This window comes from Lagopus muta, chromosome Z (genome assembly GCF_023343835.1).
Source record: "Lagopus muta isolate bLagMut1 chromosome Z, bLagMut1 primary, whole genome shotgun sequence".
In the NCBI taxonomy this organism is placed as follows: domain Eukaryota; kingdom Metazoa; phylum Chordata; class Aves; order Galliformes; family Phasianidae; genus Lagopus; species Lagopus muta.
In genome coordinates, this window is record NC_064472.1 from 55361838 (window position 1) to 55433926 (window position 72089).

Sequence of the window (72089 nt, forward strand, 5' to 3'; positions counted from 1 at the left end):
TCTCTGAAGGTCTCTGCAACAGAAGCAGGTCTGCCATTTCTCCAGTCCCTCTCATAGTTCACATGGTGATCAGGGTTATTGAAAGAGTGGAGGGATATTGTCACCACAGCCCCTGCCCCTTCTCTCTCCTCCTCCTCTGGCTTGTTCACATCCTCTTCTGTTTGCCATGTCTTACTTTTGTCAGGAAAGTTTTCCTCTGAGATTGGAACTATTGCAAACATGTTCCTACACAGTGTCAGAATGCTTGTGAGGACAGCGAAGTTACATGAAGAAAGAAGTAGATGGAAATAACAATTCTATGATTCCATTGATTTTTCACGTAACAAACAGGATAGACCAGACAAAGAAATTTTACAATGCATATGCAAACTTGGTCAAACTTCATAGAGCTAAATCCTCTGGAATAGATGAGTGGACGGGGAGGTGGGTTGAGAACTGGCTGACTGGCTGAGCTCAGAGCATTGTGTTTGGCAGTGCAAAGTCTGGTTGGAGACCTGTATTTAGTACTGTTCCCCAGGGCTCAGTGCTGGTACGGTCTTGTTCAACATCTTCATCAATGATCTTGATGAGGGGATCATTGCTGATGATATGAAGTTGGGAAGGAATGGCTGACACATAAGCTGTGCTGCCATTCAGTGAGACCTCGACAGCCTGGAGAGCTGGGCAGAGAGGAACCAAATGAGGTTTAACAAGAGCAAGTGTAGAGTCTTGCACCTAGGAAGGAATAACTACCTAGGGAGGTGTGTATCAGTAGAGGTTGGGGGATGACCTGCTGAAGAGGAGCTCTGCAGAGAGGGACCTGGGTGTCCTGGAGGGCAACAGGTTGCTTATGAGCCAGCAGTGTGCCCTGGTGGCCAAGACACAAATAGGACCTTGGGATGCATTAAAAAGAGTGTGGCCAGCAGGTCAAGGGAGGTGATTCTCCCCTTCTACTCTGCCCTGGTAAGGCCTCATCTGGAGTACTGCGTGCAGTTCTGGGCTCCCCAGTACAAAAAAGACAGGGATCTCCTGGAAAAAGTCCAGTAGAGAGCCATGAAGATGATAAAGGGCCTGGAGCACCTCTCTTATGAGGAAAGGCTGAGTGACCTGGTCTGTTCAGCCTCGAGAAAAGAAGACTCAGAGATGATCTGATCAATGTCTATAAATATCTAAGGTATTGGAGGCAAAGAGAGGAAGCCAGTCTCTTTTCAGCAGCATGTAGTGATAGGACAAGGGGAAATGGCCACAAACCAAAGCATAGGAAGTTCTGCAAAAATGTGTGTAAGAACTTCTTCACAGTGAGGGAGATGGAGCACTGGAACAGGCTGCCCAAGGAGGTTCTGGAGTCTCCTTCTCTGGAGACATTCAAGACCTGCCTGGACAACTACCTGTGCAACCTGACCAACAGAGCATGCTTTGGCAGGGGGGTTGGACTCAATGATCTCTAGAGGCCCCTTCCAGCCCCTACATTTCTGTGATTCTATGTGATTCTGTGACTTTGAATCACTGAACAGGAGCTGGAGAGAGAGATACTCAGCCTCTTGCCTCCCGTGCTCTACACTTCAATCTTCGGGATGTTCTCAAATTAACTTCCCCCCTTTCTTTGGCATATTCTAGTTGCCTGTCTGATACTGAACAGAGGAACTGGGAACCAATATCAGAGTCCTAAGTCGATACCAAGCTAGTTATGTACAAACACAGCAGGAAGAGAAAAATGGAGAGGGTACACTTGCACGTGGGTGTGCTTACATGTGCATGTGAAGAGGAATAAACTCCTGTAATTTTGGGCACAGAACTGAGGCATGTGAAACCCAGGAGCACAAAATCATTGCAAGATCTCTCAACAGTCCCTGGTGGTGCACCATGAGCGTGCCTTGACCGCAGGCGTGCTGACCTGTCCTGGGGGAGCACAGCCCTCTCTCCATGAGCGCTTGGGTTAGATGTCCACATCAGCAGCACTGGGCCAGGAGGGAGCTTTTACACTGCAGTTGCGAAAGTCCAGAGCAGCAATGCTAGCTCAGCCTAAACTTTAAATGAAAATTAAAAAGAATTCCCCTTTGGGATGAGATGGAAATGTCAACCCAAGGAGGAATCTGTTCTGAGTAAGTCGCAAGCGACCGGAGGAGATACAAGCTGGAATCCAGTCTTGGCTGCACCACACACCATCTGTCAGCGCTGCAGAGCAAAGTAAAGGGGAAGCAGAAACTGAGCGATTATCCTATTTCTCGCCGGGGAGCCCAGAGACCAGAGAAGTGGCTTCTCTTCCCTGGTACATTTCTTGAGACAGAAACAACACGCACGCTTTCCCACGCTGGCTTCACCATGCATTCCACTTCAGCCTCCTCGCTGTCCCCAAGGCAAGCAGGATGCAGACTGCCAGGCTGGGGCCCAAGCAGAGGGTTCTGCTCCCATGATTAGAGAACCGGCTTAGCAATTGGCGTAAGAGGAACAGGGGAGGCTGAAGGCTGCCCACCAGGCACCTCACTGGTAGGAGAGCCTAGCCCCTGCCCTGCCATGCCCAAGTGTTGCAGGGACAGAGCAGTGCCACTCAGACACGAGCTCTCCCTTCTCCTTCTCCCCCCTGCCCTCACTCATTTGTGTAATCTTGCAGAAGTTTCAGACAACGTCATCTTTACCCTACTGCAGGCAGGGCTGGGAGCTGTGTCAGGGGGAATGAGGGGCCCATCCTGCGGCCAATGGGTGTGAAGCAGGCCTGTCCTCCCCTGCCCGCCACGCCAAACAGGCTGCAGGAACTCTCTCCCTTGGCATTGCATTTTGAAAGATGTGTCTGGCCAGACAGCACGCTGGCTTTGGCAGGCACTGCCTGCGGCGTGATAATTAAATAAAGTGTAGTTGAGAAAATAGTGGCACAGGCCCACCGCACAAGCTGCTGGAGCCCAGGCCTCTCTGTGAGAGCATGTGGACAGCCTGAGTTCTGAACTGAAAATCAGAGAGCGAGGCAAAGAGGAATGAAGCCTTCTGCTAATCAGTGAGCCAGGACCTTGTCTGAAAGATAAGGCTACATGAGAAGGGAGCAGCAAGCCATAACACAGCCATAGAAAGGGCAAGGGAGTGAAGAACACAAAAAGTTGCTTAGCATTTTCCTTCTTGGCCCTGAAGACTGAGGAAGCAGTTACTCACAGTCTGGCGAAAGCCATTTCTTACCTCCAAGCCATGTTTTTATTATGAGGTGGCTGGTTTTCACAAGAAGCACCCTTCAGAAATGCCTCTTGCTATCTCTGAACAAACTTTAAGCAGGATGGAAGGCTTCCTTGTTGATAAACTTACTAGAGGAGAAATCACACAGAAAATCACTCGTTTTGAATTTAATTTCCTCTTTCTTTTTCCACAGAAGGAAAACTTAAATGTTCATAGGGTGAAAACAGAGATCTCTTGCCTACTTGCATCTCCTCACAAGAAGGAAAGCTTTTGTTTGCTTCTATGAAAATAACGTTTGTTGGAAGACCTCTTGTCCTTAGCTATCTGATCACCTGTGCGAGGAGACCTACAACAGCACAGGAACGATCACAGTTATGGTGTTAGCTCTCTCTCTCTCTCACACATAGGCTTTTGCCTTGTGTTTCAGGCCCTCTTAGGTGTGGTGGAGTGGAAATAAGTGCTAGGGTTGATTCTCCTCTTGCTTGCTGTTGTGTGAGGCAGTGAATCTGCTTAAGGTCTAACCAAATGCACCACACAGCCCAGCCTGCTCACAATGCATGGCAGACACATGTGGGCTTGTTCTGACTCTAAACTTGCACATGGTTCTGCGGATGCAAACACCAGCCCAGTTATGCAACTCCCATCTCCCTGCCTCCACACTTCCCACCCGCGCCTATTGGAAATAATATATTTCAGCTCTGTTACCTTCCACTTACTTCAGCATCCCCAAGAATGATACATCAGGCTCTGATTCACAGGTCAAGTTTTGCTTCCCCTATAGGATTATGTATTTTATAGAGGAAGCAAAACTCAAATCCAGCTGATGGGTGCACTGGAGCATGTTGAGTTGATGCCATGGAGTTCCTTCACAGTCTGACCATGATCTTCTGCAAGGAATGAACGCTTTATAAACGCTGGGAGAAGGTTATGTCAGAGCAGTGTAACTGCATGGTGGGCAGGCACGTCCTGCTCTCATGAAAGCCCATTATTTCAGAGTATTTTGCAGCTGTGTTTACAACAGACTTAAGCAACTTGTTCAAGATCTGAGAAAACTGAATTTGCTCCCCTCCCACTCTGCTTATTCTCTTTCATCACATCAAAATTTGCTTTTAATGTTTTGTTTGCAATTTTCTTTTTTTTTTTTTTAGGTGGAGACTTTGCATAACTCTTTCAGACTATGTCCTGAAATAAGGCATGGCAACGACATGGAACAAAAAAATTATGCAAACAGGCATTTTCAATGTAACAAATTAGATATTACTCCAAGAAGCCCACAGATCTGCAGCCAGTCCTTGGCTACCGATAGGATCCACTGTCTGAACTGGGAATTAACTGAAATTGTGACTACAGCCCGCAGATTAGCAGAGGCTGTGGGGTCCAGCATTGCCCCTAGGCTGGCCTGCCAGGCATTGCCAGGGCTTTGCTCTACCTCATCACACCTGCCACTAACCTGCATCAGTTGTCTTCTCACCATTGTGTTCTAACACACTATGTTGCTGCAGTAGCCATTGGCATAGCTGTGAAGAATGATGGGGACAGCCTTCATGCCCTGTTTTGCTCCACTGGCTTGGAAGTATTACCTGTGACTATGGTGACCTGACAGTCTGTGTTATGGAGTCTTATTTTACATTGTTCTCTTCATTTGCTAAATGTTGGCTGCAGGGAGTGGAATTTTCTAGGAAGGATGTCTGAACCTGGACGGAGCCAGGTTGATTTGTAAGGGGGAAATTACACTATAGAGCTTCAACTAAACTAAATCAATAGAAAATGCATTGTTTAGACCACAGTTGGAAAGAAAAAAAAAAAAAAAGACATGAGAAAGTTCTTGCCGTTGTTTTGATGACAGAGTCACAACCAGTAGTCAGAGGATATGCTCAACACTTACTCAAAGCAGGGAGCACACTGTGCTTCTCCAGCCCACATTCCCATCCTCTGGTCCCTCTCTTCGCCCCTAGCCCCTCACTGCCTGTCCACTGCCCCTGGTTCCCAGTTCCTATCTCCTGTGCTGCTCTATATCCTGCACCCAGCTCGTCTTGGCTGGAAGAAAGTCTCAGTCTCAGTTGCACCTTCATTAAATTGTTCCAGTGCCTTTTGGATATAAAAAGCTGACATCACAGAATCGTATAATCATTAAGCTGGAAGTGACCTCTAAGACCACTAAATCCCCATCATGGCCACTAACCTCAGTGCCACATCCACCTGGTTCTTGAATACCTCCATGGACGGTGACTTCATCACCTCCATGGGCAGCCTGTGCCGCTGTTTCAGCTCTCCTTCAGATCTGTTTTTCTTCACACCCAACCTGAGATGCATACTTGTACTGGGATCTTATTGGTCTTTTATCAGATTGGCACTTTGCAGAGATGACCCAGTGCCGCTTTGCCTAAGCCACCTCCTGTTGAACAGATGTGCCCATGGGGACCAGGTGTGTTTTAATTTCCACCCTGAAAAGCCACTGCCCTTGAAGTGCATGGCGTTTGCTCCATGCTGCCAAAACCAAGGAGTCCTCCTTCCCTACACCAAAAGCATTTCATGAAGCCAAGCCTTTGACAATATGATGCAAAATAAAAACAAGGCTTATTATTAATTTTTCTCTGTTACATTTCCTTACGTAACTGATCCTTCACCCTGTGGCAGCAGCAAAAGGTGACAGATGGCAAACTTCTGGCAGAGGGGCGCAGAGAGCTGAAAAACTAGGAAAGGCAAGTCTGCATTTCTCTAGAGTACACATGGCAACCTCTAGTAACTTGTACTCCGAGCTTGGACCCCCTTGGTTGCTGGCAAAACAAAGCATTGGCAAAGGCAACACGAGCAGCAAAAGGTGCTTCGCGAGCAGTGAGCTGAACACCAGTTGCTTCTTGGTACAACAGCGCAGGAAAGAGGGAAGCTAGCATTCGAGGCTCGGGGAGCCAGGACAGAGAACATAGGGGAAAGGCCTTGCAGCGGGCTGCGAGGCAAAGAGCAGAGGCAGAGCACCCAGACCACAGGGGCACAGCCGGGGAGAGAGCCGCACCCGCTGGCGGAGCTCGCGGCTCCCAGCCGTGCCGGGGCCGTGCGAGGGCGCGAGGGTCGCGGGGCCCCGCGGGAGCGGCCCGACCCTCCCCCTCCCCGTCGCCTGTGCCCGGGCCAGCGGGTGGCCACGCCCCGTGGCGCGCGCCAATGGGCGTGGGGGCTCATTTGCATATTTGCATATTGGCGGGGACTTAAGGGGCCAGGAGAGAGAGGCGGCTGCAGCGGCGGCAGCAGTGAGGGTGGTTTGCCTACAGGTTTCGGAGAGGGCCGTTGCTGCGGGTTTGTCCCGGAGCGACTCAGTTCTTCGTGGGTTTTTCTTTTGTTGTTGTTGTTTTTTCTCTTTACTTACAGTCGTGTAAAGTTTTAGAACTTGTATACTCTTTTCGTTGTTTGATTGCTTGCTAACCCCTCACACTGAAACTTTTCCGCCGCGGCACAGCGCACGGAGCGAGGACGCGGGATGGGGAAAACGGCGTTGCTGGTTGTGCTCTGCCTCTGCGTGCGCGGGGCCGCCGGCTCGGATCCCGGTGAGTGCCAGTGCGGCGCGGGGCGGGGGCGGTCCCCGGCGGAGCCGGAGCGTGCGAGGGGCGGAGCAGGGCGGAGAGCAGCAGGGCGCGTGGGGCTCCCTCTTCGCCTTGGATGCTCTGGGGCGCGGGTGGTGAGGAAAGCTCTGCGGGGCTGCAGCTCGCAGTCCTGCTGGTTAGTGGGGTGGGGTTGGGGAAGGAACGGGGGGACTCGCATCCCCTTAGGGAAGTACTGGAGCGGCTTCGCCGTTCGGACATCTGGGATCTGCTTGTCTTTTTCTTTTTTCTCTTTCTTTTTTTTTTTTTTTTTTTACCCAGAGCGAGGTGGATTCTAAGAATCCTTTGCTAGAGGCAGGCGGGCCCAGCCGTACCATCACGGCTGGCATCTGGAGCCCTGTCTTGAGTCCCGGCTTGCCAGGGCTCCCAGTCTGCGGTGTGTAAGACAAGGCTGAATGTCATCAATGTCATAATAATGCATTTGGTGAGCAGTTAGCCCCATTAACGTAACAAAATCCGTTAGGGAAAAAAAGAGGAGTGGATGTCTCCAATATGTATAGATGCACACCTATAATGTCTACATTTTTGTGTAGGCACTCTGCAGAACAGAGAAAGTAGCACGTGTGCCTGTTGATCACTACACTGCTGGGTGTTTCCTAATACTCTCTGGTTAAAGCATAACATGATGACAGCTTTAGCAAGCAATGAGTCTGATTTTGTTACACTACAACTCTTCAAATTTATGTTAGTGGTGCTGTGTCTGGTGTTACTACCTTAGACACTGTGTGGCAGACAAGTGCATCATTTAATAGTCCACATATTTAAAAGTTTCCCAAAACTGCTGGGTGAAGCTCAGGTGTAGTATGTGAGCTGTTGCTTTTTCACAGCAGATGCCTTTATCTCCACAGTGTATGAGGAAACTGGAGGGAACTGCTCACAAGAAAGAGGATGGGGTGCTAGGGCACAGTCAAAAGAATGTATTCTCATTTTGAATCCAGACTTGTGCCATTAAAGGCGATCAAAAGCGGTTTTCATCGCAGTACCCAAGTTTCATATGCTAAAATAGCTCTTCCCAGAGCAGACTTTAATCCCTCTAGAAACTGATTTGTCATATACTTAATGATGGCATTATTTCTCCATAGGAACAAACTATGTGAAAACAGGTTGTGTGGTTATCCTAAAACTGTGTAAGCCTTCAGCCTGACACTTTATTTGACACCATGGTAAAAAGATGTTTAGGAACCATGGAAAATACATGATGCAGCCCACCAGGAATCTAGAGTATTTAGTAAACAACATGGAAAAAGATACTGTAGGTGAAGATATCATTGGTGTTCCAGGAAAAGATAATACACTGCTGGGAGCACGTGCTGATCTCTATTTTTACCAGTGTAAATCAGGAGTCTGGGATTACAACATTTTTTAATGCTGTTGTGCGATGTGAGCTGTTGGTTTTTACTGTGGCCATGTTTGGGGAAGAGCTGAGGGCAGCTGTGGTGTGTCCTCTGCAGAGTAGATGACCTTCTGAGATGGCTTAGGGCTGAGGATCTTGTGCATCACCATGTGCTGTGGGCGTACCATGAGCGGTTGAACTCCTGAGGAAGTTCACTGGATCCTCTTTGTGCAGGAAGCGCTTGCATGCTGTGGCTTTCTCATGCATTCTTTCCTCCGTATTACTGTACAGTCTGGCAGCGATTGTGTTTTATTGTCTTGGGCTAATTCCAGATATCCCAGAGGAGCTGATGGATGGCAGGATCTTTGCTGCTGGATTGAGTTACAAGCCTCCCAGCTGCAGCTGAGTAAGCATACATTTGGTAGGGAGCTCCTCAGCGAGTTGCAGCACCCATGTGCACAGTGCAGCAGCCGCAGCATGCCTTCACCCGGCCAAGCTGCAGGGCTGGGCTACGTGAGGCACCTGCTCTGAGCTGTCCAGAGGTGTTCTCCTTCCTCTGGGAAGCGAGGGGAGAACTTAACCTCAGGACTCTGCTGTCTGGAAAGCTGAGACTTCTTTCACAGTAAGGTTAAACTGTAACCTTACTGAAAGGAAAGGTTTTGACAGATTACAGTGCGGTAGTTTGCTTGCAGTTTATAGTGTAGATCTGGTGAAGCAATGCTTCCTGTTGTATAGCCTCTTAATTACAGCTGACCATCAGTTTGCCTCAGAGCTCACTTAGGAGTTCAGTGTAACTAGTGGATGTTTTGTCCTAATGCTGGTTATCAGCAGGAGGATGAGTTACTCTGTTTAATTCCAACAGGTTATGTAAATGTTTAATGTTATGTGCAGATGTTTGCCTTTGTGTGTGTGGACTTGTGTTTGCACAGGCTAGCAGTATAACTTCTGATGATCTTTGCACCTAGCTAATAGTACTCCAATTTCTGTGTACATAATGCCAGGATATTGTTTACCAAAGATTCCCATGTAAACCGTTATTGGAATTGCACTGATTCTTGCACATGTAATACTGTATTTGGCATCCTGCACCTGATGCTGGCTGTTTGAGTTTTAGATTCATATTCCAGATGCCGTCATTTCTTCAAAATTCACTATCTTCACCCATCAGATCACTGATGGTTTCCTTTGTTCAAAACAATTGCCAGGCTGTTGTTGGCTTCTCATGAAGGAAATTTGAATTTGGATCTCTTGTTAGTGAGTAAACTTGTGTTTTTATTGAGTCAGAATGTTTAAGACTTTGGGATGCTGTCAGAGTTGACAGGAGTCATGGGCTGAACGGAATTTGACAAATTGCAAGGCCAAGTCAGTGAAATGAGGTTTAAGCAGAAAAATGAGATTACCGACTTCTATTTACTAGCTTTTTATTTATTATTTATTATTTATTAGTTTTTCTGCACTTATGAGTTCTAAAATATCCTTTATACCTTGATGTAAACAGCAGCTTTTTTACAAGATGAAAACAGATTTTTGTAAGGGAAAATTAGGAAAAGTATTGGAGTAGGTTAAAATGGAGCTTAGCAGCATTGCTGTAAGTGAAGCCAGCTTCACTCTTAAACAGGTGGCTTAATTCTTAATTTTGCTCCCTTTCCAGTTCCCTAAAGAGGTAGAAAACCCTTCCTGGGCACTGCTGTGGGCTTATGGTCAGTAAGGTGACCTGAAAGCTTCATTTCGTAATGGGGGCTTGTTTTTGTTACTGTGCACCTGGAAGTTCTTGCGACACAGCACTTGCCTTTATACCCCTGCAGAACTGAGCCTGAGAAAGTGTGATTTCTAGCAAAAGCATAGATTTGTTTCATCTACTAATTTTAACCTCCAGCTCTGTTCCTCATCGATGCCTCATCTAGAAATAGAGTTGCAGTCTCATCCCAAAAATGCTTCAATATTTCAGTAAGAATAGTCATAGATTTCTTCATTTAACTTCCACCATCTACATTATGTAAAACTTTGATGCAAATTCCATTAAATTCCTGTTCACTTGCCAGAAAAATGTGGAAGGCTCTGCATTTCAGATGTTCCTTGGTTTAACTAACTCAAGTTGAAACACATCATTAACAAAACTGTGGTATGCGTGTGTTGTCTGTCTGCATTTCTTTGGCTTTGTATAAGACTGCCCTGTATGAGACCTTTGTATAAGACTGCCCTTTGTATAAGACCCACTGTCACAATGTTTGACCAACTCAGATAGGATGTGATTAAAGAGACTTCTTTTTCTTGTTGATTTAAAGCAAGGTCAGTAACAAAAGTCCATGTATGACAGTTTGGTTCTTAGTCTTTTAATGTGAGTGAGTTGTACTTTGAAGTACAAAAGTTGAAATAGCAAATGCTTGCTTTCCAGAGTAATCTGCTTTGTAGCCATGATTTTAAATTATTTCAGTCTTTATTGAGGGCAGTATGCACTGTAAGTATGCACCTGTTATTATGTACGTGCCTCTGTACTGTATTTCTAAGATTTAATACACCGCAGGTGGGAAATGAGGCAGTGCTGCAACACAGAATGAGGAACAGAGTGATCTTGTTCTGACACCCAAACAGAATTTTCAGTGCCAAACTTGGGCAGCTCTTGAGGATGGCTTCTGATTAGTGTCATTGAGAAGTCAGAAGTCAGTAACAAACTCAACAACATGCACTTGCCTCATCCAGATGGTATCTTGCTGCCTGGATTTGAACATGTGTGAATGCTGCACGCCATTATATTTCTTCTGAGCAGAATGGATGTTGCAGTAATTTCTGACTTTCTAAATCCTCCCACAGCATAGTGAGGTGAGGTACATGTTGTGTTGCAAATTTGTTTTCACAGAAGCTTATTTCTAGAAAAGATGCATTCTGAACCTAAGTGCAGATTCTGGCATATGTTTGTAATTGAGAACACGCTACACAATGGGATTTGGATTTAATTTGGGTTTTGGTTGATTATCAGATATGTTTAATTCAGAAAGGAAATGATTTCCAAATATGAAGGGAAGCACTATTAACTAGAGAGCAGGTGGACTATTATTGTTTGCCTTCCTGTGTGGAACAGGAAGACACATAATTGAAAGTCCTTGCCTCGTTGCCTTAGATTTGGAAGCTGTTCCTGGTCTTTCAGGGTTTTACTGGTTTGCTGCTGAGTGAAAAATTATAGCTGATACTTAACCAATCGGTTTTCACATCTTTTTTTTTTATTTATGATCTCTTTGTTGTAAGAAAATTAATTTTGAGTCAGTGGAAACAACTAGAAGTGGACAACTGCTGAGAAAACCAGCACTTAAATTGGTAGATTGCTTGTTTTCTATGGGCAAAGTCTGATCTTCACCACTATATGAATCATTCTGCATACTGGGAGTAGAATGTTTCTCCTGAGCCACATCCTTTCGTGAGGAGTAAGGGGGCCGACAGTGTAATTATGTGGGATTAGCTGGCCAGCCTTGCACAGCCAAGGTCAAAAGTAAAGCTGAGCTCGGCCTCTGTTCAGCGAGCATCTCCTGCTAGCTTCTTTGTGCACGCTTTGCTTTCATCAAGTGTGCAGGAACGCAGGCAGCATTAAGCAATTGGTTTTAGGTGACTGCAGTCCCTCCAAGGCTTGTACCATTTGCTGCCAGCCAGTGTGCTGTCTCGTCCACCTCTTGCTGCGGGGCTTGCTTAGACTTCTGTGGCTTTCCAAGGACAGCAGGATCCTCACAGACTTTGTACAACTACCCAAGGGCTGAGTGAGGTCAGGCAGGAATCTGCATGCCCTTGAATGAGAAGACCAGAAAACAAATTTTAGAAACAATGATCAGTTTTTCTGCACGTTGAAGCACAATTTTATGGAGACAGAGAGATGCACCAGATTTAGGAAGAACTTTTTCTTCAGTGCGCAGGAGAAGAGCTTTGGCATGCCTAGCCTGGGGTCCTCACCGTGCTACTGGACGTTTCCTGGTGACTTGGAACCATTTGTGTGTGTGTGTGTGTGTAGGAGTTTGTGAGAGCTTTGTGGTCACGATGCCAGGAAACAGCACTGAGAAGGATGGAGCTGGCCAGAGTTCAGCTGCACTTGGAAAACAGGCCATCAATATTTGCTAAAAGCAAGTTGCCAGAGTTTGGCCTGGCTTCAGGAAAGCACTGGGTTTTAAGCCCACAGTTAATGACAGGGTCAGCTGGCTATAGAGGTGTGTAAATGTTGAATCAGACCTAAAAGGAGGATTCATTTACCTTTCCTCTCAGACGGAGGAAGAAGCGAGCAGGAAGCTTAGGGTCACTTTTCTTCCTTGACAGGAACAAAACGATAACTTTTTTTTTATTTTTTGGGTCTGGAAGTTGGAGGAAGTTCTGAGATGTGTTCCTTTGAGACCACCGCATGTTTTCTTACTGCCAGTACATGACTTTTTTTTTTCTCCCTCCAAATGGGTTCAAAATAGTTCCAGGCAAAGGAAGACTTTTTTTTTCCCCCCCTCAAGTGTTGTTCATGAGATGACTTTTTTTTTTTTAATATATATAAAAAAAAAACTGCCTCCAAAATGCAGGCTTGTGCATTCTTGGTTTAGTTTCCTTAGCACATCTGATACCTACTATTAACCCTTTGTTGGTAAAATAGCTGTGTTTTATAAGATTTGGACTTTGCAACTCTTATTTTTAGTGAGCTGTGACTACTATGTCCTACAAGAAGCCATGGTAAAGAAGTGATATTTGTGATGAAGTTAGAAGATGTGCTGTCAAAATATGATAGTATGGTGAGAAACTTGCTGCTCTCCTGCATGTACTGTGACTCCTAAAAGGAATTTATGCCTAATGGGCAGTGGGGCAGATTCTCACTGCATTAGCAGTGGTTTTGGAGAATGAGTGATTTTTCACCCTTTGGTTTCCCTTTTACGTGGCTGCTGAGGGAAATGAAAACAGCATGTTCCATTTCTTGTCTGTTCCTAATCTCTCTCCAGCTTCATAGACTGTGACTTCTGTTTGTCCTAATACTTCTAAACCAGTGCTCTGTGTTTATTATGATCTTGTCCAGCAGAAGCTGAGATGAATTTTGAGGGGATTGAGAGCAAGTTTTCCTTAAGAACACCTGCAGAGCCTGATGAGGATGTCTGCTACCTGGTTCCTGGGCAGATGGACAGCTTGGCACAGTGCAACTTCAACCATACCAGTAAAACCTTTGTGGTGATCCATGGGTGGACGGTAAGAAGAAAAGGGTGGCACGTCCCTTTTGGTTGCACCCCTGATACTCTGTTAGATCCTTTGGTGTCTATGTGCCACGCATACTATCAAGGTCTCCCTTTTTTGTCTTTTAAATCATCACAACATAACAGGTGACAGGAATGTATGAAAGCTGGGTCCCGAAGCTGGTGGATGCTCTGTACAAGAGGGAACCTGATTCAAATGTTATAGTTGTGGACTGGCTGGTTCGAGCTCAGCAGCACTACCCAGTGTCTGCTGCTTACACGAAGCTGGTGGGAAAGGATGTTGCTATGTTTATTGACTGGATGGAGGTAAGACACGTAGTCATGTGTGTCTCACATGTAATCTTCCAGGGGACAACAACAATGCAACAGTTTTATCTTCATGCCACTGATGCAGCAGACATAAAGAGTTAATTGTTGTCTTTTGCATAGACTGAGTTAAGCTGTGGCAGACAGTGTGTTCAGCTGGGCTGGTAAAATCTCAGCTTTAATATAAGGACTGTCCCTTTGACAAGGAGGCCTTTTATACTACAGCCCAGAGATTTATTCACCTTGTGGTCTGTGGAGTCCTGTGGATCCACAGAAAATTTCTGAAGGCTCTGTGAGAGGTAGCTATGAAAGACAGGTTCCTACATATTATATAGCAGCCACCACTTGGCAAACTGTTAGAAGTGTGACTTGCCTTTGGAAAGTGTTTAGGTGATCCAAAAGCTGGGAGGAAAGGATGGCTGAAAACACTGTCTATAATACAGAGCCTTAGATGTTCTGTCCGTAATTCTGCATTTTTCTCTATATAATTTTTTTTTTTTGCCTTAAGACAGTAAACTCAAGCAAGCTTATGTAGAGCAAGGTTATATCAACTGTATTTAGTGGCTTTTTTTTTTGTTATTTGTGGCCCAAAGAGCAATCGCAGTTTGTATAAAATATTTTCCTTTTTTATCCGATGCTGTCCTGTTTGATTATCAAATTTTAAATGAGGTTCTCCTCTGCAGGAGAAGTTCAATTACCCTCTCAACAATGTCCACTTGCTGGGGTACAGTCTGGGTGCTCATGCTGCTGGGATTGCTGGGAGTCTAACCAAGAAGAAAGTGAACAGAATTACTGGTAAGAAAGCCTGTGGTCATAGAGTGGAAAGTCCTCTCTTTGTACTGAAATATTACCAGAATAATTGTCGCTTGTTGGGTGTACTTAGGTTATGGGTTCATTCTACATTGAATCAGAATCTGATATTTTTGTAGCAGAGGTGGAAAAGGTTCATAAAAGATCAACACAGGGTAGTAGTGAGTGAGAAGCCTTGCTCTGCTTATGCACAAGAAATGAGTAGGTAGGTGGATTTATCAGCCATGAAGAAACTAGCTTGGGGGAATGGGATTGTGAGGAAGATCTCTTTTGCAGCTGCAGAACTTCAGGTAGTTGTCTTCATCCAGATGGTCATCCCTTGCAGATGCTGGGATCCTGCTCAGGAAGAGCAGGAGGTCAATCTGCCTGCAGTGGTTGTAGTACCTGCAGAGCTCATTGTTGAGGGAAGCTATACATGCAAGAGGTCTGTGTAAGTTCAAAAGGGAACTGGATAAATGTTCTGAAGAAATCTGGTGTGGGTTACTGAAAAACAAGTTGTAAAAGGCAGCTCAAATAATCTCGAAAAATAATATTGGGAAGAGTTTTTGGAAGGGTAAGGAAGTACACTTATGCTTGATCTGCTCACATGCATTACTTAGATGTCTAGTTTGAGTCATTTTCATAATTTTGGAGGCTGAATTGTATACTAGATAAGGTAGTGTGCTGTGGCAAGACTGGTTTACAGCCTGGTGCCTTGAGCTCTTCGTTGCCTCAGCACTAATCTCAGTGAGAAAGGAAGTGCCAATGTCAGCAAATGGGCCTATGAAAATCACTTGTCTGGTTTCTTCGTTTCCAAGATAGCTTCAGGGCTACATTCAGGGCAGAGCCCAGCTCCCTTCTTCCTGGCGTCAAGGGCCTTTTCAGCAAGATCCACTGTCATCTCAGATCCGTGGGGATGCTGCAGGGTGGCCTATATAGCAGTAGCTTGAGGAAGGACTGATTCCTGAGAAGCAGCGGATTACATCAGGTGGCCAGAGCATTTTTTTCTCTACCCTTCCTTCCTCTCAGCCTCCTGTTTTTTTTGTTTCACTGAGGTTGCCAAATCACTCAAACACCAGTGGCCCTCACAGTTGTCCTTTCGTGTCCAGGATGGACTTTTTCCTGGGAAACAGCATTGCCATTAAGCAGAGGAAATGATGGAATGTAGTCCCTGAAGCTTTCACAGCAGTGGGAGGCAGCTCACAGTATGTTCAGCTGATTTGGGTGGGCAGAGCTGGGTGCAGGAAATAGAGCTGTCCCCACAAGACTTATATCAGCCATCTATTAAGTAGTTTGTGTGGATGCAAGAGATGGCACTGTAACAAAACCCGTTTGTGCGTGCCTTATGAATGGGAGTTCTTGCTCGCTGGCAGAGTGGATCTGGTTGTTTTTTTCTTTTCTATGTCAAGCTGCAGCATTACTGACACTATTATGTGTCACTCCCCTTAGGTGTGTGGACAGTGAAACTCTCATTTACATGTCCCAGTTTCCCTAGTAGAGAGCAGCAAGATGCTTTCCATTCTTCATATGCTTCAAATAGAAATTAACAGTTTCTTTGTTTCTTGACAAGAGGGGGAAGCACCAAGGAAAATATTTATTAGCATTTCTCTGTCCACTGGAAACACTACAGCTGTGGAGAAGTTATCTGTGCTTCTTTATATGTGTTTACATATAACTTATGTTTGAAATAGTGACAGCATGTAGAGGCAGTGTATTTAGTTCTCCTGCCTACATGGTGTTACTTAAATGACTGCACTGTAATGTCTTCAGTGATGCCATATGAGTAGTCCAGTGCGATGTGGTACCTACGTTTGGCATTTTCTGTCATTGCCAGTGTTTTGACAGATGGTCATCTCAGTTATTCTTTGTGGTTTGCAATAAAGGTCTGGATCCTGCTGGTCCCACCTTTGAGTATGCTGACGCCCCTATCCGCCTCTCCCCGGACGATGCTGACTTTGTGGATGTTCTGCACACCTACACTCGAGGCTCTCCAGATCGCAGCATTGGAATTCAGAAACCTGTTGGACATATCGATATCTACCCTAATGGTGGAGGTTTCCAGCCAGGCTGCAACTTGGGAGAAGCTCTCCGCCTGATTGCTGAAAAAGGCTTTTCAGGTGAGGCTGCTCTGAAACAAACAATGCAACATCTCAAGGGAGATCTGTATCCATATCTCTGCTTTGGATGACTGAGGTTTGCTCCTTTAAGTGCTTTCAAAACTCTTGGTATAAAGCCCAGCTAGTGTTTCTTGCTTGTTTATGTCACTGCTTACAGTTTTTTGTGTGTGCATACACATTCTATATATTTTTTTTTTTCTTTGAAGATGTGGATCAGCTGGTGAAGTGCTCTCATGAGCGATCCATCCATCTCTTTATTGACTCGCTCCTCTATGAAGAGAAGCCCAGCATGGCCTATCGCTGCAACACAAAAGAGGCCTTTGAGAAGGGCCTCTGCCTAAGCTGCCGGAAGAACCGTTGCAACAACTTGGGTTATAAGGTCAACAGAGTGAGAACAAAGAGAAACACCAAAATGTACTTGAAGACCCGCGCTCAGATGCCCTACAAAGGTAGGTTCTGCAGCTTACTGGTAAGCATTGTGCTGCTTTTGTTCAGCTGTGAACCAGGGTGGGCACATACAGTCATTAAGATTGGTAAAGATCCCTAAGATAATGAAGTCCAGCTACTACCTTATAATCACCATGCACACTGAACCATGCTGCAACTGGGTAGTGTTGCTGCATTGATGCCTACAGTGAGCAGGAGTCAAGCTTGACTGCATTTAGCTTACCTGCAAGCTAAAGTTCAGAATTAGAAAATAATGACATCTTATTCAAGATGTGGTGGTGGAGTTACAATACAACATGAAGGGTTTTCTGGAAGAAACTTCTAAGTGACAGAATGAAAGCAAGATTTACTCTGCACTCCAGACAGTGACTCAATTTGGAACAACTGAATCTCAATTTTTTTCATTATTTTCATCCAGTTGAATTTTTCCTGCTGCTGGAAAAATAATCAGCAGAGTTTAGCCTGATGAGTAATGATTTAAAGATGTGCAGCCACCAGACTTGTCAGATTCTCATACTGTTTTTGCCAGAGGAGCACCACTCCCATGTTAAAAACTCACAGCAGTTCTTGTCTTCCATTGCCACTGTGGTAGGCCTACAATGGACATTGTAGAAAGAACTGGATGGCTTTCAGCTAGCAAAATAACTGCAAGTTGGACTTTTTGCTTTTTTTTTTTTTTTTTTTTAACTTATTTTCTCTGTAGCTTTGACTGTGCCATGTGGTGTGTTTATCGCTGTGTGCATTGTGTGATGAAGCAGCAATCACAAGGACGTTCTTGGTTTAGAATATGTTTCAGAACGCTGTTTTGGAATAACTGCAACAACAGTGTTTTGTTGGCCTTTAAGTCTTAATCTGTGGTGTTAGAAGACTGAATTCTCTGCACCAAAACTCCTGTATTAGGAGGACATAGCTCTTTTGCTTCATATAAAGGGTTGAAAATATTGTGCACTGTCCTAAATGCCCACAGAGCTTGGTTTAATGATACTTATGTATACTATCATAGGATGTGTGCAGGGATTTTTGTGTATTTGTCACTTGCAGTCTTTTCAGAGCTTGAGAGGTTGTTTTTTTTTCACAATGACCTCTTCTTTTGTGTTTTTCCAGTCTTCCATTATCAGGTCAAGATACATTTCTTCGGAAAGACCAGTGTGACCAAGGTAGACCAGCCATTCCTGATCTCTCTGTATGGCACTCTAGATGAGAGTGAGAACATTGCTTTCACACTGTGAGTAGCTACAAAAAACATCTATGCACTACTTAGTCTAGCCTAAATCAGTTAAAAGCCCCTACTGAAGTACTCAGGGTTCTAGCTCCAGCTCCAGAAGCTCATCTTAGAGAGTCCCAGAATCAAGTTTGATCAAGTAGATGCATTATTTGTCCACTGGAAAAAGCTAAGGGTCTAAGCTCTGTAGACACCATTCCTTATAAGAGATCTGAAACATGGATGTGAGAAAGTCAGCAATAGGTTAGACCAGTAAGAATTTTTGTAGTGTGGATTTTTTTTCCCATCTTCCTTTCTGAATCTTTGTAATGTTCCACCTGTGTTAAAGCTCCTTCCAAACTAGACTGTGACCTAGAATTAATTGTTAGATGTCCTCAAGGTGGAAGCTGAGGGAGACATGTTTCCAAAGCTCTGCTAAGAAGCATAAATCAGCGCTTTCATGCTGTGTATGTAGGCTGGAAGGGAATGGGGCTGGGAAGCACCAAAGTGTGTTTTCTCGACAAGGAAATGCTTTACCAAAACTGTTCCTGGCTGGTTCTTGTCTAACAAACCCCTGAGAAACACCAGCAATGGAGAAGATACCTCTTGCATGGTTATCTGCCCCAGGATTTTTTGTAGCTTCCAGCAGAAACTTTTCCAAGAGTTTCTGCAAAATCATCAGGTATCTATCTTGTTCCATCCACTGGAATTATGGAGAGTTTTCTTTCTCCCCCTCTGAAGTACAAGAGGCCTTGGTTTTATTTTCTCTTCATGTTTTTCTGTCCTTTAGATTAGAAAGCTACTATCCTTCTAATTTTTCTATAGCTTACTTAAGACTTTTAGCTTTTCTGGCTCTTAGGACTTCTTCAATATATATATATATATATTTTTTTTTTTCTCTGATTCCTTACAGGCCTGAAGTCTCTTCCAACAAGACCTTCTCCTTCTTGATCTACACCGAAGTGGACATTGGTGACCTGCTTATGCTAAAGCTGCAGTGGGAGAAAGATACCTTCTTCAGCTGGTCAGACTGGTGGACTCCATTTGCATTTACCATCCAGAGAGTCAGAGTGAAGTCAGGCGAAACTCAAAAAAAGTAACTTGCTTTGATTGCCTTGAATTGTACTTGCCAGTTGTTTCCTTATTCCTAGTATCACACAGGGCGAGACAAAACATGGAAAACAGTTACAAATGAGTGCAGCACTGATAGTCAAGACTCCTGCAGCGGCAAACCTGCATTTATTTCAGCCAGGTTCAGCTGTTTTCTTTCACTAGGATCTGCAGTCTGTAATTTCACTCCCACAGGATTCATTTGCATCCTTCTGCTCACTTGCCTCAGATTGCTTACAGTATGTAACACAGGATCTCCATGAGTGAGCAGCTCTGATCACGTTTGCAGTTCCTTTCCTCCTTTCATTTGCTCGATGTTTGTACAGGTTTTCTTTCAAAGACACAGATTTCGGAAAGGTTTCTAAAAAGTGCATTTGCTTGGGAGATAGTAAGTTGGGTTTTCTTGGGAGTTGGGGTTAGCTGAGTGGCTGGGTGGAAGCATAAACACATAAATATTGCAGGATATTGCTAATACATGAATGCTAGAACAGCACTTAGTTGAATCAGTACTGCTTTCACCTGAATCTTGAAGTATTTAGATTCATTAGATGTGCTTTTGAAGTGTTTAGATTCATTAGATGTGAGATGTTAGCAAAAAATATATCTGGAACAGAGAATGTGCATATCCTGTGTAGTGTCATGAATAGCATGTTACTCCTTTAAATAAACAAGGCTGTCCCTTTATCAAAAAGCAGTTATCAGAACTGAACAAATACAGGGGTTGGGAAAGTACTGATAAATGGAAAAGCAACTGCTTAGGTTTGCTGGAATTGGCAACCGACTCAGTGCAAATATTGAAGGGAGCAAGGCTTTCTTCCAAGATCATTAACCTAGAGGAAAAAGTCATATGACTGTAGTAAATAAAGAAGGTATAGAAGGTTGTGGTAGAGCTCTGCTCTCTTACCCTAAAGATTTTTATGCAGAAGACTAATGAAACTTAGGCTATGGTTTGAAATCTGTATCTGATGTGTTTTCCCAGTTTTTCTTGCGTAGAGATTCTTTGACAATCTTTTCTAACAATTTTCTGCCAGTGATTCTCACAAGCTTGTAAAGTAGTAGTACCCACACGGTTGTGTGAATACTGCTGTTTGACGAACTGTTTCTACAATTAAAATAGGATGATCTGAATGTCCAGTATTTCTTTAACAGGGTGGTATTCTGTTCTCGAGATGGCAGCTCACGTCTTGGTAAAGGAGAAGAGGCAGCAATATTTGTGAAGTGCCTTGAGCAGCCCGTCAGCAGGAAGAGGGGAGGGTAAGAGTGAGCATTATTGTCTTAAGGCTGTGGGGGAATTTCATACAACTTTCAAGATTTGGCCGATCTCTGCACTCATCTAAAAAATTCAGAAGCATCCCAGCTCAATCTAACCCAAGGCAGCTTTAGGCAGCTTAAAACCCCCAGTTGTCATTCTGTACTGACCATCTCCTTGTGTGGCTGTTAGCACATCTGCAAAGCAAGTGCAAGTCACTATCTCTCACGCTCTCACAGCAGCCAAAGGGGATTTACAGACCAAGTACTAAGATAGAGGAAAGCTTTCCTCTATGTCTGAAGATGTCTGAGATTCACCACTAATGCAGGGATGTCCAGGCATCTGCACTCAGTCAGTATGGAGCCCTTTCATCGAGCAAGCCAATTGCAGATCTGGAGGCTGGTACAAAGCAAAGCAGACACATGCAAGTGCATTATTCTTTTTTGATTAGTAACTTCTCTGACCTAGATTAAACTTTCAGCTTTGAAGCCAATTTTATTTGGACTTTGTCCACTAAAGTTTGAACTGAAGAAGTGGTTATATTTATTTTAGTGCAGTTGCTTTGAGTGAAAGGTCTCATGGGGACTTTTGTAGACTGAGATCTGAAGCACGTGTGTGGATCTCACTCCAGGGCAATGACCTGGTGAGCCCTTGAGAGAGGTGTGTCTTTGTCACACACTTGTAAAATCCAGCAGTGGCCAAGAAAAGCCCAAACGCACAACTCTCCTTCTAAGTAACAGTTGTAAAACCTAAGCTTCAATAAGACAAATGAAATAAGCACCTCATGTCCTCCTCTTTAACAAATCTGTATTTTATTTTTTCCTTTCCACAGTGCCAAGAAAGCCTCTAAAGAAAATTCTGCACATGAGTCTGCTTAAAAAGTGGCAAGAATGAGAATTTCCACACTGGGGAGGAGGAGGGAGCCTGTTCATCACTGTGAAGTGGATGTTCAGATCTGAATATATAGAAATATTTATCTGCTGCTGGCTTTTTTGACTGCTATATCTAGCTATATTAGGAGGCTTCTTGTAAGGAAGTCTCAGCGTACAAAGTTACTAACCATAAAGTTACGTTATCTGAATAGTTAAAAACAAAGAAAACCCCTGCAACAACTTGCCAAAGGCTTGAGTGTTAGGAAGGAATAAGTAATTTTGCTTAATTGTGGTGCCTTGTGACAGTTTCTTGATGTCAGCTCCTTTTTATCAGTTTTGTAGTATTTATTGAAAAGACACAAAGCTTCTGTACCTGGTCTCTTTTTAGCGTTCTTTGTTTCCAATATTTTTAAAGAAATCTCCTGGAACTGCAGATCTTTTTTCTTTTTTTTTTCTGTTTTTTTTGTTACTGTTGTTGTTCTCCTGGCCTTGCTAACTGAATTTTCAGACAGTTCAGCGGCTAGAATTCATTGTCTTCAAGTGTGTGTTTGGCAAGTGAGTAGTTTTCTCATGGAAAAAATGCCCTTGTGTGTAAAGCTATAAAGAGATGTCAGGGACTGGTTCAATATGGGGATGAATCTTTTGGGTTGTGGTTATGAATGTGGTTTACTGGGTGTAGATGCCAATGCTTTTTAGCAATAATTATAGTCTGTTAAGATATGTAATCCCATGCAGTTTATCCTGGAATAAATAGCAATAGGAGAAGACAGCAACACCAGTGTCCTCTGCAGACATTCAACTTTTCATTCATGCTTTCATCCCTCAAGAATGGAGTCATCTAACTTCCATCACTAAAAAACAGCAATGGAATTAAGCTACAAAGAAATGCAGAGAATGGATATATATATATATATATATATATATATATATATATATATTTACTTCCATCCGAGATACCAAAACTAAGAGCATCAGTGCTGTTTAAAGCTGAATGTCAGTCACTCAGCAGAGTGGCAGCAGTATCCAGTCTCTGGTGCAACTGAAACCAGTTGACAGGTGACAAATATACTCCTGCTTCCCTGTGCTGGAATTGTGACTTCCAGTGACCAGCCTCTGTGCTTGGCTGTGATAGAATGGTACATACTAGGAGTTGCTTGGTTTTCTGATCCGAGGTGGAATTCAGCAGGGAGCAGGAGCTGTGACACTTAAAGGAGCCTGATTTTGTGATGCACAAAAATGAATGCTCTGAAAAACACTTAAATTAGATATGCTGTGAGTCGCCAAAAATAGATGTATTGAAGGCTTTTTGTTTTTCCTTTCTTTAAGTAATGCAAAGCTTTTCTTAGCTTGGAAAAAAAAAAAAACAAAACAACAATAGCCTTTAGCTTTCTAGGCAATAAACAAAAAACTGGGGAGGTAGAAGTGTTTGAAGGTAGGCATTTGGAGAAGTGTGAGAATGTGAGCTATTGGTGCTGGTTTTCAGTCTTTGTCCACATGTGCAAGACAAAATGTGGAGGCTCCAAGATCCTATATTTGATATAAAACCAACAGAAATACATGTATGTGCACAGTTGTTTTCTTCCTAGCCATGGCTGCTAGTATATATGGGGATAAAAGTTTTAAACAGTGCAATACATTGGAATATTAATAACTCCAAAACTGCTTACGTTTGATTTCCTCACTGTGGCAGAGATAGGATGAGTCACTGAGGGTGGGGCTGAGAATTGAGCCACTGCTTTTGGGGCCTCTAAAAATAAATACAATGATACATTCTCTCTAGACTTCACATTCTGTTGCAGTTTTCTCTTTAAGAGTGAAAGCTCTCTGGAAATAAAATTTGTGTAAACAGGTATGCCTTTAATACAGGATCTAATACAAACACATACGGAACTTGGATTCAAAATAATGAAGGTTCTTTTACATGGGGACACATGATTTAGCCTTGAATGTTATTTATTAGCTGTAAATACCATATTTATGTGTTTAAAGATAGTTTGTATATATTGCTGAAGTTGCCAAGAGTCTTTACATTTATACAGTTGTGTGGTATTCATCCTGTATATAGCTTACAGAAAGATTTTTATTAACAAACCATTTACACTGCATTATTTCTGGTGTGGTTAATAAGCTTTTAAAAAAAGAAAGCTCCTCAGTTTTGTACAAAACGGAGACCTGTGGTTTTAATAAAATTCTCAAACTGGTGCCAAACTCACTAGTTTCATTTCGATGAAATAGTCTACTGTATGTCCATATGTGAAGTCCATAGCCTTTTACTTGGATTCTGAGATAAGAAGATGGGGATAATTGTTTTTTTAATACAAGTTCAGATCTTTTTTTTCTTTTTTCTTTTTTCTTTTTTTTTGCATTTTTATGCTCGCATTTCCCAAGAGGTAGCGTCACAAGTCAAGATACTGAAGAATCTCTGCATGCCTGTGGGTGTTGCTCACAAGTAAAGCAGTGAGGCAGCTGGAGTTTGAGGTTTCCAAGTTTCATGCCATTCTAAAACAGCCTTTACTTTAAAAAAAATATATATTATTTTTGTGTGGAAACAAATAGCTGAACTATGCTTCTGCACTTCCCTGTACCTGAATGGGAATGTGCTGTACTTTTCATGCTTCTGACCCTGTGTGTATAGGGATCAGCACTGCATCCTGACACCAACACTTTCCAAAGAGAATAACAGTGAGAAATCATTTTGACATGCACTCATGTGCCCAGCTAAGATCAGGACTGGTTGTGACCAGAGCAATTTTACTTGTGCGGGCTCCAGTAACCACAATTACCCTGTGATGCAAAGTGGGGTTGTAGCAAGGCTCTTTGAAGGGGAGCAGTAGAACTGGTGGGGGGTGGGGGGGATTCATAGCAACCTGCATATCTGGGACGTTATTAAGAGTAATTAGAGAGTCCCTAACTTGGTTTCAAACAGCTCTTCACCAGGACTAGAATTTGCTCCTACTTCAAGCAGAGGGTAAGTATGTCATGGAAAAGGGGTGGGAACAAAGACGAAGGTTGAATGGGAAAAAGGAAGTGGGAATACAGAAATACCCTGGGAAAATGAATGAGAGAGGGAACAGAGGCAAGGGAGGAACCCAAATGCAGCAGGGGAATGAATGGGAGTGTTTTAAGGGCACTAGCTCCCATGTGTCAGATGGTAGGTTAGGTGACTGAAAAGACTCTTTATAAGTCAGGCCTGTATATAATATCTATCTATCTATATATACACACATACTGCTTTATCTGCAGTAATAACATTATGGTAGTATTCTTTTAAAGCCCACAATAACAGCAATAAGCACATTAATAGGTAAAGCAGAAAATTTGTTTTCTGTGGAGGAAAAAAAGATACAGGAACCCCCTGGATGCTTGCAGCTGTACTTGGGAGTACAACTCTAGTATTCTGCTCTGAGATGCCCAGCTGCATCAGGGAAGGTGACGGTCCCTGGGGTTACTGCTGTTCATGGCAGTGAGTACAGCTTTTGGAGGGAGTTATGCAGGACAGACGAGCACCATCTCTCTCACCAGTTAGTGCCATGAACAAGCAGAAAAAGCTATACTAGTCTGGAAAGAAACTGTGACAAAGAAAATTCCAGTTACCACATCTACAAGGCAAAGAGATCCTGAACAAAGCCTAGAATTTACTCCTACATACTTAATTTTGAGGAATTTTTGGAATCCAACAATGACAGTGCTGTCTCTTGGCGTCTCCATGCTTAGTTAGCAGTGTGGCAGATAGTTGCTTTTTCTCCTGTGCCAGAGCACCACGCTCTTCAGCGGTGTCTGAAATGTGTGCATGCTTTCATGTCAACAAGTACACAGTTTAAAAAGTAGATTGCAGGGTGTAAGGCTTCCTGAATTGCAGCTTACCATCTCAAGTCATAGAATCACAACATGATGGCTTGGATTGACTGGGCCCTTAAAAGTTCTCCCAATCCTAATCCACTTCTGTGGGCAGGGCTGCCCCTCACCAGCTGAGGCTGCCCAAGGACCCCAACCAACCTGGCCTTGAGCACTTCCAGGGATGGGGCACCACAGCTTCTCTGGGCAGCTCTGCCAGGGTCTCACCACCCTCCAACCTAAATCTCCACTCTTTTAGTTTAAAGCCATTTCTCTTTTGCTTTATCAGACTGCGTAAGAAGTTGGTCTCCCTCCTGCTTATATGCTCTGTTTCAGTACTGGAAGGCTGTAGTGAGGTCTTCCTGAAGCTTTCTCTTTACCAGGCTGAACAAGTCCAGCCTTTCTTCATAGGAGAGGTGCTCCAGCCTTCTGAGCATCTTCATGGCCTCCTCTGGACCCGCTCCAACTACTCCGATTCCTCCTTGTGCTGACGGTACAGATCTGGATGCAGCACTCCAGGCATGAGGAGCAGAGAGGGACAATCCCTTCCTTCTCCCTGCTTCTACCTCTCTGTTGATGCAGAGCATCAGGATGCTGTTGGCTTTTTGGGCTGCAAGCACACACCGCTGGCTCATGCACAGCTTTTCATGCACCACAACTCCTAAATCCAAGAAGAGTTCCTGTAAGAGTTCCTCTGGTTCCATTATAGTGCTCTTGAGAGAGCACTCAACTAATCTATCAGTGAGAAAACTACTCCTTTTCCACATTTATGAAATGCATGGTTGATCCTGGACTTCTGTGAGCTTTGACGTGGAGACATGCGTAAATGATCAACACATTTTTTATCCATTACAAACTGTAATACAAGCCTCGGAATACACTTTTCTCCTTCCAGGCAGTTGTGTGGCTGCTTTTTTTTAATGTGTTGTGAATGAAACATCAGAAGCTTGCTGCTTTGGATGAGCAAAACACTGCAAATGTGTTGTTTCTAGAGTTGAAGTAGAACTGAAATAGGCATTGAAATCAATTTTTCAATAAAAGACAAGAATTAAAGAAGCTGTATTGTTTTCCTTTTTGCTAGCAATAAGGCAGCTATTAGTGCAATGCTATCCATATTCTGAACACAGCAAAATCAAAATCTACATGTCCAAGGGGACCAATCGAACTGCCATCAAGTCATCATGCAGGAAGTCAATTACCAGTTTCTCTTGCTGTCCCTTTCCAGAAAAGTCTAATGGCCAGATGTCATTTATAGCAGGTCTGGAAAGTCACCAGTTTGTGCATAAACAAATAAAGGGATTAGCATTCTCTGGTGAAGGAGAACAAGGAAATGAGAAAAGGAAGGGAAGGGAACCATTTGGCAGAACATCCCATGTAGAGCTTGACTCAACAATGCCTCTACATCCGTATGTGGTGCTATCTCTGCTCAGCAATGCTCAGGGTGCTTTCCTAAATCGTTTCAAGGTAGCTCAGCCAGAACAATGCATCAACATAAGAAAAGCAGATGCTAAACAGGGCCCACTTTGGGTGTAGCAGGTGTTAGCATGTGGGTGCTGTTATGTCCAGTGACGTAATCTCCCAGCCATTCATGTCTGATAAACACAGTGTTCTTCACTGCAGGGCCTTCCCGTGGGAAGTAACCCGATATCGTTTGACCTGGTTCTTGCCAATGACTGTGGAGAGTTTCTGTTGTTGTTCATCACCCCACCGTGTCAATGCACCTGGTGAACAGTGAGATAGGCTGGCTGGCCATGTGTCTGTCCTCAAAAGCGCCAGGAAGTCAGGACAAGTCTTCTGCTGCCCCACCTACCAGAGGCTTTTTTTAACTCACAATTAGGTTTAAACCTAGAATACTCCAAGTAATGAAACAAGGACACTCCCAAACAGAGAGTACTGCCAGTGTTAGCCTTGCTTCTTCATATGTAGAAGCAGTTTGTGGAAATCGGGAGCAGCAGGAACAGATTCTGATGCAAGAACAGGTTGAAAGAAGGCTAAAAATGGCCGCACTTTTTTTCAAAAGAAGTATTAGAAGAAAAAGAAAAGATCTGAAAGACAGGTCTCCTTGTTGCTGCTGTCAGATACTTGAGCTTTGTTGAAGCCCTTGTTTCCGTTCCACAGCATAGCATGTTTTGGGGCTTCTTCCTGCGGCCTGAAGAGCTGCTGCCATACAAGGCTCCCTTAATCCTTGGGATTAAAAACCTCTTCCATGGTTGATGCTGGATCTGAGGAGAGGGCTACCAGCTCTGTGTTTCCGATGAAGATGCTGACTGCCCTTACAGTGTGAAGCCTGATCCAACTCCCACAGTCTGAGAAAAGTCTTTTTTCTGACTATGAATCACACACAGAATCACAGAATGGTTTGGGTTGGGAGGGACCTCGAGGATCATGAACCTCCAACCTCCCTCTGTCACAGACAGGGCCACCAATCTCCCCATTTAATACTAGACCAGTCTGCCCAAGGCCCCCATCCAATCTGGCCTCGAACACCTCCAGGGACAGGGCATCCACAGCCTCTCTGATAGCCTGTTCTAGTATCTCATCACTCTCATAGTAAAGAACTTGACTTCATGGGCTCTTGAGTGCATATCTAACACCTGGAGTGATACCTTAGTTTTAAAATGATATAGCAGCTCAAATTTTCCTGCCTGTGGTCCTTTCAAGGTGGCTACCAAAATGAGTATACGTAATGTTGGGCCGTGCTCTGCTCCAGTGGTAGGTTAAATACTAGCTGTGGTTGACTTCCCACAGATTTTCTCAGTATCTCTTGGTCTATACAGTCTTGAAAATTAATGGGATACTTGAGCAAAACAGCATAATTGCAGTGCTGCAAGTAGCACTCAATTGAAAAATAAATAAATAAATAAATGAGAGAGAGAAAAAAAAAACTGGTGCATAATACCCCACTTAACATCTAGGAGCTCTTGTAGAAGGGCATGAGAGACTTAAAAGATGCCAAGCAAGGACCACAATTTGCCTTGAACTCCTCGCTGGCAAGCCAGACATTCCCATAAGGAACAGAAGCCTTCTCAGGGATGCTGTCATTTCACTCCAGCTCTCTGCTCTGTGTTCCTAGGCATGATCACAGTGATTTTTGAACTCCTTACTGCTGTCAAGCTGCAGAATAAGATGTAGTATAGCTGGAGCATATGGTTTCCTGATCTGAACCTGCAAGGTGACTTGTCTAAAGTCTAAATTATGGAGCATTGTCTTACATGACAGTGCCCATTTTGAGAGTAATAACAGAAGAAAAAAGAAAAGGGGGAAAAAAAAATAAAAAGCACGGAAAAAAGAAAGACAAAAAGTACCCAAGAAGGGGCAAGAGGGAAGGAATCTTCAGTGTTGCAGCAGGCTGCACCGTACTGCACTGTGAAATCAGTGAAATCAGCCATGCTAAAACTAATACAGCGAAGCTATTTAGCATAGATTTTAAATACACATTCTCCTGACATCAAGAAAATAGAAGAGTGCGCCTGAGGTTAAGTACACAATTAGGTGCTTTACTGCACTTTATTGTGTTATCTCTACTAAAAACATTTAGTCCATAAAAACAAATCCTAAAGAAGGGTGATAATGATATATCAAGACCCATAACAGAAAAATAACCAGATAATAGAACAAAGAGCAAGATATAAATAAAGGTTGAAAAGTAGAAGTACATATTCAGCTTGTTAGTTACTAAGGAAGAGGAATAAATTAAGAGGAAGAGTAAAAGTAAAGAAGAGTTCTGCCTTAGCAAATTATTCCACCCAGAACACCCACCCACATATTCTTGAATGTAATTGAGCTATTATTTATATATGACTAATTTTTTCCCCTTTTTAAAATGTATTTATAACCAGACACAAAATTAAGCCAAAATTTCTTGTTTATCTTGGCAAAATTTTGCCCTTTGCTTAGAAAGGTTTTCAGTACAAGAGTAAAAAGTAGATTTTAATCTCTCTGATTTTATTTCTGAGGCCTTAAACAGGAGACACAGAACAGACTTGCTGCAACAGAAACACTGCTTCAGTATCAGTCCTCTCTTCATTTGGGGATCACAGGACAGTGACGGAGGAAGTAACTTCTAACCAAATACAAACACAGTGGCTGATTCAAGACTTTCAAGTTACTTTCTGGTTTTTCACCCCCTTTTTCTTTACAGAGCTCTGTTTGTATGTCTTGCTGTAGTTCTTTGCTTTCCCTTTAATGTCAGTGAATTTAGAAACCCTGGGCAGAAATCAGAGAAATGCTGAGGAACATTCTTTGGACAGTAACTTCAATCCCTCACTCAGTGCATGTTGATTTAAATCTAGAGTGAAAAAGCAATGGTATTTTTCTGGCTGGATGTTTTTAAATTGAAATTTAGGCATCTAATTGCACTTCAAGTTGTGTCATTTCTCCTCATCTGCATTTGGAAGCATCATTTTGAGTATGCATGGGGAAGCATAAAAAGAGAGTAAGTCCTTCCTGCATATGACTTGTTTGGGGCACCTTTTCCAGTGTTCCTTCATAAGCAGCCCTCACTGAGGCATTTGCATTACTTGTCTGCAGGATTTGCCATGTTTTTTTTTTTTTGTTTTTAGCCATTCTCTGACAGAATTCCCATGGTGACATCTTGTTAGCTGGTAATACAATAGGACAATTGTGTTTAAGACTTTTTCTTGGGCATCTTAAGGATGGAAATAACTGCGGTTATGTTTTCTTCCAGACAAAGTACAGCCAAGTTGCCAAAGAGTTCTGGAAAGCGACAATGACTAAGTCTCTCTGACCTTCTCCCTAAACTTGCAGTAGGTAGATGCTGAATCTTGCTCTTCATTTCTCCTTTCATTTCTCTTTTGACCAAGTTTGCTGAATTCAGCATCCTGCCTTGATACCAGCACCTTTGTTCTCCCTGGATTGACCTCTTAGGAGCCCAGTGAATTGTCTATTATTCTCTGTGAGACTACCTACCTCCAGACAGCTGGGAGATAAGCCTACATCAGCTAATTCTTTAACAAGGTCTCTGCAACACTCTTTTGCCTTTACCTCCTTGTCTACCTTGCTTAAATGCCTTTTACCTCCAGCTTCTGGCTTAAGCTAACACAGATAGGCAGAGGAAAACAGCGTACTGAGATAATAAGATAGGTGCTTCCAAGTTCTCTGTGAGTTGGCTACCTGACATAAGAGAATAGAAGTACCAATCTGTGAAACCGTCTCTGTCAACTGCACTATAAGTTCATTTAAATAAGTAGCAGTGGTCTCTTATTTGGACTTCGTGAATTTTGAGGACTATGGACTCTATATCACATACAGGATATCCTCTCTACTCCATGTCTTGTTTCTAAAGCACTAATTGTTGATGTACATACAATGTCCTTAAGAAGGAATACATTTATTTCTATGCAGTGTTTTATGTATGTTGTGAGGGGGATTAACTCTTACATGCTTGGCTAGATAGGTGAAAGTCCCAGCACATACATATTTTACTTGAGTTTGAGTACTGTGTTAAATATTTCTAGAAATAGAATAATAAAAGATATTAAATCCAGAGAAGAGGATTAACAGCCTGCTCCTTACAGACCAAACTTGGTCTACGGTGCATGTGGTCCTAACAAAACTTCAGTGAATATATCAAGGCAGTTAAGGACCATCACACCAAAGCAGGAAAGAGCCCTAATTCTCATTGCCCGGCAAATGCATTCCATGAGCTAGTGACCTGTTTGACCTGTGGGTTACCTGTATTACTGTTACTGGCACACAAGATGTTGCAACTTTGGAAGAGGCGATACATAGCTCTCTGCCTTAAGGAAAGTCATCTGTGATGACAGTAGCTAAGCCAGAAAGGAGACAGTGGAAGTGAAACATGGAGAATAGGAACAGTCCAATAGGATCCAGGACCAAGAGTAAAATAGATCTTTTGTTTAAGGACTGTTACAGAAGATCACATCACATAGCACTTTCTATCAGAAAATATTTCTGTTGTCTTTATGAAAGTATTTTGGTACAGCTGTCATGTGGAAAATAGGTAGTAAGAGGAAAAAGTGAGCATTTGGGAGAAACTCTGAACATAACTTTTCCCAAAGGACAGAAAGGTCCAGTGTAGCACCCCAAGTAGCTGAAATCAGCAGAGCCTGATGCAAAGCAGAAGAGACTGGTCAGTGTTCAGGCCTCAGCCATTGCTGTGAAGGACAGAGTAATGTAAGAATGATCCAAGGATCCTTACCGTACAATACTGAGACAAATAATTTCACAAATGGGAAGCGTGAGTGAGTAAATACTGTATCACTCACTTGCAGTATTTATCAGCACCTTTCACATTTGTTAAAAACCAGTGAGGGAGAGAGAGAGGAGAAAAAGAAGCTTTCCTAGTAACTCGATACTTTGAAGACTGAGTGCTGAAGATAAGCTAGGCACATCCATGCAGTACGAGGATACCAGCTGTGCTCAACCTCCCACCCTGTGAGACTGCGGAGGTTAGCTGGCTTGGTCCTTCTTGCTCAGCACATCTTGGTCTGATACCCTCAATTTCCCGTGGTATCCTTTACCAGACACATTGTCATGGATTGTCAGTGGCCACACTTTTGTCTCTCTGAGAGGCATGAATGCAACCCTTTCTCCTTGATGGTGTGGTTGATACAACAGTAAGCTCAGGAATCTCATCCTTCCCTTTCTTTTTTGCAGTGCTTATAGGCTCAGATGTTTTTCAGCTCTGACTGAAAAATGCCTGAAAATAAAGACGGAGGTGAGAATGACCTTTTACAACACTACCAAGAATGTTCTGAGGGATGTGTGCTTGAGGGCTCCCTTGCAGGTGGGACAGCTGTCTGGCCAAGTACTCTCACCATGGATATTTAAGTTCTGCTGATAGGAGTATTGATTGCAAGAGTCCTTTTCTAGACTCGTCTGTTATTTTTATGATCAATGTGCTACAAAATGTTTACAGAGCACACACACACATTTTCTAACTTTCTGCCAACTCTGGCTAAAGAAAACTTTCAGCAGCAGTGTGTGAGCTCTTCATGTTGTGTATGGAACAGCAAATGGATTGGCTCGAATGCCCTGTTGTACTCTCCTGGTACAAGGCTGAGTCAGAAGGAGATGCTTAGGAACCTCTGCATGTTCTGGAGAAACATATCCTTGAGTGCTCACTGAAAACCAGGTCCTGCTTACATGTTTCATAAAGAAAACTGGGCCGAGTCTGGGATATTCTCACGGAGCTGTGAGTAGGCTTTGTGTGTCCCTCTTGCTGCACACTGAAAATGGCTCTTACACATTATCGGTCCCTGCGATACTTGTTTGCCTCCTTCAGAGGCCCCTTAGTAGGGAGATAAGTCAGCAAGAGGAACAGAAGGCTCAGTTAGAAGCAAGGGAATCTTGACTGAAGGACGGGGAGATGTCAGAGAGCAGTAGGCAGAGCTAATGAGCCGTTTTCTCTCTTCAACAGGGGTCGTTATGAGCTGTACCCCAACACATTCTAGGAAAGCCGCAATCTCAGTGGCCTTCCTCTTCTGGCATGGGTGGGCATGGAGCAGGTTACACCAGCAGATAGAGAAGGAAACTGGTTGCTGTAAAAGAGGAAACAGTATGAAAGCAGTAGGAAGACTAGGAAGAAGTGGCATGCAAATGGCATGAGTGGGCAGCAAGAAGTTACTCACAGCATCCTTGTCACGTTACTCGCCTTCTTCCAAATATAATTTGTCCCCTGCCCCCAGCCTCCAGATTAATGTTCAAGGGCACAGATCTTTCTAGAACTTTTCCTGACCTTTCTCTCTCTTGTGTGGCTCATGGGTCACAGTGTGACTCCTTGCATCTTCAGGCTCTTCAGTTTCTGCAGAAGCCTTCTCAGAATGAAATGCATGGGAGAAATCAAAGAGGAGAAAAGAATATGTAAAAATATATGACAGATTTCCACTCTGGGTAGTACCACCATAGAAATTAAGCTTTTTCCTGCCTCTAGAGGAAAGCAAAGCTTGAACTCTCTGAGATCAGCAGCCTCCAGCACCACTCCTCTCTAAAATCTCAACATATACGTAAATATGTATATATTTATACATAATTATGTATTTATTTGCAAACTGGCTCCTCCGGGCTCCCTTTCCTTCTTCACTTTTCACTTGCTGCTGCCTGACAGCCACAGTGAAACAGCCCATCAGGAGACTAACATGAGAAGGGAATTAAACAATACCACTGCTTTGAGGGGGGAGAAAGGTTACTTTCGGGCAAATTCCTGCCAAAGTGGAGAGATGACTATTTGCATGTGACTGCTGCTTGTGCAGGGTTGTACAACAGGTTTGATGCTGAGGGAAGACACAGAGCCATTTGCCCCAAATGGCTTTTGGCTTTGGGAATAACTTGACCATGATGATTGCTTTCACTACGAACACGTAGTGCAGGCACTCTGGAGAACAACCTTAGAGCTTCAGGACTGTTTTTTTCTTTTTTTCCCCCTCCCCAACCCTCCTCCCCCTGAAGGCACTGCTGGGGAGCATGGGCTTGAACCAGCATGTTATTTCCTTTTTTTTTTCTCTACACTGTTATCTATGCTTTTGTGGGCCCACACCTTCCTGCTGCCTCCCTGTCCAACAATCATTAATGAGTTCTATTCTCATTAAAGGCTATTAAAAATATGCAGAACAGAGATAGTGCAATAGATTAAGTGAATCACCTACAGAGACTATGGATGGCTCAGCAGTTGAAAGCAAGTCTCCCAGTGCTCATAAAATTTTTTCATCAGTCTCTTTCCTGCCAGGCACTTTGAACCTAATTAAGAGTAGAAAAGATTTTTTCAGACTCCTTAGATTCAAGCATGTTTTAAATCAGGAAATATGAGAACTATAGGAAAAAAAAAAAAAACGCAAAACAAAATACCAGAAAAACATTTAAAATCAGTTTTATGAGCAAGTTGAGTTCTAGGAAAGAAGAGGAAACAAATCAACATCCTGGTTCAGCCAGCCATTTTTACTACTTCTGATCCCATGCTACTCCATCACTGCAAAGGGGCATCAGTGTGGTTCCCTTAGGTCTGAAAGGCCAAACTCTACTGATAATGCAGCGGTAGTCTTGCCTTAAGACCTAGTCTGTCTCACAGTATAGACACTGATGAGTGTCTCACTGGGTAAACAAACATTAAAAGGATCCCAGATCTTGGGACATTATGGTAACAGAGACTAATTTACAGTTTAGGAATGTCTTCACAGTTGGTGAATTTTGGCTTGATGATTTTTCAGCTCATGAGAAGGCATATCTCATGTATTCCATGCTGAGAGAAGATCACTTCTTGGGCAAATACAAGTTATTTGAGGGAGTCTGGAATAATCATGCTCCAAAAGCCGTACATCTAGATTCTTCTCAGTGCCAAGAAACAGCCACTGACAAGGAAAAGACTCCTTCCTCTCCTCTAGCACCAGCAGGCAGAGTTACTGGGCACTGTGAAAGTGTGGAAAAAATAAGAAAAGTATGGAACTACTGAAAACAAGTAGTAGGTTGTACGATAACTTTAGATTCAGAAGTCTATGTTTGCCTACTTTCCTTTGCTTCCACAGATTATTCTGTGTTTTACTAGTTTCACGCTACTTCATTCCATGTGCTACAAGAAGGAGGATCTATCATGATAGATGTGATGTGGCACCTGGGAAAAAGATCTGAGATCATGAATTCCCCTCATGCTGTGAGTTACGTGAGGGGATTGCCTACACTGCAGAGTGCTTGGACTTTCCACCCTCTGCAAGGAGCACAACCACCCATGGTTAGCAGCCCTCGATGAAAGGCTGTGAACAGAGGTGGACTGTGAGCTTGAAGAGAGCGCATCAGTTCAAGCATGTGTAGAACTGAAAAGATTGCACCAAACCAGAAGTGGTCTGTTTGACTGCTGAGTGCACTGCTGCAAAACATACCTTACAGTACTATCAGCTTCGGCAAGACTTTCCAGAGAAATTGCAGTTGCAATTGAAAAAAGTATACTCAAATATACTTTTCCCTCTGACATACCAAAGCAAATGCATGCTACAATGCACTTATATCTGCCCAGATGGTTTGTTTCACATTTTACTTCTAGGTTTGAGCCCTTTAGTTGTCTTGTCTAGGTTGCTCAAGCTATGTGTCACTCAAGCTATCTGGAAAGATAGCTGTGAGCAAACTTATCTCCAGGCTGGCCAACTATCTGGACTTCTGCTGTATTGCAGTGCACATACACAGAGTCCCTCAGCTTTGTCTCAGCAGCACTTGCATGCTCCAATCCCTTCTGGTGCCCTCAACACACATCATTCAGTGCACATACCTAGCTGATAAGCTGCAAAAGTAACATTCTTCACAAAGAAGGAGTGCCTCCCTCAAAACAAGTACCGATAAAAACAAAAATCGTTTCTTATGCCTGGGTCACAAATTATGGATGAAAAAATTCCACGTGAAAATCAATCCAGATAGCAACATTTAGGAAGGAGTTCTGTGTCCATGCACAACCCTCGTTTGCAAGGCAGTCTGAGCAGACCCAGTTTAAGGCAGAAAAAACAAATGCGGCAGCCAAAGCAGCTTCTCCCCTGGACAAGAGATTTTCTTTCTCCTTGAGAGGAGTGTTCTTGTTCAGCACATACCTTCACAGAAGAGAGCAGAGAACTGTCGGGTTAAGTAAAAAACAAAATTAAGTATTCCGTACCACATGTACAGGTTCTTCAGCGATACCATATGGTAGAAACAGAAGACAGAAGCTGGGAATCAGGAGGGGAAAGATTTGGGTTTGTAGGTGTTGGGCAAACAGTAGCCCGTACCTGCTGCTTGATGACTTCTGTTACCCTGTATAAGGTTTGTGGAGTCAGACTAGTTTCTGTGATCACTTTTGATCAGTTCAATCTGTGACAAACTCAGGCTTCCTGGCAACATGCAAATGAGGCAATCCTCCTATATGGCTGCCTACAAACAAAGAATACATGTAATAACTCTTAGATAAGCCATATTTGTCTTGTCTAATGATTGGTTTTAATGCCTTTCACTCACGGGGGATAGCTGGTAATTCCTGCATATAGCATATCTGTGATCAGGTTCAAAAACTTTTGGAAGAAAAAAACAGTGGCTCTGTTATTGCTTGTGTTTCTGATTCTTGCACACACACAGAACTTCTGTGCCACCCGACCTGTCCAGCTGGGTGGGATGGCCTCAGACTGCTCCTATAGGCAGGAATGCACATTGTTTCATGGAATATTTTTGGAAGCAGTTCACTCCAATGGCCAAGCTGATGGACTGAAGATTTCTGTGAAATACAGACAAGGTTTGCAATATCAGCAAGCTTAGCTATCCACTATTTCTCTGTTTTTATTATCATTTCTGGCCTGCTCCTAGTTAGGATGCTGACTCAGGTCAGAGTTCTCTATTAACGGCTGTCCCTTTGCCCAGCAGTAAGTTAGTCAAAGGTTGCACCAGTGGTTTTGCATCTGCACCTTGTCATGGCTTGTTCCCTATAAAGACTTCTGTAGAGTGTAGGAAGGCTGGCACTGAACCAAAGCAGAATGAACAGAAGTGGTAATTTATTGCTTTTCCATATAAGGGCAATCAGAGGAGCTGGCGGATTGGTATTGCTCTTCGGAACAGAACTGGAGATGGGGGTGGGAAGGAGTTTGCCCTGTCCCCCATTCAAATTCCCTGAGGCCCTGTGACAGAGCTACAGCTACCCCTGTGACCAGCACAGCTTGGAACACATATCTCGTGATAACCACAGAGGATATCCACATTCCTCTGAATGCAGAAGTTGCCCCTCCCACAGTGAAGTCTGCTCCTCTCTGCTTGGCACCCACAGACCTTGAAACCTACTCAGGACTGACTGTGACCCTTTTGTGTTAACGCTTCCCATCACCCATAGGCCTGTGGGAACTGGTGGAAGACTTGAAAAGGAAAAGGGAAAGGGAAAAGGGCTCCTGCTATTGCGGCTAGCAAGTTAGCTCAGTGGATGGACAGTGCAGGTTAGAAGTGCTGCAGCACGGTTACCCTTCTCCACACTTCTCTCAGCCCACACCTCCTGTTCTGCAGGATTAAACCCTCAGGACAAAGTTGTCCGTTGTTCTTTGCCAAAATACAAGGGAAGAATTCAAGTTTCACTGGAGCTTTAACGTAGCACAGACAGCAGCAGTACTGGTGAAGGTCTAAATCCAGGCCTCTGTGGGCTACTTGGGACAGTGATCTGCACATTTCTTAGAGGTGGAAATGCCAGGCCAGGCTAAGAGAGGAAATCTGGCAGAGCTGGAGGTCACTGCTACCTGAAGACAACTGCTACAAGTGGAATTCTCCCAGGTTTCATTCTGGGAAAATAGATTGTAGCTCTTTTCTCATCTCAGCTACCCTGTGGCACTTAGAGAGAAATACATGGAGAAATTTAAAACACAGTAAGAGTTCCCTCTAGAGGAATAAAGCAATAATCTACACATCTCCATATTACGCTGGATCGAGGGCTCTGTTTTCTTTGCAGGTGTAGATTGACAGTGGGATATATCTGCAAATGAAGCCCACCACAAACATATAAACAAAAGAAATAGATTCAGTAACAATGAATAAACATCAGGACTTTCCAAAAAACGCCAATGGCAAAAGAGACAAAACCAGAGTTTGCAGCTTAATCCGAACACAATCCATCCTCTAGAAAGGAAGAAGCAAGTGTTATTGCGGCAACTCAGGATCTCTCACAGAGTTCATGATGACCTCTACAAAGGAAAGAAAAAAAAGAAAGTCAAGGCACAGCAGTTGGATTGAGATACTGTCAAGGTCACAGGGATCTCTAGTGTTAGCAGAATTCATTCACATTTTGTTTCCACGTTTTGTTAGTCGCTGTTTTTATTGATATTTTGCTAGAACTCAGTTTTAGAAGATTTTTTTTGGTTGTTCCATTTTCTCTGATTATCGTGTTGTCTTTTCTTTTTAAAGAGGTATGCATAATTATGGAAAGACTGCAAGAAAGTAAATGGGTAGGTCACTCCAAAAGTAATGCCTCCTATTTATTTCCATGGAAACAATAACAGATGCAAAGAATGCAGTAACGCTATTTGATACGGCAAATTTTCTGCTTCAAAAGACTATATCATAACTTATCCACTACCACCAGCAATGTATTTTTATCAGAGATGAACCTGCATATCATGCTCATAATAATCTTTACCAGCGGAGGTGACCCACTGTCACTGTTACCACTGCTGAAACGCACACCCAGCACCTCACTGTGCTCACATACACCATTAGGTCAATTCCACACCTATGCTCCATCTGCAATTCTGTGTCAGATGCCATTCTGTCAGACTGCCCCACTGATGTCATCAGTCTCATGGCAACAAAACATAATGAGATATCAGTGGGAAGAGCTGGGACTGTACAGCCTGGAGAAGAGGAGACTCCAAGGTGACCTGATATCAAAAGGTGTCCTTTTGTAATTAAAGCGGAGCCACAGGAAAGAAGGGGACAGATTCTGAAGGAAGGTCTGTGGTGATCGAACAAGGGGAAATGGCTTCAAGCTTAAAGAAGGGAGATTTAGGTTGGATATAAGGAAAAAGTCCTTCACAGTGAGGGCGGTGAGGCATTGGAATGGGTTGCCCAGAGAGGTGGTGGATAACCCCTTCCCTGAGACCTCCAAGGTGAGGCTGGATCAGGCCCTGGGCAACTTGATCTTGCTGTGCGTGTTTCTCTTCACTGCAGAGGAGTTGGACTACATAACCTTTAAATGTCCCTTCCAACTGTAAGGATTATATGATTCTATGACTCTGTGATTCTGTGAAGTTTAACCTCTACTGTCATACCACCGTCATCTACCTCTGATGCTGTGGGTCAACATAATAAAAAAGGAGGGATTACTTTTGAAGCATCTTTGCTATTGGAGTCAGCTTTATTTGCTCCTTTTACTCGGAACTCTGTGCACAACAGAAATACCGTGAAAGCGCATAGCCTGATGCACAAGCTGTAGAGAATTAACATTTCTTGTTTTAGCAGTAACTGTTCAGAAATCTCAGTGGTAAAAGCGTGGGAAAAGCTATGGTGTTAAGCTGTCTCACATCCGTACTAAACATGTATGGAGGCAGAAAGCACCAGCTCACTTGCATTAGGAAAGGGGACTGTAAAGGGCTTAACTGGGAAGAGAAGAGAGATTCTCAGAAGGATTTTGTGTTGTGTAAGAAACTGATTTGCACATAGCTCTATAGTCTGGGCCCACCAAAAGCTTCCAGAGGGGAAAAGTATACACAGCTTCTGCATAATTGTTATGTGCAGCTTCCAGCTGCATAAAAGCCTGTCATGCTTTGGCCTTCTCCAGAGCTGGGTTCAAGCGTAATATCCCCTTGCATTCATGTGGTGGTTTTCATCCCATGAGAATGAGAATCTTTCAAAAAATAGGAGTGAGAAATTGCTGCTGTCATTTTACACATAAAGAGAGAGCACAAAAAGCAAATGCCTATGCTCATAAGGCAAACAGCTCTCTGTATCCAGGCAAAACCCCCATGGAAGAACAACACAGAGGCTGTGGGCAAATTGACTCAGATGTGACCTGAGCACGTGAACCTATTCAGGGTAAAGGTCCAAAGTCAAAGAATTTAACTGCAGCAGGATGCAGATCACATTCTGCTTATTTTCAATGCCTGCTTAGAAAGTGGTGAAAAAGTGAAAAATGTAAGCCATTACAAGAAATGTAATGAAAATTTTCAGGGGTATCTTATGATACTGTGTTGTATATCAGATATTCATACACATGTATGCATATATGTGTTATATATATACTATCTTCCTCCTATATTTTTTATGTATGCAACGATTCATAGAGAAAAATGGCTTGAAGAGGTTAAGATAGTCAGTAAACAAAAGATGCAGACATCAGCATGATCCAAATGACCTTTCATAGTGTTTGTGAAAGAACATTTAGATACTGCTTTAAGGCAAGTAAAACAGTAATCAGTATGAAAGCCACAACAGTCTGCATGCTAGCTGCTTTGTTAAACACAGTGCAGACCTGATGTCTCTTGTGTATTGTGGCTTAGAGAGTTGTGATAAGTAATCTGTGTGTTCAGACAAGATGAGAGAGTGCTGCTGGTTTCTACTCCATCTAGTCTGGTTTTGAGATACAATTTCAAGAAACAGTGCATCTCAGAAAAGTGAAGCACAAGGTGAATACTGAAAAGAAAGATCAGAAATCTAACTAGGGACCAGCTCAGTGTTTCACGAGACTTGGCTTCAATTTCCTTGATTGTCCTGCTGACCCTGAGCAAATCATTCGCATGGGCTGTACCCTCACATTTTCAGCTGTGAGATAAGATTTTTAGTATTCATTTCATTACACTGTTTTGTGGAGAGAGGCTTTCCAATGTGTCCCTTGGAAAAAAAAAAATAAAAAAATTGAGGCTATCAATATCAAAACAGAAAGGAAAACCCTTAGAAATTGCAATTTTTTTTTAAAAGTCCATTCTAAATGATAACTTTGAGCAGGCTCCTACAGTTGTTGTGGCTCTGTGTAGTGGAAAATTTTGTTGAAATCACCCAAGAAACAGGATTGTTGTGATTTTTGTCTCCTGAGGAGAGACATTTTTGAATGAGAGAAACAAGTGCCTAGGGTTACAGAGAGAACCCCCTGATGCTGAGCTGGAGCAATACATCCATGGCTATGTTTAACTCATGGAGCGGGCCTAAGGTCCTCACGAACAATTTGTCTCCAGGTTGATTGCATTATCAGGATGCTGAGAAAGGTTTGTATAAGTGTTTTCCTTAGTTCTTTATTTTATGGACTGTATTTTCAAGGACTGGACCTCCTAGTTCTGTTTTCTTCTCTGATTCACATCACCTTTGTACTTTGGCTGCAGGAAGATATTTGCTTCCAGGAAGATATTTGAGAATGCCTTTCATGTGAGAAGAGAATTTATTTGCCAGTTCACATCAATGCAGTGTTCACTTCTAAGACACTCAGAAATAGTAAAGTGGACTCTTCTTTCAATTAGGCAGATAGCAAGGAGTTTCTTCAGTGATCATGTGTAACAATCCTGGTTTCCAAAGGACAGTAAGGGAGTTGGATGGTCCAACTGACCAACTGTGCTGACTAGCACACAGTTATGCTTGCAAATTATGTCTCTTGCACGGTAAAAACCAACTACCTCTTTGATTTTAATGAAATTCTCTTCAGTGCTAATTAGAATTATTTGCTTTTCTGTGGTACTTCATACTGAAGTGATAACTGAAGCTGAACTGTGAACTGATGCTTGTTACTTGTGTAATTAATTACATTTCATCACTTCGGTCTCTCTCTCATTTCTCTCTCTCTCTCTCTCTCTCTCTCTTTTTCTGTGAGGAAAAGCACTAGAATAAAAAGTTAAGGAGTTTTAACAAATGCCATTTTGGTTGTCCATCTTTCATGCAGTACACCTAGATGTTAAAGGAAGTCATTCATTTGCAGCTGTGATACTGACTGCTTTTAAATCCTCTCACATACTTTAATAATATACTCTTAGTTCTTTAGGCATATAACTGCCTGGATTTTGTCTGTTTACAAAGGCAATGCTCAGTTTACAGACACGTCCTAGGCCCCCATAGGGCCTACTTCAGGAGGCAGGAAAATCTCAGCTGTTCTTACGAGCGTAGGTTGTCAAGAAATAGATCAATTGATGAAAATGGGCATGATTGCTTGGCAGGAAAGAAAAGTTACACTATCAAGTGAGTATGGAAGACATTATTGTTTTAATTTATATTTTTGGTATGATAGCAATACAGAATGTAGAAATGTTCTCCATCATGATAGGAAGAAAATTTGTTGTGAATTCCCTGCAGATTGTTCAAGGGAAAAAGTTTGGTGGACACCATCTCCTCTGCAGCTGGCAGTCCCATGAAAGCATTGTGGTTCAGATTGCTGACATTAGATGCCTGAGGCAGATGATAACTATATCCAGCTTGGTCACAGATTATGTCTACTTCCAAGGGCCTCCAGCATCTTCAGGTCAGGAAATGGTTTAGAAAATAAATCAATAAATCAAATCAATAAATAATAAAAATACGAATTCAAGCCATTTGGGCCAGGTCAAACAAGAGGTGGTGTGAGGGGCAGGGGTACAGAATTGGTGGACAGCTAAGGGTTTTATTAAAGCATCCCAACAACCATTTGCTAGTAGACGTTGTTAGGACCACATGCAGTACATGCAGTGCATGCCATATATTACCTCTCAGTCCTTGTTAGATTACACTATGAACTCATATTTTGACTTTTTTTTTTTTTCAGACAAATCCAGATGTATCCTGTGACCATCTGTGCTTGTTGATTCTTCTGAAGAACAACAGTTGTATTTGAACAGGTTGTCCAGATTCAGTTTAAGGAGAGGCTCCACCAAAGAAAAAATTACACTATTTTGAGGTGCACACACGTGACAGTTTAGAAATGTTTGTTTCAAAGCAGGGATTGTATCAGCTCCAAGTCCAGTGCTGTGTTATGAGCCAACATCTGTGTGGCTTCAGGAGCTTATTATCAGGAGCTTATAGCATTTTTTGATGAGGCAAATAATGCTGATCCTGGAGTTCTTGCCATTTGCCCTGTACATGTGTACATGTAGACATTTTCTGGTGCTTCGCACCTATTCTGAAGATTTTGCTGCACCAAATCAAAGCATACAGTGCTAGAGAAGAGGATATATATGATCATGTTTTATGAATGAGGGAAGATTTAGGTTGGATGTTAGGGGGAAGTTCTTTACTAGGAGAGTGGTTAGGCCCTGGAACGGGCTGCCCAGGGAGGTTGTGGATGCCACGTCCTTGGACGTGTTTAAGGCCAGGTTGGACGGGGTCCTGGGCAACCTGATCTGAATGTGTATGTTTGGTGGCCCTGCTAGGCAGGGGGGTTGGAACTACATGATCCTTGGGGTCCCTTCCAACCCGGGTGATTCTGTGATTCTGTGATTCTGTGAATGCTAGTCCAAACAGACTTTGTGAGTTCATTCAGTGGTTCCTATATTACATCTGCACCTTCTAAAGAAATGAGAAAATCAGTTAGAAACACAACTTGCTTTCACACTGCAGCATGAACTATATTCTGTATCTTTCCTGTTAGAGTGGCTAATTTCTTCCCTTTAAGAAACTGGAATTTATATCTAATGTGATACATTTTCAGTGTCCAGGGACAGGAACAGCTCAGATGTAACAGACTGGGGAGCTGGTCAGAAATCCTGGAGGTGTTAACACACACTTTGACTGAAACATTTCTTCACTTTTCCTTTCGCTTATTTAAATGGAGAAATCTAACAAATTTCCAGTGCTGCTTGTGTATAAAGAAAATTGGTATAAGTGGGTAGCAGATTTTCTTCTCTTCCACTCAGTAGGCCCCATTTTCAGTACATAAAAATCTAACTGGAAAATGAAGGTCATCATCATTTATAGCTCAAAAGCTCACGAGGCACAGAAATCCTTGTTGCCTTCAGAGTAAGCATAGCCCAATTCAAAGCAAGTCAATATCCTGAACTGAAGGTGCACTACACATATTTGTCAACAGAGGCAGTGTTTGCAGCCTCTGCTTCAAACAGAGGGGGACTAGTGTCTTCACATGGACAGAAGCCAGAATTCTTTATCAGTGAACACCTCAGAGTCATCATCTAATACTATGATTTAAGGTGACAACTAGCAAGAATAATGATGACATTATTTTCTGCTTGTGGGGCCAATTATTGCCTCTAATTCATGGTTTGCTAGTTACAGGTGAGGCAGTTTTTCCATTACAAGTTTCTTCTATGTGTCTGTATCAATCAGAGCAGATATTTATCGCAGTAGCTGTCAAACCAGTTATGTGAGGATTTTATGATTAATGAAATTAACTTTATTGCTGTGTCTGAGGCATTTCAGGTGTCACAGCCACTGTTTTCTGGAAGGAAGAGTGGGATAGTTAAGGCTTTGGATAGAAAATTGTTCTGATGCTCAGCTACACACAGGTGGTTTCTTGCCACATGACCAGAATTTTTGATAAAGCAGCAAAATGCAGTGTCTTCTTTGATTTGCACCCCTGCCCACACACCTCTATATGAACAAGACTGACTGAAATGCATAAGGAAACTGCTGCAATTTTTGCGTTACGCTGAAAGGAAGGCTATAGAATTGGAGAGTCTGCTAGCTTTTGTTGTCTCCAACTATTTTCTAATTGTTTTTGAACAATGTCATTTTTGCACTTTTCCTACTTGTTTGCACCTCTTTCTTTCTTTCTTTCTTTCTTTCTTTCTTTCTTTCTTTCTTTCTTTCTTTCTTTCTTTCTTTCTTTCTTTCTTTCTTTCTTTCTTTCTTTCTTTCTTTCTTTCTTTCTTTCTTTCTTTCTTTCTTTCTTTCTTTCTTTCTTTCTTTCTTTCTTTCTTTCTTCTTTTTTTTTTTTTTTTTAAACTGCTTGAAGGACTCTGTTTCTTTGTATCTACACACTGCAGGTAATGGAGTAAAGCAGGAATTCCTAGAGCAGATGAAGATGCTGTAGGCTGGAAAAGAGGTGACTGATAGAGGAATGTGGAGGAAATAGGGAAGTCGTTTCTCATAGCAAAATAAATAAGGTACTCAAAATGGCACATAAGGTAGTGTGTTCAAAACAAGGGAAAAGACAGGGCTGTTAACATAATACATAGATAATATGAACTATAGATCCCTAGCTCCAAAGTGCTGAGGGGCTGACTTTGCATGGATTAAAAAAGAGACAGGACAAATTCAAGGAAGAAAATTAGTTGGAAGTTCATCAGTATGGATAAAGTTGCATGTGCTTTTGCCTTTTGAAGTTTCCAGCCACAAAAGTTAGTGTCTGTGACAGAATCCTTCGGTAGTATCATTGCAGGACTGTTCTGACCTTAAATGCATTCTTATCTATGTGGTTTTGGTGTTGCTGAGATATGAGACTAAATAGGCCTTTGGTCTTATCCAGTATGACTATTATTTTGTTCTTTATATGACAGTCTTTGAACTGTTTTCTTCAAGAAAGGGATATGATCACAGGGGAGGAAAACTATATTTCCTTTAACCGTATGGAAACTGTTGCTTTCATTATCAGTCTGTCAGCACTCAGAGCATGTCTGAATATCTTCTGATATCAAAATTACAGAGTACCTAAATGAAAATCTGACAATTAAAACTGCTGGAAAACTTGTCATTTCTGCATATCTGTATACAAGTGCAAGAGCAGGAGAACTCAATTGCGTGGATCCAGAACCATCTTGAATAGAAGTGCAATTTTTGGACAAGTATGTTCACCTGCTCTGGTGGTTGGCGACACTGCACATAGCAGGGGGGTTGAAACTAGATGAGCATTGTGGTCCTTTTCAACCCAGGCCATTCTGTGATTCTGTATATAGAATCATATTGTTCTGGCAGAAGCTTCTATTGTGCTAGAGATTTTTATGTCAGCAGAAATTTCAGTTAGTCAAGTATTACACCAGTGATGTGACTGAAGGTGGTGACCCCAAGGTGTCTGCTGGTAGGGTTTGGTGCATGAAAGGTTGTTACTCTTCACTGGCTCTGAAGAGTCTAGATCATGTGCATTAGATAAAATGGCTACACAGTGAGGCCTGGGAAACAATCATCTCCCCAGAAACTGCAGAGCCCGGGAGACTTATACTCTTGTGATAAAACATATAGGCCTTATAAAGAACCAGCAACGAAGAGTGAAGGAAAATCTGCAAATGCATTAAGTATTCTCTACATCATTCCAGAAATGAGTGCTTTTTGCCATTTCTAATGTTTTCTGACTGTTCTAAACACCTCTTCAATTAAGGAACTGACTGTAACCCTATACTGATAAATAGACTGGCATTTGTCATCCCTGAGGAGTAAAGGGTTGCTCTGGGATTCTGTGGCAGTTTAAACTTTTTTGAAAATCTGTACTATGCTGATACTCTGTGAGAAGTTAAGCTGAGATTTAGAGGGAAGAGGTAAATGACAGACACTAGTGTGTATTATAAATTCACCTGCATCCCAAAGGGAAAGCTGGGAGAGAAGATAAGGGAAATCTAGGAGAGAGAATATACTTGTTTCAAAGGATTTTTTCTAAATGCAGAGACTCTCTTGTCAGTACTCAACGTTGGAGGCTCAGTCAATTAATCTATCCCTATCCAAGTAAGTGCTTCATGAGCTCTTCCCTGGGAGCACACAGGTTCCACTGCCAGAAACATCTGTTCAGATGCTCTGCTGAATAAGGAAACATATATAACCACGTATTCAAATTCTTGTCCAAGTCTTTGGGAGAATCAGCTTGCAAATTCAGGTTAGCATGACACAGAAAAGGGTCACAGTGTGCAATTAGCCAAAGGACAAATAAAGATTTTCAGTACAGTTTATTTCCCTAAGGCACACACATACTAACTTCCTTATCCTGGAGGTCTGTGACAGAGCAATTTTCTACTTAGATACATATATTTTCAGGAGGGCTATGAATGCATTTTCCAAATTATGCTAACTCTTGACAATATCTTTTGCTAAACTTTCTTTTATTACAGCTCTTCCTTGCTGCTGCAGTTTCTGCCTTTTTGCTATGCTTCAGCTTATGTCTTTAAAGTCCTCATAAAACTGGCATCCAGCTGCCAGCTACATGCTTAAGCCACAAACAAGGATCACAGCCTAGAGAATGCAAAGCTTTTATTTGTTCAGTTATTCAGCTCAGTCCTGTAAAGTTGTCTAACTGTTAGAGACCCAACTTTTATTTTGGTTTGTTATGTTGTTATGTTTATTAGAGGGATGAGAAAGGGATGGAAAAGGGAAGTAGTTTTCTGAAGAACTTAGAAACCTTGGGGACACAGTGTGACGTTCAAGGTTTTGTATCAACAAGCTGTATTCTTTTCTAGGTCACCGCAGAAAATTTGTGGTTTTCCTCTTACCTTGAGCTTTTGCATGTCCCCATTGATTCTCAAAGGGAACATCCCACATCTCCCCAATCTGACAATCCAGTTTTCGCTCCTCCCCCTGAACTGGTGTGAAAGCTCATGCAACAGTCTACCACATCTGAGAACTGATCAGCTGAAAAAATACTTTAAAACTGTCAGACTTAAGATGCTGTGAAATTTTATGCGTTTTTCAGCTAGCAGAAGGACAGTATAACTGACTTGCCAGGGAATACAAAAGGAGATAGATATTTCCATGGGCCTAAAATGATTGTGTAACAAACAACTTTTTGAGCAGGGGATATTGAGAAGAAGCAGACCAAATTTTATTTAACAAGTCTGATTTGTAATAGTTACAAAATAAAGGATTTACCAGCCATTTTCAACTTGCTTTTGCATGCATCCCCAGACAAGCTGTTTTTTTTGCCAAGGGTCAAGAAAAATCTTTCAGATGTGTTTGATTTTCTCAAAACTGGAGTATCCTAGAGAAAAAGTGGAATTCCCTGGAACATCTAGTAACTCTAAAGCATGGGTGTCCAACCTTTTGGCCTGACTAGGCCTCACTGACTGAAGAGGATTTGTCTTGGGCCACCACTTGGAGTAATTCGGTTCTCACATGGTGGTGCTCCGGGGAAGAGTAAGCCTATAAGCTGAGTGGAAACAGCAGGCACTGTAGCAGTCCATATACGTTTGCAAAATGTCAGGGAAACATGTATAATGTAAATCAGTGGGGAATAAAACTTAGAAAAAGGTGCATGCTAGTGTAGCCTAACTAATGTTCCCAGGCCAGTTCTGATTTCACAATGTTCAGTATTCCAGACTTGAAAGCCAAGGTCATGGTAAAGAACATATGAAATAGGGTCCCAAGGGCTCAGGAAGAATGCAAGCAAGGCTGGAGTAAGGCCAAGCGATCTCCTGAGGATTCTAAAGGACTGAATATCTACACTTGTGGTGGGAGTATTGTATCTGGATAGCTGTTGGCATCAAAGCTTGTTTAGAGAGAGTGAAATGTTGTCTGTTTGGGCAGATCATCAGCTGGGCTACCTCAGATGTATTTCCTTGCTCTTTTATTGGTATGTGCAAGATTTTTTGGGGGGTATTAAGAACCCCATACTTCATCTCAGCTGTAAATCCTCTACCATTTGTAGAGGCTGCGTGTACTGGTTGCACTCACAGATTTTATATCTGCCACAGCAGAGTCCTTATGTCTTCATCCTGCATTTGCAGGAGGACTCTTCTGTCTCAGACATTACATTTTCCTACTGCTTCTGGGTAAATGGTTCATCTGGTGAATCAAAAACACTCTGCCTTACTTCATCTTAATCACAACAGATCTGTAGCTGTCATGAGATCCTGCTCCATTAATGGGGACATCTAATAGTTTGTTGTTTTTTCAAGCTTTTTGGTTGCAACTACAATGTTCAGACCTTCATGTTCTTGCAAAGAATTGTCACAGCTGCCCTAGAGATTTATTGTCTTACACTTTTTATTCTTGGGGTAAAGCATTCATGCACTCAATACTGAAACTGAGACAAACTGTTCTAGTTCCTTTAGGTATTCCCATGGGTCTTGATTGTTTTCTTGGCGTACACATGCTGCAGAGACTAAGAAGTTTGCATCGTGTCCTTACTTCATAATTTGAGGGCTCAGCTAGAACCTAAGGACTGTTGCATTCGTCAATCCATTTCCATGGCTCTAGACAGCTCCTGGCATAGAGGGAAGAGAATAAGATGAGAACAGATCAGGGCATGGAGACTCATAGATCAGAAAAAAGATGATTAAGAGATCTTGTAAACTTTGAGACTGCAATGATTTTTTATTTTCTGGAAAATTAAATTACACTCTATTCTCCTCTAAGCTTAAAATCTCTTGTGGTGTACAGCACAGAGATATTTCCTTTAGCCCTCTTAACAGACTGATGGGTTTTAAAAACTGATGAACAGATAGAATACTTTTTGTTGTTGTTGTCAACAAATAGATTATTGTCCTGCAAAATTAAGTGCAGTGCCCAGCATTGTCCACAGGGAGGGGTACAAATCCTTGCTCCTAGCATGAGCAGGGATTTTTGCAGAAACGAGAAAGGTCCACATTAGAACATAGGAAAAAAACCTGATTCTGTTTCACCAAACAAAGTGTCCTGACCAAGATTGCAGCCTGCGTTTACATTTTGCTTAAAAGCAATTGTAAAACGAATCTGAACGTGAAGAAAGAGGAAGGCAAGTCCAACAAAGAGAACTGAATATAAAATCACAGTCACTCAATGTGTTCTGGTACTTGCTGTCCTAAGAGGTGATCTCTTGGTAGAGATGTATTTCCTCAGCACACCCAGATGCCTATACAATGTTTCTCCATCATTCTCCATGGCAGATAAACATAATGCTGACGCACTAAGTTGCAATTTCCTGGGTTCTCCAATGCCAAAGACTGGAGCCAAGTGAGCATGAGACCATGCTGAAAACAGTATGGCTAGACTTCTGCCTCAGGTACCTCCGTACTGTGCTCAAGCCCGGGCTAGAAATCCCTAGCATTAGCTTAGTTCTGCTGAAAGGGATTAGAAAAAGAATGCAAAGGAATGTTATCCCTACAACCATGTCGCTGTAAACAACCAGTCCACTTCAACTGTACTGAACCTGCATGTTCATTTTCAAACACAATCTCGAGTCTCTTTACAGTAGATCTTTGTAAAGGCTGGTGTGATAATCTCCTAGTCAATTTTTGATTGTCCAAAACTTATTCATCCTTTTAGATGTTTTCAGTCCAGACCTCATAGTACCACAAAATCACAGAATCACAGAATTGACTGAAGTTGGAAGGAACCTTTGGTGGTGATATGGTCTAACACTCCTGTTCAAGCAGAGAGCAGTTTGCCCAAGCCTGTATTCAGGCAGCTTTTGAAGATCTCCGAGGAGAAGACTTCACAATTTCTCTGAGTAACCCATGCCAATGCTCTGTCACCCTCACAGTACAGGAGTGCTCCCTCATGTTCAGAGGGAGCCTTCTGTGCTCAGGTTTTTGAACATCACTGGACATCACTGAAGAGTGCTTAACTCTGCCTTCTTTGCATCCGTCTTTCAGATATTCATACATCTCAGTAAGAACCTCGCTAAGCCTCCTCTTCTCCAGGTTGAGCAGTCCCGTCTCTCTTAGCCTTTCCTCAAGAAGAGGTGATTGGTAATCATATGTTGGACTCTTTCCAGCATGTTTAGGTCTCTCTTGTACTGGGGGGCCCATAACTGGGCCCATCACTCCAGATGTGGCCTTATCAGCACCTGAGTAGAGGGGAAGGATCACTTCTCTTAATCTGTTGTTGATACTTTGCCTAATGTAGCCAAGATACTGTCAGCCTTCTTAGCAGCAAGAGCACATGGCTTACTCTCGTTCAACTTGGTGTCCACTAGGACACCCATATCTTTCTGGACAAAGATGATTTCTGCCTGCATGGCCCTCAGCAGTCCTGGTATGTGCTGTTGTTCCTTCCCAGGTGTAGGATTGGGACTGTAGGAATGTAATGATGTTCTTGTCTTATCTCTCTAGCCTATGAAGATCCCACTGCACAGCAGCACAACTTTCTGTTGAGTCAGCTGTTCCCGACAGTGCATTCTGATAAGAAATGACTTTCCTATCTATACCTTATCCTGTTTGCCACAGAAGTCAGTGAGACACTTCACCTTTGCAGGATATTTATGTGCTCCTCCTGCTGTCCTATATATGTATAGGTCCTCAACTTCTGCTCCGTGTAAGCCTCCTTTTGGTTTTGTTCAGGCTTTCATTGGTGGAGGCTGCTTTGTTCAAATGCACGTGCTTCGCATATGAAAGGCTGCCTTCTGTCTCAGGTCCATGTATGAATAAAACAGTTTACAGCTTCATGCATGGAAGGTGGCTTTGGCAGGTTTTGGGTGAGGCTTTTAATTTATGCTCAGAGTAGCTAAGCTAAACAAGGTGCTTCTCCAAGTGAAGGTTTGGTCTTACCCTGTGAGTTCAGCCAGAGACAAGTAGGAGCGCATAGGAATGCTCAGTTTCACCTATGCGGCTGCAGTTATACTTGCCTGAAACCAAACAAAGACATCACAAATTAATTCTGGTCAAGGAAGTGCAGGAGAGTCTCTTCTGCACCTAGGGAGTCATGTTTGTGGTTTTTCTCTCTTCACTACTTATTACCACAGGAGCTGTATTTTTTTTACCTTTTGGCTCAAGAAAAAAGATGATTTATCATGTGTAATGCATGACCTGTACAGAAGGGATTCTGATTTCTTTACTTGTTGGATGTGACACGTTTGTGGGGATTACTATTACAGTCACAAGAATGCATTGCAGTCCCTTTGGTTTTACGAGTCAGTGGAAACAAATGAACAAACAGATATATTTTCCTGATGCTGTGTGTTTCTCTTCAAATCCCTGGATACTATTCTGCTGCAAACATAAAATAGCAGCTTTGCAACTAGTGTACTTACTCTGAAAAATGAAGACTCTTTCTAAGAGATGATTTCATCCTTTTTCTCAGACTTGCTGTTGACTGCCTTTAAAAGTTAAAATGTGTGACGCTTTGGTTTTCTGACACTTTTTGACACTAGATAAGAAGATCAATGCTCTTCAGTAGAAAACTAAATAGGTTTCTGTTTTAAATTTGAAGTAAGATTGTAAAAGGAGACTGCTGGCTGTACTCTAATAATTGAAAACCATGGCCTTAGTTATTTTCAGGTGACAAATCACTCTGTTCTCAGAGATGTTCGATGGATACTTGCTCTGCACTGCCATCCTTTCATTTTGCCTCAGATAACTATCTCAGAGATGACTAGATGTCTAATTATTATATGTTTGAAGTTAGGTAGGCTAGAAGAGTTGAATCAAATCATATTCTGTTACACTGAGATTTGTTTCTATCAGAGGCGAGGCAAACTGGAGGAGTCCTTTCTGCAAGCAGCATCAAAGATTTAACAATAGCAGCAAAAAAAATTAGCTAGTTAATATCACAGAATCACAGTCTGGTTGAGGTTGGGAGGGATCTCTAAAAGTCATTTGGTCTAATTTCCTTGCTCAAGGAAGAACACATTCCCAGACTGTCTCCTGACAGCTTTTAAATAAAGAAAGGAGACTTTACAAACTCTTTTTTACAGACTGTGCCAGTGTTCAGTCACCTGCATATTACAGAAGTTTTACATTCTATTCTTTTGGAATTTCCTGTATTTCAGTTTTCACCCATCTCTTCTCATCCTGTTGTTGGGTATCACTGGAAAGAGTCTGGTCCAGATATCCACTGAGCCTTCTCCAGTCTGAACAGGCCCAGTTCTTTAAGCTTTCCCTTACATGAGTGATGTTCCCATCTCTCATTTTATTAGCCATTTGCTAGACTTGCTGCAGGAGCACCAGGTCTCTCTTAATCTGGGGAGCCCAGAAGTGGGTACAGCACTCCAGATGAGGCCTGACCAGGTGGAGTAGATGGGAAAGATCACCTCCCTTGACCAGCTGGACACGCTCCTTTTAATGTACCCCAGGGTCCCATTGGCCTTCTTGGCCACCAGCACACACTGCTGGCTCACGGCCAACCTGTTATCCACAAGGACACCCAGGGCCTTCTCTGCAGGCCAAGCCCCTGCCTTTAGTGACACATGCAGTTATTCCTCCCCAGGTGCAGGACTCCACACTTAACTCTTGTTGAATTTCTAGAGTCTGACATCAAAAACATTTTCTTCTCATAGTCTATAATCTTATCAGTTAAAGTGTTCAGTCATATTCCTTCCATGACTGTGCTACAGTGATGTGCAATCAATCAGTATTCGTTTTCATTTCCAGGATAAAAATCTTGCATGATGTTATCTGTATTCTTAAGAATATTTGAAAAAGCTTCTTGTGAAGACTTCAGTTCCGCTAATTGCCTAGGGCAGCTCATTTAATAAAAAAAGACAGGGAAAAAAAATACATGATAAATTGCAGTTTAGAAAGTGTCTAAGATGTCTGGAAACATACTGTTTTTCAGTTTTGATTTAGCCTGGCATTGCTGGAGGTTGGTTGGATATATTAAAATAAATAAATAAATAAATAAATAAATAAATACATAAATATATAAATCAGTGGGCAAAAAAATCGGCAAATTAAAATTCCACTTTCCCCTCTCAAACACTGAAATTTGAAGACCATTTCAACAGAAAATCTGTGATATTTTGTTTGTTTAACCATGGTGCTCAAGGAATCTGCTCAAGTACCCACACTCGCGTGAAATATATCTCTGTTCCTGCAAATAGGTATCACGTACAGCTTGGATATACATTTGAGGTACATCAACATTAAGGAAAGATAAAAGCATTTCCCTGGATTTTGACAGGACTGCAAGGAAGAGGGACTGTTTACAATTCTGCTACCACACTTCTGTCTACAGAAGGACTGTGAAATACTACAGCAGTCTCCATTTAAATACTTTGGTTCATTGCTCTGCTATGTGGAGAAAATGCCCTGTAACTCAGAAGCTGAAATTATACTTGTAAAGGAGCTATCCTAGGAGTTTAACAGAAATGTTATAAAATAAAAAACCTGCTGTAATGGTACAGTAATGGAGTAAAATTCCAATTGAACCTGAAGGGAAAACTTGATTGTCTAAAAATACCAGACTGTTTCAAATGCTTTATGTTGCATTTTCTTCCCCATTTATGAGGAACATATAAAGCAGTTGGACTTGAAAATACCTGCTTTGGCACTGAAGTTTTACAGCTGCTGTGGATGTGTGGTATTTTGCAAAACATAGCCCAGCAGAGACATGTAACATGAACAGGTGATTTTAGACTGAGATTCAACTAAGGACTGTGGGAGCCCTTAGTTGACTGTAGTTTAGATGCAGCAGATAAGTCATGCAGCACAAGGCATGATAATCATCCCCCAAAGTCCACTAATTACTTCTACACACCTGAAGTTCTGTCTATTCTGATGTAAGTGAGTGGTGTACCCTTTCCAAAATCACTGCACAAATCTGTAAACTCTGATTCAATTTCTCACTTGACAACCAAGGAGCTGGCATCTTGCAAAAAATGGCTCATAGTGCCAGAATTAATCTTGGATTAGATGAGAGTTCACATCCTCCTTGCATGCAAATCCGAAGCAAAGCAACTTGTTAAACAGCTATTAGAAGCAACTGTTGTTAGCTCGTATTATTAATTATAATTATAGAAGTATAAATATTCACTTATTATCATAATAATGTAACATGAAGATATTGATACAGTACCTGCTCAGTGGAAAGTACTGGGCCATCTTCTCCAAAGAAGATATCTGTTCCACAGCAATGAATGGCAAAACAAGGATATAGATCCTAAGCTGAATATCTAAACAATTCAAGATATGAGAAGTCCTTTCCCATCCATTTTACAGTCAGAAGCAAAGGAGAGCTGGATGGGAATAGAAACCAGTAATGTAAGAACAGGAAACAAGCTGCTCCAGACATTTCTCATGAGCTTTTCTGATTTGGTTTCAAAAAAAAGAAATAAAATATATTTGATTGTAGGCTTGATCAAAACCAGGTGTGTTTGTGCTGCCTGTGAAGAAGCTAATAGGATAGACATAGAGCAACCTTAATGAACATAATGAAATCTGGTCAAATCTAATATGACCACATATGAAATCTGTGAAGAGATTAAAGCAACATAACTTAATTCTCTTTTGTCCCAAGTTTTTGTCTAATTTGAAGGCTTATTTATTTTTCTTCAAATAGTCTTTTTTCTTCAAATTATGGCTGACCTTAAACGAATGAAGGCCCGGCTCAGTTTCTGTGTTCATTAATTATTGAAGAACAAAGCATAGGGAGAACCAAATGTATTTTAGGAAGAAAAAGTACATAACTTAAAAATCAAGATCCTTCAGTTTTTTTCCAACAAAATCATAGAAAAAATGTGAACAAATATGAAATACATATTTTTTTCATCACATACATACAATATTTTTTCTTGTCATAGCAACAGATAAGCTGTGGGCACAGCTTATCTCCTGCCCAGCTGCTTTCTCATTGGAGCACTGCTGGTGCAGCAGCAAGATCAGGAGATGAGTCACATCACAGGGAAAGAGACAACATCCAAAGTAGCATATTATTTAATATCTGACTACTGTATCTCCCCCAAAGAATGGTGTGGGAGCAACAGGACAGGATGTTCCCTAGGGCTCTTCCCACTTTCATTTACTATGCACTCAAAAGCTGAAATTAAGATGTTCAGCTAGTCATTTGCCGTATGACTCAGTTGCTTGCATATAGGTGACAAGACACATTATAGCCTGTTCCCTCAACTGCCACTCCAGAGGTCCATATCTCCTGCAAATTTGTGTCTCTTCTGCAGTCCTAGCCAGATGTCTTGAATGGACTTTCCTGTGCCATAGCATTATCAGCTGTCTACCAAGACAACTGTTTTGTGAGGAAGACACAGTAGTTTAGCCTTTTCAGTCTTAAATTTTCAATACAACTGCTCAAAGATTTATGTTCAAAATGTGCCATCTAGCTTTACTTATTGATTTATTACTTTATAGTTTTCTCTGAACCTCTTAGAGAAATTTTCTTACTTCATCCAGCAAATAGTCCTACTGATGTGCTATGAAAGTGATATTCTGACTTTTCAGGAAGGGAAGGTTCTTATTTTTTCATCTGTGTCCTAAGCAATCTGTCAAATATTCTGTCTGACATAGAATGCACTGAAAAAGGGAATAACTTATCTTAACACATCTGTCTTAGAATCACCATGTCTTCACCAATCTCTCCATCTTACAAATCTTCCTGGCTTTCAGCTTTTCCCGTTGATGCAAGTGTTGCCATTGCAGACAGACATTGCTATTAGGTTCCCTTGTCCTTCTTTTTTCTCATTTATACATTCTATTTTGCAGTTCTGTTACTTAAAAAAAAAAAAAAAAATGTTAAAAAAAAAGAATTGTTGCAAAATGATTAATGAAGGGAAAAAGAGAGTTGCATTGGTCAACTGCACTAACAGTGAGAGATGAATTAGGACTGTTGTGCAAACAGCTTTGGTGCCCACATTTTAAGTAGGGATCCTCTGCAGCCAGGCTTGGAAAGGAGTGCTTGTATTTTTTTTCTTCTCAGTGTTTGCACTAAGATACTAGAAAGCAATTGGCTTCCCCTCCCTTACATAAAATGTAGGCAAAAGGTAGTATATTTTCATTCAAATTTGTGCAAATCTGCTTCTAAACATTAAAACATAAATCTCTCCCTTCTTATGGCTGATCTGACTGAACTGTCACAGACACTGCCTTGGTGGACAGCAGGCTGGAAGTTAAACGGCAGAATGACTTCGCAGCAAGGAGTACCAAGCATTCCCCAGGCTGCCTCAACAAGAAGATAGAGGACATTTTTGTAATCCTGTATTTCTAAGGGAAGAAAACATTCATGACTATCTTATCCTTGAGTTGCGTTTTTTTGTTATCATACAAGAATTTTATTCACCTGCTAGGAATAGTTTGGACATGTGGAAAGAAATAGCTTTGAAACTTGAAACCCTGAGCTGATGTTCTATTTGAATCATACACTTTTACTTTGAGATTGAAGTAGAATATGAATATACTGTAAACTGACTTGCTATTTCAAATGACAAAACCTGAAGACCATGCATGCTGTTGGCTGACTCACTCCAGCTGCAGAGAAACAGCTTGGCAGTTGTTAATATCTGTACATCATACAAATTGATTTACAGTTGGGTTTGTGATCATATTGATCTAACCTGTTTATTTAGTGCACTAAGTTCAAGTGAAAGCAATTCCAAGGACATCAGCAGCTGGCATAGATTTAGCAAGACCAAATTCTCTTCAACTTTTCCTACAGCTAATGAGCCTAAGATTCTTACTTTAAAATTTCAAATTTTTTTGGGCCTTCTTGACTCTATCTTTCTTCCTCCACTTGAGGTGACAGTAACCCCTAAGTCCTCCTCACAATGCTATTCCCAATGAGTTCTTCTTCCAGTTTGCATACATAATACCTGTTCTCTCTCATGTAATTATGTTCTTTCCCTAACTAGTATAAATATTTCAGATTTTTTGTAATCGTTTAAAATCTATCTTGCTGTCCACCCTTGCAATATCCAATGCCAGAGGTTAATGAAGTGCACTGTTGGGAGATATTTATTTTCTATCACTTTTAAACAAATGGCCTCTCTTTCTTGTTGAAAACATTCCAGTTCCTTACTGTCAAAGAGGACAAACAAGAGAATTGTGTAATCTGCCTTCATGTAGCCACAAATTGCCTGATTACTGATAGCCCAACCCTTGTCAATTTTTTCTAGCAGTTCTCCCTTTGACTGAAGAATTTCCTTCAAATATGTGCAAATTAGTGTGTTGGAGATCGGCTTTGTACCAGCACGTGCTTCCATTTCCTGACAGTTCTGATGCTGTTGCCTTCATTGGTTTATTTAGTTATTTATTTATTTAAAGGAAGCTCTTACAACCACTGAAACCTACACTATTCATGTTGATCTTGACTTTAGTATTTTTCTTCTCCTTACTGGTACTAGTGCTTCCCCTTGTATGGTTTGATGGCTTGCTTTTGTTTTACAGGATGTGCTACAGCTAGAGGGTTTCCCCACAACCCTCTATAACTAGAGGATTGTGCCTCAACTAGAGATGATGGCTACTGAAGGAGTAGACATGTCTTCTTAGCCTCCAGTAAACATACTGCCACTTGATTTAGTTTGTCTCCCTTTCACACAAAGTGAGAATGCACACAGTTCCTTTACCACAGTTTAGATGGCATACAACCTGCTGAATTGCAGCTGTACAGATTTGCATGATCCCAGACCCTCCACCAAGCCATTGTGGCTGTTCCTATCAACTAGATTTACAGATACTTGCTAGAATGACCTACCTGGATTGCAAGGAACATCATTTTTGCAGGGTCAGACTAGGCTCTTTCTGGATCATGATGATGGTCTACTGCCAGCAGGCCACAGGAACCACCACTGAAATACTGATGGCACTGTTGCTCCAACCCTTCCTGACAGCATCCAGACAGCTGGCAGAATGGGAATGGCATCACTGAAGAGCTCATTGGTACATTCTTACTTTTTAATGTATATTGCTTATGCTGAAGCTCCTCTTTTCATGCCACTGTTTTCAGCTGATGGTTGTGCACCACCAGCTTCTCCTCCATGTGGGATGGGAATGCTGAGCTCTTTCAGAACCCCCCAGAACTCAAATTGACACTTTCAGAGGGAACAGTCATTTATTGCTGTCAGAAATGTATGTCCTGTCTTTTAGAATAAGGAGAGGCCCTAATACTTCTTCCTAAGGGCCAAAGGTTATGCAATTCTCACAGCTTGCTGAAATGCTTAAGAGAAGGACTTAAAATATTAAGCTACTGCCAGAAACTGCTGTAGTTAGATCTTCTTCCTATACACAATGGGAAACCCAAATTGATACTTTCAAGGACTGTACAAATGATGTCCAATAAATCTCATGCTACAAGTAAATCTCTGACTTACATAGATTAACTGGAATTAAATGGAACATGAATTAAATGGAACATGAAGTTTGTGAAAAGAAAAACAGTTAGTTGTAATTAATTGTGAAATGGGTTCAACAGGTCTTGTATGTCTCTGAACATAATATACAGAAATGCAGCCATTTTTCTCTGTGCAATGTAACAACACAACATCATTGAAACTGGTGTATGTCTGAAGTCCAGATACTGGAAAGTATTTAAATAAACTGTTACTTTCAGATTGGTGAGATTTAGGCACATTAAAGACACCTGGAATTCTTGGCCAAACTGTACAGTCCTGTGAGCTTTACAGCAAAATATGATCAGAACCTGACAATGCAATCTTATACTCTGATTATTGGATTTAGCTCTGGTTCCACAAAGGTGTCTTGCCTTCCAGAATTGGTGATTTTAAGAGAACTGGGATTTTATCTTTTCGTTGCTGCTAGCTTCTGAGCTACGTAAGCAAAGAGTGTGTTACTAATTCTTTCTATCCAACATAAACAACCTTAGGCCCTCTTGTTTATCTTATTCAAATCTTTCCACTGAGGAAAATATGTACATACGGGCACAAAGAGCCTTATGCAGACAAACAGAGAGTAGCAGAGAAAAATCATGTTGACCTCCACATACAGTTCTCCAAGAGGCAGCTATAACATTGGCAATGTCCTTCTTAATAATACTAGTGTGAAAATGTGGACCCAATTTCACTTTGGTTAGATAAATGTTTTCAGCATTCCGTTCTTTGGATAAGGTCTACATGTGCTGTCAGCAATTAGATCACCATTTCCTTAAAGGTATTCAAGGCTGAGCCAAAAGTTGAAAGTAGAATTATGTGCTGTCTTAGAATACAATACAATACAATACAATAAAACCATTGTAAGTTGTCCATAGTGAAGAGACTTCAGTAGAATACTGACAGTAGAGGCTGACCAGGTTCAGAACTGGACTCTAAATCAATTTCTCAAAAATGAATAGGAGTATAATGTCTTCAGTTTGTTTTTTGGAAGGACAGAATTTGTCCAGCATAGGAGAATAGTCCTTAACACAAAACATATCTGTAATTGTTTGGTTAGTTCTATTTCTGTCCCACTGTATCCTGTCCCGCTGCCACTTGAAGTTGTAGCTCCAGTATGGAGAGCTTAGAGAGATGGCAGGATTTTTCTCAAGGAATTGCAGCACCTTCAACTAAGAAGAGAATTCCCTCTGAGCCTGGAGCAGCACAGTGGTGTTCACTCATGCCAAGGCATGTTTGGATAAAGCTCCTTGGGAGAAGCACAAGGAGAGAAAATTAACATCTTCACAAGTTGTGTCCAAATGACAATCTGGTAGTCTTGCATTGGTGCTTTAAATCTTAGTTAAAATGATTGCATTAGGAATAGCATTCCTAGCAAGTCAAGGAAGTGATCCTTTCCTTCTACTGCAAAGGCTGTGGGGCTTGGCTCTCTTTCTGAGCTGAAGGTGAGAGAGCAAAGGCCCCAGTGAGTGGTACAAGGCAAGGGAATCATGGAGAAATGTGGGGTTTGCTCCCTGTTTAAAGGACAATTATTTAACTCTGCATGCTCATGGAGTCAAATTTGGGCTTGCAGTTCCATTCCAGGCAATGAAATGACCAGTGTTTCAAGACACGTTTATCCTCTTCCACATCTCCATAGACTTCCTGTCTCCCCATGCATGCCCAGAAAAAAAAAAGAAAAGAAAAACAAACAACAACAACAACAAAACGGTGTCAATGCCACTAACTGCAGATAGCAAAGGCTGTTTCTATCACTCTACTTACTGACTGGGCTCCATCTGGGCAGCTGGATTTCAGACACGGTTATTTCTTATTCTAAACAAAAATCAGACTCATCTCTTTCCATGAGGCGTTTGCCAACAGTTACAAGCAATTTCACACTTGTGTTTTTATTTTCTATCTCAGATGTATGCTTTACTTATTAGATTATTTTAAGCATTGGTAACAGTAAGTCTCATGCTTCCCTGCTGAGCTGTTGCTGAAAACAAATCAAGGCATAATGTCTTTCTCTATGTTATTACTTTGGGAGAACAAGCAAATATTGATGCTGTCCTTACTAATACTGCATTTGTAATGCTTGCCAAGCTGAAGCAGTTACAGTACATTGCTCGAGCTGGAAGCCACACATAGGCTTTATTTTTCTTTTAATTAGAATTTAAATATATATATATATATATATATCCTTTAATGAAAATGGAGTAACTGTTCTTTTCCAGATTAAAGACATACCCAATGAAATTATCACAGTGTTCCAGAGTCCCCCCAGGTTTACTAACTCATTTTTGAAATAATTCTTATGTTTTCCTCTCGTAAGAGTGAGGAAAACAATTACTACCAGATGAAAAGAATCTGATGAGCCAGTAGCTCAGGGTTAGATTTATCCCTGAATGAATGCTTGCTCTGGATGTGAAAATAATTATTTACCTGGTATTTATTTATTCATTTTGTACTCATGAGTGTTATCAGTTCCTTCTTTAGCTGAGGCAGAATCAGAAATGATGAAAAACCATTTATTCCCAGACATGCTTTTTTTGTATTTCATATTTGTCTAAAACCAAGAAGAACTGAAAGACATTGTTTTCAAACAGTTCAGCTTCCAAGCAGATAATAACAATAGGCATCTCTTTATTATACATACTGTCCTCAAATGAGATCAGAGACATTTGAGAATTCCTCCTGTGGATAGAGGAACCTCTTTTCCTCTTTCAGATATTGTTTTCTTTGAGAGGAAAGGGAAATGCTGTTAGATTAATTTACTTTTCATGGAAGAATTGAGGAAATTATTATGAATGGATTTTCAAACTATTTTCCTCAAATTACAATCCTTTCCAGAATTAGGTCAAAAATAATGAGGCTTCCTTCTCTTTGGTAGAAGAATCTGCAGGAATATTGAATGTTGTTTGATCACTACACTTCAAAATCATGCTTCTGCTTTGCTTGTAATCATTTTTGTAAGCACTTCTGTGCAGACAAACACTCAGACAATTGACTTTTGTCTTGAGTTTGAAATCAATGAATCTCAGTCAAGGCTTCCAACCTAGAGTAAACTCAGCAGGCAAGGAATCAGTCTTGAGAGACATACAGCAGACCTGGTAGAGACAGAGAGGAGTGGTATCTTAAAAGAAAACATGTAATGATAAGATATCAGGTGAAAATTGGAAAATATATATAAAACATGGTATTTTTCAGTTGTGGAACCTAAACTAACATCCTCAGAATACAAAAACCAAGTTCTTGTGGCCTTCAGATTTCCATTCATAAGAAACTCCAGTAAAGACACTGTTATTTCTCCACTAGCAGGACAGTGACTTAATGGGAACACTGTTTCAACACGGTAGATCAAAACTAGATCTGCATGTATGTATGTTCCAGACATACGTAAAGAACTGCTAGCAGCTAAGATGAAAAAAGAGACTCCTATTAATACATACTTCTGTGGATGTCTGCAGAGAAGTGGTGACTGAATAGTATCAAATTATTCTTGATAGAGTCATTGTTTAATGGGCAAAGGACTATATTTACTTTTAGTTCAGCATTATTATACAGTCCGTAAAGCTACAGAAAACAGCAGAATTTCAGTTAAAAGGCAGTCACATTTACTGCCCTCCGTGAAATTGTCTTGTACTTCTGGAATGAGAGCAGCACTTTATTCCAGGGTGGTAGGAGTCCCATAGTACTGTTCTTACAAGGCATGAACTCCTACCTCAACGTGAAGGCTCGCATCTTAATGATCTGACATGACATAAAAACAAACAAACAAACAAAACTGGAATAAATTTCTGTAAGAGACACTAATAGGATGTCTAGCCCAGCCTCTTGACTGGGGTTGGGACCAGCTGTACATAAGCCTTTCCTGGCAGAGTTTTTCAGAAGCTACCACTGCAGATAATAACATCTTCTTCCTAGCATCCTACTGTGGTGATAGCTATCTACATGGCTGAATAATCATTATTGATAGCTTAGCTTAGTCTTCTGTACTGCAACTGAAGCTATCTATCTGCATCATCCAGGGATTGTATGGAAATGGAATGTAGAATGAGGGTATCTGCTAGAACTATAAGGTTCACATGAGGTTTTGATGTAAGCAAACAGTTGGTAGGTCAGGTACGGGTGTTTGCAAAAAGACCTCTTTACATAAATTACTGTTGATGGGCTGCTGAGTAGAGTAGGTGGTGCTCATTCTAGATACTTGCTGTCATTCTTTTCCCCTACTGAAAGCAGTTGTAAAATAACTGTTGCATTAATCTGTCAGACAATTCATATATCAGAATCAATCGTGTGAAATACTAAATTTAATCAAACAAATCCTTATAGAGCAGATCACTTACTACAGTGAAATCTACTGATGTGATGTGAGTTTGTCAAAAACATTTTTTTATCAAATGCAGGCTTGAAAATGAAATTAAAAATAATGAAAAAAGAAGCTTATGACTTTGTATGTAATAGAAGAATGGGAACTAATGGGCCGTTCCCTTGTAACCTGTTCTTGGCAGGATTGGTCAATCAATCATGCGAATAAGATGCTTGCTTAGTGAGAGACAAACACAGGAATAACTGCAACAGTACACTCTCTCCCCTAAAATCTTTATCTCCTGGAAACTTACTTTGCCTCCATATTCTGGAAGAACAGATTGACATGGCAGCATAGGTAACATTGTCTCATGTGATACAGGTAAGTGTAGAATTTCAGCAGTTTTATCATTTGATACATCAAAGCAGTCAGAATTTACTTTTTTTGCTGCTTTATCATTTCATGGCAACACATCAGTAAATTCCCATTGTTTTGGAAATTAAACATAAAGGGGGCATGCACCAGATGGATTTGTGCTTGTACTTACGCATAATTGTCATTTTTGAAAGCTACTCTTTGTGCACCGGATCACTATCAGTGTGAATAGATGTCTGTCTTCTTCCATGGAAATAAGCACGACTCTATGTGTATTTCATGTCTCCTTGGCATAGGTTTTTCTCTGCCAGTAAGTTATGCCATTAAGTCCATGTGGATCACAATTTAAGTTGCTTGCTTACTTAAGATATGCAGCAATCTGCCTACCTGCTTGGGTTCTGTGGATGTTTCAACACTGAACTGAAATAAATGTCCAGATAATTTTGCAAATGAGCAATAAATATATTTTCCTTCGCAAAAAACTGATCCTGGAGAAGATAAACTGTCTTTGGGCTCTCTAGATCAGCTAATAATAATAATAATTATTATTATTATTATAAAATAGGAGGAAGAGGAAATGGAAAAGGAAGAAGAAGAGGGAAAGGAAAGGGAAAGGAAAGGGAAAGGGAAAAGGAAAGGGAAAGGGAAAGGGAAAGGGAAAGGGAAAGGGAAAGGGAAAGGGAAAGGGAAAGGAAAGGGAAAGGGAAAGGGAAAGGGAAAGGGAAAGGGAAAGGGAAAGGGAAAGGGAAAGGGAAAGGGAAAGGGAAAGGGAAAGGGAAAGGGAAAGGGAAAGGGAAAGGGAAAGGGAAAGGGAAAGGGAAAGGGAAAGGGAAAGGGAAAGGGAAAGGGAAAGAGAAGGCATTGCTGTGGAACTTGTGACCTGACAAACTCTAAGAAATCCAAGCATCAGGCTTCATGTCATGACAGCAAGAGAGACTATTTGCACCTTCAGTGTCTCAGAGCATTGTGGACAGATGTGATCAATAATCAGCAGAATGCAGAGGACAAGTGAATATATATTGAAGTTGGTAGCATATGAGATCATATGAACACTATAGGCCATACCATATCCTGGGCTTCCTCCAGCCTGTTGTGTTTATATGCATATGAGTATCATCCCTGCTTGTTTCTGTTCTGTCTGTCTGACCCTCAATATTACAGGCCACCGGTAGTGACCAGTATAAGATTTGAGTTATGCATTCTCCCTTTGCAGCTTTACATGATCACTGCTTGAATAATAAGGTCACAGCTGCAAATGTGAAAAAAAGTAAGCAGTATAGAAGATAGTATCTCCCCCTACTGTGACTTGCCATCTCTGTCCTTTCATGTACCTAGAGAACACAGTCCCTAAATTACACAGTAGAAGTAACTCCAGACAAAAATTTTACAGCTATATGAACATTTCATGATTCCTGTAATTGTCATAAAAATGGGTGTAGAAAAGCAGGGAAATATTTTCCTCTAAAAAAAGATAGGTAGTAATTTGTAATGTGATTCCTTTTAGGACTGAAGAAGTTATAGTTTGAAGTGTAACTTTGAAATTTGAAGGAAGGTTGCATTTATTTACCTTTCCACACTGGAAAGAGTTTTTTTGTTTTTGTTGTTGTTGTTTTGTTTTTGGTTTTGGGTTTTGTTTTTGTTTTTTTTTCCTGTCATTTTCCATTCTCTTATGACATCTACTCATGTTAGCTACTAATAGTTTCTCGTGTCAGAACAGGCTGTGTGCTTCTAGCTGAATTGCCTACAATCCTTCAAAAAAGCATCGAATGCTTCTATCTCATGCAAACAATGTTTGTGTTTGCCTGCCAGGCCTTGCTGTGATCTGTACACTTCATCGAGGTATATTAACAATGTGACAGACACAGTGACACACACCTTCATCCAGCACGTTTTACAAAACTATGGCACGCAAGGGCACAAGAAGAAAAAAAAGTCAACAGAAAAGTACCTGGTAATTAAAATTTTCAGTAAAACAAACCAAAAATAAATTGCTTTTGAGAGACAGCTTGATGTTTTTACCTTAACTTCCCCACTCGCTCAATTAAAGAGAAAGATGGCAATCATAATAGTGAGATGCAGAGTTTACCAACAACATTCTTTTTTCAAGACTCCTGTCTTAACAGATGGTAATTATGTAAAGTGGAGTGTTAGATTCATTATTTTCTTTCAGGAGTAGTTTTGGCTGCAGTTTTTTGTCAATGTCAGCTTCAGCTTCCATTAATGGAAGCATATGTGGTGTAGAGCTATCGTGATACATTCCTAAACCAAAGCACATTTCTAGCAACATTCCTGCTCACTTCAATGGGAGCTCCAATGGTTTCAGCCAGACTGCTGAAAACAGCAGACACATAAGGAAGGAACTCCTCCTTTCCACAAAACAAAAACAAAAACAAAAAACCACAGACAAAATGTACTCAGTATGACTGTCTGCTTCTCTAATGTTGCATACATAAGAGAATACATACCAAACATTTGCAAAAGTCTCAGAATAATTGAATTTCATTTGTTTAGAAGGTAAACATTGGTAGTAACTCACAAGCACGTTTGTTTAGGCCGCAATCCATACATTGCCCAAATGAAATTAGTGATAACATTGATAAAAAATGGTGGAAAGATGAAGTTGTGACAAGCTTTTTTTTTTCCTGCAAGACTACACATGTTCAGATCTTAACCTCCATTAAAAAAGCTCTTCTTGAACAACCCTTCTTATTTTCTACGTACATCAAGATGGATATTTTCTCCTCGCTCTTAAGGTAAAATTTCCCTCTCACTGAGTCTTGTAATATAAGACTTCACAATCTACTGCATGAGAACATCTCCAATATTATTTGTATTGTGTTGAGTAGCATAAGATAACAATTCAGACAGAGGCATTTCAAAAATCCTCAACAGTAGACTTTTTCGGTTGTCAAGCAAAGCCAAAAATAAATAGAGAGCATTATCATTTAGATGAATAGTGAAGTTGCTACAGTAATGAAATGAGGGTAAAGTGTGATAAAAGTGAGAAATTTCTAATAATTTTTCTTTCCCAAATCCCAAAATGTGATTTCTAATAATTTTCCTTTGTTTTTCAAATGACATGATACAGAAGATGGCATAAAACTTGCTTCCCATGTTTTCAAACAATACATTATTTTTTGTACGTGCATATTTACATAAGAAAGAAGTTTGGGGATGCAAAGTACTATTTTGAGCTTTATTTCCTTTTTTTGTTTGTTTTCAATAATATGTATATTAAGGAAGTAATCTTTCTTTGCTTTGGAAGTGCTAGCTTTACATTCTAATTATGCTTAGCAGAATATGCAGTGACTCCTGGTTGATGCTGTAGGTGGTCACATACATTACTGAAAACAGAATGCTATGCAAAATACCTTATTATGTCTGGAGAGAGTTACTTATACAACATCTTTAGGTATCTAAAAAAGCCAATAATACAGAACCCAAATCACTGTTGTACACAATAAGATTTAAGTGGTGAAATGCTTTAATAAAAATCTACTTGTATTTAAAGATCTGAACAGTGATTCAGATGACTGAAGCTCTGTGAACTTTACCAAGCCACTTAGTATCACTTCAATTACTGTTGAAAAAGCAGATTATCTCTGCCTTTGTATTTGGATGTTACAGAGACTAACTTTCTGAAAGTCTTTCATGGGGTGTTCTGTTGCTATCATGTTAGTATCATTGGAAGATGTGCAGTGCTAACTGAAAATGAATGTTCCTTTTTTGTCTATTATTGTACCATGGCTACTATGAATATGGGGAACTATTTAACATTGTTCAGTATTATGGATTCCTGTTACCATATTCTTCCTATCCTTGGCCAAGACAAAGGGCACAGAAAAATGACTCCCAAAAGGTAAGCTGCCTGTTGTCTTCCTGCCATTCAAACTGTGCCTCGTGAGTCACCTATGGTTCAGGATAGAAGTCAGAAGTCAGTCAGAAGTGGAGGCAGGATTGCTGACCCAAGGGTCAATATCTCTGCTCTCTATGGAGAGTTACATCTTCTAGTGAATGCTGCCAGGTCATCTAAGATCTCTTCTGCGATGTACTGCTGAATAATGAAAATGTTCCAAGAGTCTAAAGAAAAAAAATACTCTGAAATGGGCAGAAGGCTGATTTGAGTATAACTGAAAGTGATGTTGGAAAAATGGTATCCTGGCAGAGGAGTCCTGATATTTAGGATCAAATTGCTGCTCTACAAGATATTTATCATCATAAAATGAACTGCGTCTTTAGTTGAGAAAACATTGTTCCAGCATGGAGCCCAGACTATGTCTACAGTAATGAAGCTGGAGGAATCCCAGGCATCCATACAGACTGGAAGGAGCAGTCCTTCCAGAGAGCAGCCCTGTGGAGAAGGACCTGGGGGTCTTAATAAAGGAAAAACTTAACATGAGCCAGCAGTGTGCTCTTGCAGCTTGGAAAGCAAATGGTATCCTGGGCTCCATCAGAAGTGGGGTGGCCAGCAGGGACATGATGGGAGATGATTGTCCCTCTCTACTCTGCTCTTGTGAGGCCCCATCTGGAGTACTGTGTCCAGGTGTGGAGCACCCAGGACAAGAAAGTCAGAGAGCTGTTGGAGAGGGTCCAGAGGAGAGCCGCCAAGATGATCAGGGGACTGGAGCACCACCCCTACAAAGACAGGCTGAGGGAGCTGGGCTTGTTCAGCCTGAAGAAAAGAAGGCTGTGGGGTGACCTCATTGCAGCCTTCCAGTGCCTAAAGGGAGCCTACAAAGAAGAGGGGAATCAGCTCCTTGAAAGGATAGATAAAAGCAGGACAAGGGGAAATGGTTTTAAGTTGAGGGAGGGAAGATTTAGGTTGGATGTCAGGGGGAAGTTCTTTACAGAGAGAGTGGTGAGGTACTGGAACAGGCTGCCCAGAGAGGTTGTGGATGCCCCAGCTGAATGGGGCCCTGGCAGCCTGGTCTGGTAGTAAATGGGGAGGTTGATGGCATGTGGCAGGGGAGTTGGAGATCCATGATCCTTGAGGTCCCTTCCAACCCTGGCCATTCTGTGATTCTGTGAGGCTGTTAGGGTGCCTAAGCTTGTCTCTTACCTGTAATCTTGCTAAAAGTTTGTATCTCTTACATGGACGTTGCTGAAATATGAGATGCCTGCAGAAGACTAGGAGAATGTGTACATCTCTTCTTCTGTGCTTCTGTTTCCTGCACATAGCGGAAAGAAGGCGTTGTCCATCCTTACAAAGGTGTTAAGAGGAGATATCTGATGGACTGGGAGAGTTTCTAAGATTACAGAATAAAGAAACACTGAGGCATCTAAAAGACAGTCAACCCAAGGTGCCTTCTAGTTGGAAAATAACTTCTGTGCTTTATTATAGATACAAGAGTATGAAGAAAAAAATGTATTTTGAAAGTGCATTTGAAAATGAGAGCTAAATGCTTTCCCTGGATAAATGCTGTATGTGAACAGATTACCTTTGTTACAATTGATGGCTTGTAATTTTAAAGAAACACTAAAGCATGCAGTTATGCACTATAACTTGAGAAGAACTATGATTAGGATCTTTAGCATTTCCACCCTCAAGCACAAAGGAAAGGGTCAGGCAGGCAAGTAATTCATTGCTGTTAAGCTGGAATTAACCTATGTGTATAGACTAAACAATTTTGGAGTCCAGGTAAGATTTGTGGGGCTATGATCACCATACACTGCTTATCTGACATATGGAAACAGTACCCCAAGTATTCTGCAAAGGATGCTGCAGAACTGGATTTGTTTGTAAAAGGAAATTTGTAAAGATTGTGGATAGAAAAGACGTTATGTGTGACATCTGGCACTTTGAGAAATTCAAGTGGTGTTATTAGAATAATCTTAGGCAGGACTAGGGAGATTACTTTCCTTATCTATCGTTTTTCACTCTGGGACAATATTGCTATCATCTTTGCAGTAGAATGACTATCTCTTTTTAACACATTTTAATAACTGTCTTGTCTCTTTTCCCTAATGTATGAACGCACAATGCCTGTCCATCCTCTTAGGCTGCCATCCCAGATGACATCATTTTAACCTTGGGAATCCAAGCTGATTGGCACAAAACCACTGCTGAATCCTGCACTGCAGTCCCATTCCAGCACAATAAAACACAGCTTCCAATCCCTATAGGCCCAGCTGCCTCTTCACCGAGGTTTTTATCTAACAGGAGGGCCATGAAAGATGGCTGCAGGGCTGGGAAACCTCTCGTGTGGACAAGCTGAGAGAGTTGAGGTTCTTTAGCCTAGAGAAGGCTCTGGAGAGATCTTAGAGGTAACAGTTTTTAACTGATAGTGATCAGGTTTAGATTAGATACACAGGTTGCTTTGAAGTAATATCTCCTATCTATTCCATAGAAACTGCAACCAAGTCTAAGAGAGCAATAACACTATTTGATGGAACAAGTTCTCAGCTACAAACTCTCTTTTTCAGCATAGTCACCAGCATTAGTTACGCATAAAAGCCTGCATGCTGTGCTCATAAAAATCTGCACTGGCAGGGGTGACCTACTGTTTCACAGCTGCTATGAAGGTGTAATTGCTAGGAAAATGTTGCCCACGCAGCCCATCTTTCACTGGCCTGAACAGATGGAAGTCAGAAGGCAGTGAATCCGGACTATATGGTGGGTGCCATAGCTGCAGTCAAGAAGGGCAACATCTTTGTGGTCTTCAAATTGGTATAGGGCCTGATGTTATTATGTTGCAAGAGAAAGGTTGTCCTCTTCTGTAACCTGGTTCTAAGCCTTCAGTCTAGCTGCTATGTATTGTTCAGAGGAACTGTTGCCTTCAGCTCTGTATTCATTCGATAGGTTCTGACAAACTTACGTACAGTGCTCTTTGTCTTCTTTCCGATCCCATGTAAGCATTACTGGGACCCATCTGATGCAAACTTTGTGGTATTCCTTCCAATGCACTGAAGCTGATAATCAGCTCCATACGCACTTCCCTGTTTCTAATCCACTGATTTGCACAGACAAAATGATTGAGAATCTCTCCATTTTGTGGTGCATCAGTGTCAGATGCCATTATGTCAGACAGCTGCTCTGCTGCCTTCTGTCACACAGCAACAAAATATCATGGATTATTGGTGGGAAGGGTTCAGCCTCTACTGCCATATCACCAACATCCTCTCTGACACTGGGGTGACCCAACATAATTAAGTAGGAAGCATTACATTCAGAACACCCCTTTTATCAGAAGAAACTATTTGCTGTAGCGGTGGAAGGGCACTGGAACAGGTTGCCCAGAGAAGTTAAGGATACTCTGTCCCTAGACGTGTTCTTAGCTGACCATGCTCCAGCACAAGAAATTGAGCAAAGGAAACAAGAAATTGGCATGGCTGAGCAAGGTCCTGCTGATCAGACTGAGATTTAAGGAAAAAAAAGTGGAAGCAGGGGTGTGTGGCTTGGATAGAATGCTATCTGAACATGCAGAGTTGGGATCAGGAAAATCAAGGCTCAGGTGGAACTGAACTTATCAAGAGATGAGAAAATTAGCAAGAAGAGATTATGCTGGTACATTTGTCAAAAGACTGAAGTTGAGGAGACTGTAATTACTCTGAAAAATGGAAGAACTGGCAACAATAGACATGAAGGCTGAGGTATTAAGTTCCTCTTTGCCTCAGCATTCAATGGCTGTCAGTCTTCCCATTCCCATGCTCCTCATGTTCCTGAACCTCTAGGCAGGAGTCAGAAGAGCAAAATCTCTCCCACTGTAAGAGCAGAGAAAGTCTGAGATCATCTCACAAAGCTGAATATATACAGCTCTATGGAGCTGGATGACATGCATCCCAGGGTTCTGAAGGAACTCACTGATGTGGTTGCCAAGCCACTCTCTATCCTACTCAAAAACTCATGGCTGTCAGGTGAAGTCTTCAATGACTGGAAAAAGGGAAACATCAGTATCATTTTTAAGAAAGGGAGAAGAAAAGGCCTGGGGAACTACAGGCTATTGTGCCTGAGAAGATCATGGAGCAGATCTTCCTTTAAGCTATGCCATATGCTTTTTCTGGCTGATGCACTGGCAAAGCAGATTTAGTAATGCATTCATCTAGAGCATGCAATATGGCATTTATTACACTAACCAATGGAAACACTAGTGCGAAGGTTTTCCTTTCTGCCTCTTTTAGGAGAGGGAAAAAAGATGATGAATAAGTGCTTTCTTTTTAGTACTGTGAATCACTGTAAATTCTCTGTGTTTCTGTATTTTCAGCCACTTGGAGACTGCATATATAGAATGGTATGTACTCAACTTTTCCTCTTAATTGTCCAGCAAAAATGTTTTGAAATGACATGCTTTGTGACATCTACTACTGATAGAATGTGTCTTTCCAGGTAGGGTGCCAACTGAGAACTGTGTAGCTTACAAAAATATGTTCCTTTTTGAAAAACAAAGAAAACACACATTTCACTGAATGTGAAAGCAGTACATGGATGGTATGAGATGTGGTTCCAGATATCATATGTCATGTGTCCCAAGGCAATTCAGAGCCCTTTTCTCTGGGGCATGTACTGCTAAATTATGGAATGAGTGATGCATAGAACTCAGGTGCCAGTGTGAAAGGCTGTGTAGTCTGTCTTCATCTGTTCAATCCATTTCCAGAGAGAGGAAGAGACAAACATTATGGGGAATTTTAGAGTAAATATGGAGATCTGTTGTGCTTCCATTTCCCAGGAGCCCAGCCCTGCAAAAGGTCCTCAGTGTAGTCAGGTTTATTGAAAGCACTTGCTTTGTGAGAGATCTTCCATAATTAGGAGTGTCCAATTCCCCTGTAAACTCCAAATTTAATGGAAGACTTGAATCTTTGAAATTTAGACGGAGTGTCATCACCAAGGAGGGCTTGCTTCTGGTAGAGATATGTGTCAGTGACAAAGCCATGATTATGGAATGCAAATGGAATGCTCTGCTGTTTCTACGCACTTCTTCAGGAAAAAATTTGTTTTCATGTCTAATGTTTTTTGAGAGCAGTGCTAGACTTTTAAACAACTTGTAATTGTAGAGATGATGAC

The 72089-nt window shown here is 41.6% G+C and overlaps 1 protein-coding gene across 2 annotated transcripts; it reads left to right on the forward strand.

The window, feature by feature from the left end:
- The first annotated feature begins 6343 nt into the window (after positions 1-6343).
- Positions 6344-22728, forward strand: LPL (lipoprotein lipase). Of its 2 annotated transcripts, none has more exons than XM_048931072.1 (10): positions 6344-6677; positions 13091-13257; positions 13389-13568; positions 14252-14363; positions 16241-16474; positions 16681-16923; positions 18026-18146; positions 19036-19218; positions 20382-20486; positions 21314-22728. In XM_048931072.1, exons 1-10 carry the CDS (start codon positions 6611-6613, stop codon positions 21357-21359), a joined length of 1458 nt encoding a protein of 485 aa, XP_048787029.1. In that variant the 5' UTR covers positions 6344-6610; the 3' UTR covers positions 21360-22728. The 2 variants fall into 2 exon arrangements, with proteins under 2 accessions (XP_048787029.1, XP_048787030.1); XM_048931073.1 differs by having other exon boundaries at positions 6345-6677; positions 13094-13257.
- Positions 22729-72089: the final 49361 nt, after the last annotated feature.

What these genes read in the sequence shown, in the direction of transcription:
- LPL (XM_048931072.1), top strand. Translation starts at nt 6,611, where the DNA reads ATGGGGAAAACGGCGTTGCTGGTTGTGCTCTGCCTCTGCGTGCGCGGG. An exon ending in TGCTGAAAAAGGCTTTTCAG is followed by an intron (nt 16,475 to 16,680) that starts GTGAGGCTGCTC and finishes TTTTCTTTGAAG; the next exon opens with ATGTGGATCAGCTGGTGAAG. An exon ending in GTCAGCAGGAAGAGGGGAGG is followed by an intron (nt 20,487 to 21,313) that starts GTAAGAGTGAGC and finishes TCCTTTCCACAG; the next exon opens with TGCCAAGAAAGCCTCTAAAG.